Genomic DNA, 71,453 nt, shown 5'->3' with positions numbered 1-71,453 from the left:
TCCACGTATTGATATGTACAGAGCTGGTGAGAACTTTTTCCTTATCCCTTTAATTGGTCTTAAGCAACGCATATTGGTCTAGCTGAGGTGCTAGTGGTGGTCCTTGAAGACAACAGCCACAGATAGGTTTCCCTGGAACCCCCAACCCGCTGTTCCCTTGTGTGAGCCAGGTCAAGATGGGATGAAGAGCCAGTGTTCCACACTGTGACCTGGGATGGAGCCTCAAGATGTGGGGCTGACTTCCTGGGGCTTAAAAAATTACACATCAGAGCCAAAGCACTGACCCCAAAACATTAGATCATACCTCAGTTGTGTAACACGGATTGCTCTTTCCACATACCCTCTCTCTGCATGTTGAAGAGGTGAATGCAGGCCTCCTCCCTAGCCCTGTTTATGCACTCACGTACTTCCACTATTCTCACAATCACTTGTCCTCAAGCAACTCCTTTCTTCATGAATGAATAAAGCCCAGGTTTGGCCTTGGGTTAAAGCCTTTGTTCCAGATAGGCATGACTTAGGACCCCTTGGTTCCCTGTAACTACAAACATGCCTTAGTGTCTTTATTCTCGCCATGGGTTGCACTAGGTATGGTAGATTAGAATTAACTTCATGGGATTCCACTAATTTATACATGGGATTACAAATAGAAACTTCTCAGACCAAGACAAAGACCAGGAAGGGCTCTCTACATCTTTATTTTTATTTTTTTTATGATACAGGGTTTAGCTACATAGTTCAGACTCATAGTGATCCTCCTGTCTCAGCCCCCCCAGTGCTGGGATTATAGGTGTGCCCCACCAGGCCCAGTTCTGGCCCACCAGGCCAGCAAGGTGCACCCAGAAATGTGGGTGGCATGACGTGGTACCAGGGATTGAACTCAGGACCTTGCACTTGCCAGACAGGCACTTATGCTGCTGAACTATCTCCCCAGTCCAATGTGTCTTTTAATTAAACATTTTTTTTTGAGCCAGGGTCTCTCCATGTCATTCAAGCTGGCCTCAAACTCCTCCAGTAGCCCAGGCTGGTCTCCCAAATGCTGGGATTACAGGTGGGGCCAGCCACCATGCCTGGCTTAATTAAACATTTTGAGATAACTAAAAATTCCCATGCAGTGATGAGAAATAATAGAGATCCCATGCAGGCTTGTGCCCAATTTCTACTACTAACAAAATTGCACATAACTACATATAATGCAGTGTCATTACTGACATTGCTATAGCTTCAATGCAGAATACTGCAGCCCAGTTGTCCCCCTACTGCCTTTCTTTTTTTTTTTGGCCGAACCAGGGACTGAACTCAGACCCTTGCGCTTGCCAGGGAAGTGCTTATTCCACTGAGTCATCTCCCTGGCCCCAAAAGTGTCAGGCGCTCTACTGCCTTTCCATAGGAACTCCCATCCTCTTCCTCTCTGAAGCCACCTTTATGCCCCCCTCACTCCCCATAATGTTTCCATTTCCAGAAGGTAAGCAGAACCGCAGCTTGCTTTGATCCATCTGGAACCCCTCCTCACAGGTGCTCCAAGCTTGGCCCCAGCCTGGGGGAAAGGAGTTAGGTTCCAGGGGCACCCCTCAAGGGGGTACAGGACCCTGCCCCTTCCTTTCTTTGGTCCCCAGATGCCCTGCAGTGACTCCCTTCCTCTGCTACTGGCTTCTACCACGATTTTAGGGCTCATCCCAAGCCAAGAGCAATGGGGCCAAGCATGCGGCCTGGAACCCGCTGACCCTGGAGCCAAAACAACTCTTTCTACCCATAGGCTTGATGACCTCAGGCATTTTGAGCCAGCAGGAACATTTGGAAAGTGGCCTTTTGTACTTACTTAATTTCCTGGATATTCATCCAATAGATTTAGGGTTTTTTTTTTTTTTTTTTTTTAATTTTTGTTTTTAAGAAAAATAAAGTCAATTTATCCTTCTGATGATACCATCATAACTCTGTAGTCTTATTCAAGGAATAGCAGTACATTCTTCTGGGGGCTAGTAATCCTTTTTTTTTTTTTTTTTTGGTGGAACCGGGGATTGAACTCAGGTCCTTGCGCTTGCCAGGGAAGCGCTTATTCCACTGAGCCATCTCCCCGGCCCCAATCCTATATTAATCATACAGAACCTTAAGATTTTCAAATTGTTAAGATGAGACTCTGTGTGTGTGTGTGTGTGTGTGTGTGTGTGTGTTTCTAGAAACTGAACTCAATACCTTCACACTCAGCTACATCTGAAGCTGATTTCTTATTTTGGAGACCAAGTCTCACTAAATTAAACTTGCATTCCTCCTGCCTCAGCCTCTCAGACTGCTGAGATGACAGCGCTGTGCCTCGCCTGGCTGAAGCTGTCTCCCTTCCAAGAGCTGGTGAGCCAACCAGGAGAGTCAAGGGGTGGGTTAGCATTTTATATTCTACATCTACATTTTCACTCCAATAAAGCTGAATGCAAGGGCCCCAGCAAAGGAACAGTTCATCACTAGTTATATTTTAGCTTAATTCTTTTATCTTAAATGCAAAACTTTTAAGAAAAATAGTGGATATTTCCATGGGGGATATAAAAGAGCTATAGAGCCATGCTGGTGAGATAGCTCAGCAGACTAAGCACCTGCTTAGCAATGCAGGGACCCAGGTTCAATCTCCAGCACCACATGCAGCTCTGGCCCCACCCCTGGGTGCACTGAGCCGGCCACTAAGACTGGGAGTGGTGGCACATGCCTGTAATCCCAGTGCTGGGGAGGCTGAAAACAGGAGGATCACTATGAGTTTGAGCTACACAGTGAGACCCTGAACAAAATACATTAAGAAAAAAAAGAACTATGGACCCACAAACTTAGGAGTTTCTTGCTTTTGCTTTTTGTGGTGCTGCAGATCATACCCAGGGCTCTGTGAATCCAGGCAAGGGCTTCATCACACCACCTAACCCTGAGGTCCCTCCACTAATTTCTTTAAAAATATTTTCAGCTTGTTATTTTTTACATCGCATTGCTTTAATGAGCAGAATGGTTACAGGGTAACTTGATCAGTTCTTACGGTGACTGTGACAGGAAGTTATTCTCCCTCCTCTAGAGGTAAAATTTGGTGACATTAGTAACTTAGCCACATCACCTAGTGAAGCATGGGGAGAGGACTCGGGGGGCGGCCTGAGACTGTACAGTCCCTTGCATCTGTGGAAGCCCTGCACGCCACGCTAGGACAAAGGGACTGACTCCCCATTGGTTCTTCATATAATAAACTATCTTTATTACCCCAGGTGTACCAAACCATTGCAAAAGAACAGGTAAGACAAAAGAACAAATAAGTTCTGAAATTTTTACATACCAACTACCAGAGTGACAATTTTTAAAAGAACGCTTTGTTTTGTTTGAGACCAGGTCACTCTATGTAATTCAGGCTGGCCTTGAACTCACTATGTAGCCTGAGCTGGCCTCCAAGACATGATTCTCCTGCTTCAGCCTCCCAAGTGCTGGGATTACAGGTGTGCGTCACCACACCCCGCAGAAGAACATTTAAAGTCACCTGGTTTAAGAAAGTAAAACTCAACATACTCCTAGTTCACGCTGACAGCAAACATATCCACGACACGGAGTCAACAATGCCGTCCCCTAAATATTAGCTCATGATACCGTTACGAAGGCTTCGAAGGAAAATCCTCCCCCGATGAATTCTGAATTCCATACTTTTCAATCAGTTCTTTTGTTTTAGAAATATAGGCAATCATGGCATCTTCCTTGGACAACCCTAGAGAGACACAAGCAGATCATTTCAGAGTGGTGCAGTGAGAGATTCGGGTTTGTTCGATTCTGGTTTAAGAATTTAAAAACCTTTTTGGAGGTTCCATGCTTCCCACTTGGCCTTTCCTTTTAAATCTAGCATTGCAGGACACGCTGCCAAGAGAAAGAAGGAGAGATTTTCAAGTTCGCTTTTATTGGGCACTCTGTCAGTACTGTTCAAACCAAGTATATTATTGTCTTTTAAAATGCTGGTGTAGTTACCAATGTTGATGTCCCCTATGACAACCTGTTTGTAGAGCCCGTAGAGTTTTTTCAGTTCCTCATCCTCTGGTCTTGATTTCAGCTTCCTCACCTCTGCTGTGGCCTTATCGAAGTCAGCCTAATGCAGAAACAAAAACAAAACACGCAGCGTGTGTGTGGTAATGCTGCGCAGGCCTGGTACAGGTGTGGGTGCTTCAGGGAAGGGGAACCAGACAGAAATAAATAACTGTTGGGGCTGGGTTCAGCAGCTTAGGTGACGGCCTGGCAAGCTCAAGGTCCTGAGTCCAATCCCCAGTACCACCAAAAAAAGATAAATAAATAGATAACTGTTGGGCAAGGTGGTAAATGCCTGGAATCCTAGATCTCTGGGAGGCTGAGGCAGGAGGATCCTGAGTTCAGGGCCAGCCTGAGCTACTGTGTTGGTTGATACATTGTGCCAACTTGGCTGAATCAGCTCCGGCAGTTCTCAGTGTGGGGACCTAGTCCTGTGGGTGGGCAGGGCCCAGGAACTGAGAAAGGCTTCCTGCCACCCTGCCTGCTTTCCTGCGCCCTGCCCTGCTTCCATGGAGAAGTCCCAGTCTTCAGAAGAGGAGCTTGATCTTTGCATCAGCTTCACCAATCTTGGAAGTCAGCGTAGAAGGAAGAGAGAGGCTTGATGGAAGCCGCAGCTGCCGCTCCTCCTCTGCTCTTCATTGTTTTCTGATGCATGAACTGCTGTCATTTGCCTTGGAGCCAGCGGAATATGGACTGAACCCTCCAGTTACTGTGAGCTAAATAAACCTTCCCTTCCTTCATTTTGAGTGTCACGAGTAAAAAGTAACTAAGACAGGGCTGGTGAGATGGCTCAGTGGTCTAAAGCACCTACTTAGAACAAGCTTAGCAAAGCACAGGGACCACGGTTCAATCCCCCAGCACCACATGCCAGCCAGCCCCGCCCCCTGGTGGGCTGAGCTGGCCACACACACATAAATAAATAAATTAAATTAAAAAAAAAAGTAACTAAGACAGCTATATAGTAATTTAGTGAGGTACTGTTTCAAAATATAAATTTTTAAAAAGGGGCTGGGGAGTAGCTCCATGCAAAGGTCTTGAATTCTATCCCTAGTACTGAAAAAGAAAAAAGAAAAAGATAAAAGATGGGAAGGGAAGAGAAGGGCAGGGAAAGACAAGGAAATAAACCTCTGATACCCTGGATCCACCAGAATCACCCTGACTTACCTAAACTCGTGGATCTTCTTTCCTGACATTCACCTGACATATATGAAGAGCTATACTGAAAATGTTGAGTGGACCCATTCTTAAAGGGCACTGCCCTCAACGCAGTTGTGTGGCTCACCTGGCCGGCACAGCCCTCCTGGGCTTCGCTCCCTCTGCGCTGAAGGAGCGGACCACCCCTGGTCTCCCTCCCACGGCCCTCATCAGCAGGCACCTCTGCTCAATGCACTAGCTAGTTCTTGAAGGAAATTGACATTGTTGAGTTAGTTGAATTGCTGTATAGATTCATTTGAGCACCAACAACAAAAGTTACAACTGATTTTCAGAAAAGAGTTGTTTAGCTAGGTTAGAGTTGATGGGCCAAAACCAGAAGACAAAAATACTTGAGTAGGAAACAGCCCTATTTTGCGCTGACCCTGAATACCTGACCTCCCTGACCTGCAGCTTTGCATCACTGTAACAAATCCAAGAGGTAAATCAACTTAGAAAGCAGAAAGGTTCACAGTGTAGGTGGTTCCTGTCCTGGTGCACTGGCTGCAGCAGTGTGTGGGAAGCAAGAGATTGGAGGAAGCAGGGCAGGGGTCCCACAGTGACTCAAAGACCTTTCAGAGATCCTAGCTTCTAAGGTTGTCACCACTTCCAATGGCGGCGAATGGTACTCACCTCCAAAGTTTTAGCAGTGGACCCTGAGAACATCCCAGATCAGCCCTCAGCAGTCCCCAGCTTTCCCAACTCAGGATTCAGCTCAAGGCTGTTCCCTCAAGTGAGGTCTGCGCTGGGGACAGCGCTAGCTCTGCCTCTGCCACAGCCTGGGTGTGCTAGATCCCTCAGCCCTCTCCCTCGCCAACCTCTCAGCTGACACCATACAAAGGGCTTGGTGATTCTAAGACTTCCTTATTATGAACTGCATTTTACCTTGTGATGCTTGTTTTAAATTGGGTATAAGCAGGAATTATCAGTGGCCTGGGGATCATAAGGGAAGCTCACTGAGGCCTTCTGGACCCATCTGGACGCTGTATTTCTTTCTCTAGTGCAGGAGCTTTTCTTGAGCCAAAGGATCAGGAGAGACAGAAAAGAGCCACTCTGTGACCTCAGAAGTGATAGTCCCCACAGAGCTGCCCAGAGTTTCCAACTACACCAAAGATGAGAGAGTAGCACAGTGGGGTGACTGTTTTGTGACTGGAGGCAGTCATTAAGCTCGGCAGCCTTTAAAACAGCCTGCCTCCTAATGGGCTCCTAGAGAAGCCCAAGAATGTGTGCGTCGGGAGAAAGCACACTGCATCTCTGTGCTGCCGCACCGCCAAGGGTAGGACACCGGCTCTGTTTGATTCTCAGTTTCATCATTTAAGGTCACTCAGTGACCTTGAGCTCAACCCCTAACCTCTCTGTGTTTGTCTCTCCACCTAGATTATAAGACAACAACACTTACTCTCAAGGTTGCTAGATGGATTTAAACAAGTCTACAGATGGAAAGTACTTAAAATAGTGCTTGGCATATGGACAGCATTCAGTGAATGCTGGTGGCTCTTATTGTTCTGGTAAGGCTCCTGGGAAAGGAAACTAAGTCTAGAAAAAAACCTGAACATACCCTCAAGAAGCAGCGTACAGAAGCAGCAAAACAGTGTGTAGGTTAAGAAGGTTACACAGAAGACAGGCTAGAAATAGGTAAACAGTACTTGCCTCTGATTATTGGTAATTCTCTGGCTTTAAATACTTCTACGCCCTCTAGATTTTTCTAGAATGTGCATGTTCTGTTTCTAATAATGCTGCAAAGGCGGCAGAGCTGCCTCAGGTAAGGCAGTGTTATGGTTTGTGTCTAGTTGTCCCCCTACAGCCTCATGCAGTTATGGGGCGGACTTCTGGAGTTTGTGATTAACTCAGGATCCAGTGCTGGGATTATGGGTGTGAGTGCTGCTAGGATTATGGGTGTGAGTGCTACACCCAGCCTGGGGCAGAAAGCCTGAATGCAACATAAGGGAGACAGACTTGCTTTCTGCTGCCATTTTGTTGCTACTATTCCTCCCTTTTGCTCTTGCTGTTTTGCTATTTCCACCACCATGAACGGCTGCCCTCTGCCATGTGCCCGTCTGCCTTGGAGCCCCCTGAGTATGGGCTGAAACCTTCACAAACTGTGAGCTCAATCTTTCCTTCCTTAATTTTGGGTGTTGGGCATTTTGGCCCAAGAATGAGAGAAGAGTAACCAAGACAGGCGGGCTGGCGCCCTCCACCCATCTCTCAGCACTCCAGGGGGCCCTGTCTGCTGGAAAGGCTCCAGCTCTTCTCCAGTGACACCACTCAATGCCTTGGTCCAGCTGAAACCTGAGCATATTCTAAGGTTGCTGCAAAAACATGTGAGCTCCTGCTTTCCAGGAAAGAGTTCCTGAAACATCATTCTTCACATTTTGGGTGTGACAAGAGCCAAAATGAGCTCTGATGAAAGCCTTGGACTCTGTGCACAGAGGTGCTCAGCCCTGACACGGCGTCCCCACCAGGTGGGCAGCCCTGGCTCCTCCTCCCTACTCCATCGCCGGGCACGGATCATATTCCTCGGCAGTACCCAGCACCCTCTGTCCAGTTTCCTTCCCAAGCACCCTGACTTGACACACTCCTGCTTCAGGATGCTTTCCCGAGGTCCGCTTCAGCACGAGGTCTCTCCCTCCCCAACTACAGTGAGCTGTGGTAGAAAGAACACAGGCCTCTCATGGGAGCATATGGGTTAGAATTCCAGCTGTGAGGCATACACTGCTGTGGAACTCCAAGCTGGGAATCAAGCTCCTCTGAGATAATGTTTTCATGTGTTCGTGCTGATGGGACACCACATGTGGAAAAGCCCACACACCTGCTATCATGGGCACAAACACAGGTGTACTAAAGATGCTGATGCACAAAATCACCTGCAGGCTCTTTGCAAATGGTGTGCACATAGATATCATGTTTAGACATGGGTCCCATGCCTAGGATATTTATTATATATATGCAAATATCTATTCCCTATCCAAAAACATCCTAATCTGAAACACTGGTTCTATATATTTTAGACAAGGAACATTCAACCTGTATCTGTCTTCAACGGAAAAATGTTGGGAGTAGATACAATTAAGAATGTACTGGGGCTGGTGAGATGGCTCAGTGGTCTAAAGCACCTACTTAGAACAAGCTTAGCAAAGCACAGGGGCCGCAGTTCAATCCCCCAGCACCACATGCCAGCCAGCCCCGCCTCTGGTGGGCTGAGCTGGCCACACACATACACACATAAATAAATAAATAAATAAATAAATAAATAAAAATTAAAAAAAAAAAAACCTTAAAAAAAAAAAGAATGTACTTTAGGAGCCAGGGAGATGGCTCAGTAGAATAAGCGTTTTCGGGCTGGAGAGATGGCTCAGTGGTCTAAAGCACCTACTTGAAACAAGCTTGGCAAAGCACAAGGACCACGGTTCAATCCTCCAGCACCACATGCCAGCCAGCCCCGCACCCTGGTGGGCTGAGCTGGCCACACACATACACACATAAATAAATAAATAAATAAATAAATAAATAAATAAAAAAAAAAAAAAAAAAAAAACCTTAAAAAAAAAAAGAATGTACTTTAGGAGCCAGGGAGATGGCTCAGTAGAATAAGCGTTTTCGGGCTGGAGAGATGGCTCAGTGGTCTAAAGCACCTACTTGGAACAAGCTTGCCAAAGCACAGGGAACGCGGTTCGATCCCCCAGCACCACATGCCAGCCAGTCCCGCCCCCTGGTGGGCTGAGCTGGCCACACACACAATAAATAAATGTATAAATAAATAATTATAAAAAAAAAAAAAAAAAAAAAAAGAAAAAGCGTTTTCCTGGCAAGTGCAAGGGCCTGAGTTCCATCCCTGGTTCTGCAAGAAAAAAAAAAAAATTTGCACTTTAAAAAAAAAATTAGTTTAGTTTTCTTAGAGCTCAACATAGGTAACCCACCTACATACACAACACAAATCAATGATGGACAGGCCCGTGCTAGGCAGACAGGGACCCTCAGGGCAGTCGCTCCAGCTCCAGTCAGCAGGGATCTGTGAAACTTGGTGAAATTGGGAGCTGCCACTGTGAGAGAACAGAGGAGGGGGTGGGGCAGAAAGGAGCCTCTTTCCAAGCCAGAGAGGGTGCCTAGCTGGGCCTAGGGGGAGGACAAACAAATGCTGCTTCAGGCAGCCAGAATCACACTGCAGGGTTCCTAGGCTCCATGACAGGGCAGCCGTAAGTGTTCCCTGGCCAGCTCTGGCCAGCTCCACAGACTGCTGGTAGATGGTGTGAGCCACTGAGCCTGGTGGATACCTCTGCAGGGTGGATTAGTGAGTGGGTGGATATCAGAAGGATCAGAAAGTTAGCACTGGTGAGATGCAGCTTTCAATGTTCGGCTGCTTCCGATTAATAGAAGCATCTGGAGAAGAAAGGATGCCTGGGAAGCTTCCTGTGCTGCTGGGGAGCAGGACACACTGCTTTGGTGAGGAATTTCATTTCTGACCAGAAGATTCTCAGGGCTGAGTGCTCAGCATCAGACAAATGTCGGTGCACCTGGTCTCCCTCTCAGAGGCTGCAAAACAACCTGCCGTAAGTTGCAAGGGCCTCTCTCAGGGCCTTGGCTTGTGTGCTTTCTCCATGAGGTCCCTGGATCCATCCTCACCAGCAGTGACAGCCTCCCCAGGGAGTATCCTGCCTTCCCCATGCCTACCAGCACCCCTGGGGATGCCCTTCTCAGTTTCACTCCACCAGAGACAGCTCTAACATGACTCACACTCCATCCAGCTTTGCTTTCTGTAGCCAAAGGACATGCTTAGCCCCTGCACAACTTAGCAAAGTTGTTTTGAGCTGTTCTTTATCATTGAGGAACTGAATTAAGGTTAAAAAAAATGTTCACAGTTGAACTACTGCACAGATCTTAACTACTCAAGCATGTAGGGAAAGGGGGCGGGAGACTTATTTACTTGCCAGAAAACTAAAAATGCAAAACGTGCATTGCCTTAAAACTTTTCATTAGTATTATTTATTTATTTATTTTATTTAATTTATTTATTTATTTATTTTTTGCAGAACCGGGGATTGAACTCAGGCCCTTGTGCTTGCCAGGGAAGCGCTTATTCGATTGAGCCATCTCCCCGGCAATTAGTATTTTTTTTAAACTTTTATTTTGAAATGATGTTAGAGGGGCTGGGGAAAAGGCTCAGTAGGATAAGCGCTTGACTGGCAAACTCAAGGATCTGAGTTCAATCCCCGGTCCCCCCCCCCAAAAAAAAGAAACGATGTTAAGAGTCAGATAATAGTTACAAAACTAGCACATTTTAAGTCCCAGCATACTCTGTCATTTTTTAAAAAAGATCTTTTGCTCCAATACTCAGATGGATTGCTGGTAGGTAACATTAGGCTGAATGCTATTTTTAAAAACACTGTAAGCTTTCTACCCTCATGATTCCTGTTTTTCTTTAACTGCGTTTTTGAGGCTGTCATAACTACGGTACTTGATATTAATACCACTCAGCCTACTGCTCTCTTGTGATGTTCCTCAATCTTTAAATCCTTACTGAAAATATTTTTAAAGCAAAACCAAAACAAATTGAACAACTAGAGAAGGCAACAACAGTAACAACAGCAGCAAAACCAAAGAAATAAGCTGAACAGGAACCATTTAGATTTTTAGCTTTGAAGACAATCTTGATTATTTTAGGCAAAGTTTGATAAGAATTGTGTAAAAAACGAAAAAAAGGGGCCAGAGAGATGGCTCAGTAGAATAAGCGCTTGCCTGGCAAGCACAAGGGCCTGAGTTCAATCCCTGGTGAGAGAGAGAGAGAGAGAGAGAGAGAGAGAGAGAGAGAGAGGAAAAGAAAAAAGAAAAAACAAAAACCGAGAAAAAAGATATCTCAGTGGCTCAACAGCTTTAGCCTTGCTGGACCTGTGCCAGGCATTGCTTTGCACACTCCACCCGGGTAGGGTAACAGTGTTAGGTGAGAAGGCCAAAGTGAGGAGAGTTCAAATAACTGTCACAGGCAAGGGGACGGCAAGGCCTGGGTGAGGGTCCTCGACCCGAGTGAAATCACCTGCTCGCTAAATAAGTTACCCACACTCATTTCATAAAATGTAAAATTACATTTCAAGGCAATCCTTAATAAGAAGATGCTCCTAGGACGCTGTTAAGTACAGGAACAAAACTGCAAACTTGTAAGACGGCAGCTGTGTTACACGCATGCACACACACGTGCCCGGATCATCACACGCACAGGCACAAGGACGCAGAGGAAGCGCTCTGTTACTAGTGGTTACCGCCTGGGTGGAGGAACTCCTGATGTTTTTTATTTATATTTGTTCTCTTTCCCGAAGTTTTTTCACTTCGAAAATTTCGAAGGAACAGTGCTTTTGCCCCCTGAGTCTCAGGAATCGGCGACCGTTCAGGACGGCCTCAGACTGTGCGCCCGCGGGACTCCGCCAGCCGAGTAGCCCTCCTCGCAGAGGTGAGCCCGCCCCGGGCCTGAGGGCTCTGCGGGGGCCCGGCTCCTACCAGCGCGTAAACGGCGCCCCTCTGCAGCGCGTACCCGCCCCCGTTACCTGCAGCGACATGTCGACCGGACGACACCTGCGATCCCCTGCGCTCTGGCAGCCACCGCCCTTGGGGCCTCTCTTTAAAGGGCCGCGGTCCTCCGCCGGCCGCTCCCATTGGCTACGCTCCGGACCCGGCGGCTCTCATTGGCCGAGGGGGGGGCTTGGACGAAGGCGTGGAAACAAATGGGACAGTGAGCGCTGAGGTCCTGAGCTCAAGGTCCTCCTGCTCCCTGATAGCTCCACTCGCTGGTATTAATGTAACAGGAGCAGTGACACTCAGATGTCGGAACCTTAGCGGTAGATGCTGCGGCACCTTGTTCCAAAATCTTGTTTAAATACGGATAAATTGCAAGGATGCATATCTATGTAAAATTAGAAGAGCAAAAGGCTCATCTATGAACCTAACATATGAGCCAGTTTAGCAAAACTCTACCTTTAGGCTTTGAGACCCTTGTGTAGTTCTTTGGGTTTTTTGTTTTGTTTTCTGAGACAAAAAGAGACAGGCTAAAAAAAAAAAAAAAAAAAAAAAAAAAAAAAAAAAAAAAAAAAAAAAAAAAAAAGAGAGAGACAGGCTCTTGCTGCATAGTCCGCACTGGCCTCAAGCTGGAGACCCTCCTGCCTCAGCACCCAGAGTTCTGATGCACGCCTTCTCAGTCTCCTGATTCCCTTTCACCTTGTCTTGCACATTCATTCTTTCAAGTATTTGTTGAGAGCCTACTGTGAGCAAGCACTATTCACTGCATCAAGTGTAAGAAGAACACCTTAGGGAGGCTGGCCGGACAGCTCAGCGGACTAAAACGCTTGCTTAGGCAGGTACAGCGGCCAGGGTTCAACCCCTGGGGTGCCCTGCCGGCCTCGACCCCGGGGCTTGCTGAGATGACAACTGAGACTGGGGGTGGCGACGCGCCCCTATTACTTGGGAGGCTGAAAAACAGGAGGATCACTACAAGTCCCGTCTGTGTAGTGAGACCCTGTACACCCTGTACTAAAATACATTAAGAAAAAAAAAAGTGCAGCTTTACGACCTCCAGTTTTCTTCCTTCTCCTCATCTGGTCATCATCTTCTTCATTGTCTTCTTTTTTTTATCTTTGTTCCTCCCCTCCTCCTCCTTCTTGCACTGAGGATTGAACCCAGCAATCCATGAACTATATCCCCACCCTTTTTTATTTTTCTTTTGGTGACAAGGTCTCCCTAAGTTGTCCAGGCTGGCCTTGAACTTGTGGGCTTCCTGCCTTAGCCCTCTATCTGTTATGTGCGCTCCGTGGAATTTCCTTTGGACACACCTGTGAGCAACTGCCTGATAGGTAGAAGATCCTCAGTAAATAATGTTGCACTAACAAAGTCGAATGTTTTCACCTGACTTATACTTACACAGACATATGTACACATTTCTATCTTTAAAGACTTCTCAACTAATTCTGCTTATATTGCTTCCAAAGAGTTTGGTCCATTAAAAACAAAAAAACAAGGGGCCAGTGAGAGAGTTCAGGGGACTGATGTGCCTGCTTAGGCAAGCTTAGGCAAGTTTAGGGACTGAGGTTCAATCAGCCAGCCCCACCCCCAGGGCCGGCTGAGCCCACCAGAGTCCAGGCATGGTGGCCTATACTATAATCTCAGCACTGGGGAGGCTGAAAGCAGGAGGATCACCCACGAGTCCAAGCTGTGTGCTGAGACCCTGAAACAACCAAAAACGTTAATAATAATAATAATAATAATAATAATAATAATAACAATAAAAACAACTATGTGATGGCTCATCTCTATGGTCTCAGCTATATAGGACAGAAGCATTTCTGCAACCTAAAAGTTTGAGGCCAGTCTGTGCAACACAATAAATTTCATCCCAAATTATGTTTTCAAAATTTAGGGTCAGTTAAAGAGCTCAGTGGATTAAAGTGCCTACAAGCAGGCACAGGGGCCTGGGTTTTATTTTATTTTATTTTTTTTTTTTTGTTTTTTTTTGCAGAACAGGGGATTGAACTCAGGCTCTTGCACTTGCCAGGCAAGCACTTATTCTACTGAGCTATCTGCCCAGCCCCAAGGGAGCCTGGAGTTTGATCCCCCAGCCTGGGGGACGAGCTGAGATGGAGATTGAGACTGGGTGTGGTGGCGCACAACTGTAATCCCAGCTCTTGGGAGGCTGTAAACAGGTGAATCACTATGAATCCGATCTAGTAGTGAGACCCTGAACACCCTGTAGGCCCTTTCCTAAAATTAAAAAAAAAAAAAATTTAGGCCTCTTCCCTCCAAACACACACACACACAAAACAAAAACAAAAACCAAACAAAAAAACCTGTGGATCTAAAATTGCTTTTTAAAAAATTCTATTAGAATATTCCAGACTAATCTTATGATCATCTGTTTTGAAATAGTCTTTCAAATTTGTCTTTCAGCAAGGCCCAATTGGAGACTGACTTGAGTTTTGAATACTCTCCAGTACCCCCTGGGCCAAAGATTTTGTGGGCTCATAGAGTGTTTCTCACACGTAGCTGTAGTGTTGATCAAGACTAGGGGTTTCCACCTCCCAAGCCCTCCAGCTAGACATGCACAGCAGGCTGCTGTGTTAAGTCTGTACAACTGCATGTAGAAGTTCAGAGTTGGTTCTTCAGTACTGAGTGACTCCCCACTCACGACACCTATTACCTGACCTCTGGAATTAGGAATGTTGGCTCATGAGATTAAGGGTGTTGGGAGCTGACTGCACATTGGGTTTGGTTTTGCTTTGGTTTGGGTTGAATCCAGTTAGGTTCTTTCTCCTTATAGCCCTTCCCTAGGGAAGCACAGCATTGCCACTGTGCCACTGCCCAGGAGCTGCCTGACCAAAATGCCAACGGTTCCCATCATCTTTATGCACACAGATGTTCCCCGTGCTGTTCATATTCCCAATCAGCAGAGCTTCCAATAGCACAGACCTAAAGCCTATTTTCATTTTACCCCTCATCATTCAAGTCTATTCTTGGCAACTGGCTGAAAACAGTAATTGTTCACATGAAAATTGTCAGTATATATAACAGAGCACATGGAGGGAATGGAGAGAAGAAAAATCTGGTAGACAATTCTACATTCTCCAGACTTTCCTGCTGGAACGTTTATTTATTTTAATAAAGGATTGCATCTAATGACACAGTTTATCATCTGGAATCTTAAGCTGCTTTATATTGTGGCGCAACAGCAAGCAGAAACACTGAAACAACACCCAGGATTTAGAGACAGATTGATTTGTGTTGACTGGCACTTATTGGGACTGTTTCAAACAGTTGCCTGGCACTGATCAGGCCCCAAAGGTGCAGAGAGGGAAGTTTTTACGGGGTTTCAAGCAAGAAGCAGAGTACTTGGTTGTCTTTGACTGCTTTTTACAATATGCAGCATAATGACTGAGCTGAGCATTACAGCGACCAGTTATTTCTAGGAAACACTAGTAATAGGAACTAGTACCTGAGCAAGTAACAAACTGCCTAGGAGGCATTTCCTGCAACAATGGTAAGCATACAAATCTAGTAATCGTCCAACTATAGACTATAAAAAGAAAGCTTTTTATAAGATTTGTAAACTATTCAAAGTTCATACAAGTTAATTCAATGGCCTGATACTTTAAAGTATCTAATAGCTGTCATTTAAAAGTAAAACTGATCATTTGGAATAGAATGTTAAGGTGACCCCTGGAAGACGACGACAAACATGGAAAAATTATGTGGAATGAAACTCAGAACACAAAATTTTATGATTTTTAACTTACACACGTGTGAAACAAATTAGGAGAGAAATGAAACATGTTTAGATCATAAACATGTGACCAGATCATGAATAGTTTTTTCAAACTTTTTTGTTGTAATGTTTGTGTAACATGAATGGGATAGTAATTACCTTTGAAAAGCAGTTGTTCATTTTAGCACAATTTCTGTGGAAATTGTATTGTTAGTCTAAAAATACAAGCACTGAAATCACAGAGTCTATTTAAACTTTATTAGCTTGATTTAGCCAGGATTGTCACTGGACTCATTACAATTGACCAAGCATTTACTATGGTGCCAGACACTTGCTAAGCATCTTAAAGAGATCATCTTTTCTAATCCTCAAAATAGAATCTATTTTTATCCCTTCAGTGGGAAGCTAGGGTCCTAGCTGGCCCGTGATTCAGCTGGGATCTCAACCTGGGCGGCCTGGCTAAAGCCACCTACTATAAGGAATGACAATCTCTAGAGAAAAATGGAAGCTCACACGATGGACATTCTATAAATTTGGGGCTTTAGGGAGAAAACTTGCACAAGTTCCTTTCGCAGTACTCTAGTATTATAATTAGATCAACGCGTCTCTCTTTGTCTTTTGAATGGCATCTCCTTGAACTAATGATTCATTTTATAAAACAAATGCCTGTTGATAAACTGTGTTCTTTTTCGTGTGATAAAAATCACATTCTATTTCGCCCTGTGTAACCTGCAACAATCACTGACCTTAGGTACACGGTAGGTGATGAAAACTGAAAATACAGAAACTAAACGGCAGGGATTTAAGCTCAGTGGAGCAGCGTCTGCCTGGCAAGCATGAGGTCCTGAGTTAAGATCCCCGGCACCCCTCCCTCCAATAAAATTAAATACAGAAACTAGACTCCAAAATGGGAAAGAAAATGATTAGTGCAAAGATTGAAAAAAGGAGAGAACACGAAGTGGAAAAAAGAAGACGCCCAAATTGGATTGGGGAAGTGAAAGGAAGAGCAGGGCGGGGCGGGGCGGGAGAAGCAGCCTTCGGAGTTCAGGGAAGGGTATCAACAGATGAGATTCCTGGCTGTTCAAATGTTATTCGACTGTTTTGCCAATCGAAGACGCCTGCGCGAGGCTCCCGGAGCAGGACGCCGGCGGCAGGCTGACGGAGTACTCCAGCTGCGGTCGCTCTCTGGAAGCACCCCGATTCCCTCGTCTTTCCGAGGGCTCAGGATTCCTACATAATTCCGGAAGTACGTGCTCTACCCAACTTCCTAACTAATCCCTCTCATTTTATTTGATTTTTCACGATGCGCTTGGACTCCGCGTCTCTGGATCGAAACAAGGTTACAACGCTAAGACGCTGTGTAGCACAAACCTAGAAAGAGAAGACCCCGCAGGAGACGCGAGACCAAACCGCGAGAACTGCGAGACCGCAAGCTGTTCCCGTGGTAACCGTAGGTTCTCGCGAGACAGGTCTTGCGCCTGCGCATTAAAGCTTGAATGCTGCCCGAAACTTTGAGCTCCAGTCCTTCACCTAAGGTCCTTAAAGATGGGTCCTTGCCTGCTCGGTGCAACGCTGAGGGCCGACTGCCCCCTTAGGTAAAGACCTAAAGTAGAACAAGGAAACGCGAAGTAATCCGAGTGACTCCGCCCCGTTCAGCGCATTTGGAAGGCGGAGCCGCGAAGTGGAGGCTCTGCGCAAGCGCGGCACACTAGGCGCGGGTCCGGAAGCCGGCGGGGAGCAGGAAACGCTGTAGTGAGTTCAAGCAGCGCACCGGTCGGGCGTCGTGTGGGAGGCGGGGAGGAGACTCCTACGGGCGCGCTCGAGTGTCCGCGGTTCCCGGAATCCTCAAGCGTGGCCGTGGGCCGTAGGCAGTGGGTGGGACAGCCCTGAGTCGGGGCCTAGCCGGCCCTCCCAGGCGCCCCCGCCAGCGGGCCTCTCGGGCCCTCGCGCGGTCGATCGGCGCCTTTAGTACTTGCCGCCAGCCCCTCTTATGTGTTCGATCTTGCAGAGGACATTTTCTTTGCCCGGAATCTGCAAGATTTTCATCTAAATCTGCTTTACACTCTGGCCTCTCCTGTGCTTTAGTTCCCATCGTCTCCCCAGTCCTCTCCTAGCCACATTACACTTCATTTTCTGCAATGCTGTTTCCTGGGGAACCCTTTTTCGTTTCCTATTACCTTTGGTAAGAACTCTTCAAATGTAGGTTGTTAGTTTCCTAAGCATCCTGCAGTAGCTCAACTTTTAATTTGCACCGCATTGTTGTGGTCTTCTATGGACGAGGTCTTTTTGCGTTTTTAATATTTGTGGACAATGCATCTTGGATAATCCATTATTTGCAGAAGAGTTCATGAGGCTATGGGTGGGAAGGTTATTGAGGCAGAGAAGTGGGCCACACATACTTGCATGTGTATCAGGTATTTTAGGAAGGACATACAAGAAACTTAGGGCCAACTAGGGAGGGAAACTTCCAAAAGGAGAGTGAGTTAAGGCATTAATTTTAATCATGTGTAAGACTGGGCGTGGTGGTGCACGCCTGTAATCCCAGCTCTTGGGAGGCTGTAAACAGGCGGATCACTACGAGTCCGATCTAGTAGTGAGACCCTGAAATTTTAATCATGTATAGATTGCTATTTTATATTTGGTACCAGAATGGAATTCATGACCTTGAGCCTCTCAGGCAGGCATTATGCTGCTGGGGTACATACATATTCTCAGCCCGTTTTTATAATCACAGCTGTTAATTACTGTAGAGGTCTCTGGGGTCCTTAAAGTGCTCTCTGGGCCAGCGAGATCTCAGCGGACTAAACACCTGCTCTGGCAAGCGCAGGGACCAGGGTTCGATGCCACACCGGCCCCACCCCCAGGGTGCACTGAGCCAGCAAATGAGTTTTGGTGTGGTGGCGCACGACTGTAATCCCAGCACTGGGGAGGCTGAAAACGGGAGGGTCACCACCACTCTGAGGTGGGTAGTGAGACCCTATACCAAATATAAAAAATGAAAGAAAAATGCAATGTTATATCTAGCTACCCAGTCTTGCTCCCCACAAGCCCCAATAACCAGAATACCATCTGCTGCTAGAGGTGGTCAGAAAGTATTTGCTGAATGAATAATGGAAGCACAGCTAGAGAGCAATCTGTAACTAAAACAGAACTATTTTCCCTGCAGTGCTAGGGACCAAACGTAGGCTTGTATGCATGCCAGGTAAGCTCTCTGTTACCAAGTTACACCAACAGCCCTGAAGTGGAAATTAAGTAAATGAATAGGTAAATAGGATTTCGTTGAGATTGGTTGTAGTAATGTAAAATTTTCCATATTTCCCATATATGAAAAAATATAAATTACATAATTATTTCTTGTTTTCCTTTTTACAGTGCTGGATATATCGATCCCTGGGCTTTGCACTGCTATGTGAGCCCCAAATTACTTAATTTTACTTCTTTTTTAAATGCATTTGATACAGGGTTTCACTATACAGCTCAGACTTGTAATGATCCTCCTGTTTTCAGCCTCCCCAGCACTGGGATTACAGGCAGAGCACCACCAAACACAGACTCAGTGGCCAGGTCAGCCTGCCCGGGGGTGGGGCAGGCATGGCATGCCATGCTGAGGATCAAACCCCACGCCTTACACTTGCCTGCTTAGTCCGGTGAGCTATCTTGCTGGCCCAAATTACTTAATTTTAAAAGGTCAAACATTTGGTTACCTGACTGGGTCTCTATAATTAGGTTTATTATGACTTATAACAAATCTGAGAGACTGCATTTAATTTCTGGCTAACATAAATTTTCCACTGTCATTTTGATTCTCTGAAGGGTTTTCAAAATGGCTGCTGCCCCTCAAGCACCAGGAAGGGGTTCTGTTCGTAAGACCAGGCCTCTGACTGTGAAGACTTCACTGAACAACCCATTCGTCCTCTGCTGGAGCACCCTAGAGAGAGAGGACATGATGTTCATATTACAGACGCTTGAGGACAGGTTCAGATCTGTTGGACTTCAGAAAATAGAGGATAAAAAGAAAAGGAAAAAGCCACTTCTTATAAAAGAGCAAGGTAGAGAAAAATGTGGCCTAGACATTGGTTTGATTGAGGACCTGAAGGAGGAAAAGCCCGATGCTGACCAGCAGGCTTCAGGGTGGACATCTGTGCATGTCAGGAAGCAGCTCGCCCTTGGCGTTAATGAGGTCACCCGGGCCCTGGAGAGGAGTGAGCTGCTCTTGGTGCTCGTGTGCAAGTCAGTCAAGCCTGCCATCATCACCTCACACTTGATCCAGTTAAGTGTAAGCAGATCTGTTCCTGCCTGTCAAGTTCCCCGGCTCAGCGAGAGAATTGCCCCTGTCATTGGCTTAAAATGTGTGCTAGCCTTGGGGTTTAGAAAGGGCACCTCCGACTTTGCAGATGAAGTAAGAGCTATCATTCCCCGAGTGCCAAGCTTAAATGTACCATGGCTTCAAGACAGAATTGAAGATTCTGGCGAAAGCATAGAGATGGAGTTGTTGGAAGACCAAGACAAAGAGATTTTGGATACTTCATTTGAAGACCTCTCAAAGCATAAGAGAAAATTTGCTGAAGGGAAGCTGGGTTCTGCTATAGCATTACAACCACTTAAAATAAAGAAACTAATTCCCAACCCTAACAAGATAAGGAAACCACCTAAAAGTAAAAAAACTATTTTGAAGTAATCTTGGAGAAATCTGACATTTTTATAGAAGCCTTAAAACAAAGTAAGCTACATAAAATTTGCATGTATTGTTGGGACCTGGTATAGCCATGTCCCTTTAAGATGTGTAATACAAGTCTTCCCAACTGTGGCACAGATATGCTGAAGCTTAAATACACTTAAGTTCAGGAAAAAAAAAAAAATTAAAATGAGTATCAAAAGAAAAGTTTATTGAAACTAATATCCATGCTCTTGTAAATTTATTGTTTTAAAGGCTGGTACACTGCTTGTTAGCAAGAACATCTGTGTCCTACAATACTTAACAGTTTTCTGCCAAATTTGGAAAATGGGCCACGTGGTCCTAGAAGCTGGGTCAGTGAAACAACTGGAGCAGCAGTATCATTTTAAAGGAAAAATAAATGCAAGTAATACATTGTTCTCAGAAGCAGTATTTTTTTTCTTAAGTGTATTTTAGTACAGGGTCTCACTACACAGATCAGACTTGTAGTGATCCTCCTGTTTTCAGCCTCCCAAGCACTGAGATTACAGGTGTGGGCCACCACGCCCAATCTCAGTTGCTAGGAATTGAACCTCAGTCCCTGTATCTACCTAAGCAGGCACTTTAGTCTGCTGAGCTATCTGGCCAACCCAAAGCAGTAATTTTTTAACTTTATGTTAACTTCGCTTTCACTGTGGGTAGGTATAGTTGTGGGCTTGTGAGAAAGGTTTGATGGGGACAGAAAAAAGCTAGAAAAAATATTTTAATTTGAACTTGCTCTATACATATAGTTACTACTTGGAAATTTAATGTATAAAAAATACAATGGAGGCTGGGGGTGCAACTCAGTGGTACAGCACATGCTATCATGGACTTCTGAATTTGATTCCTTGCATCAAATAAACCATAGACAATATGATGGTAGATGAATTGTGGCAGATAGAATAAAACAACTGATCATGGATTTTTTTTGACATGGATTTAGGTGATGATAGGTCCTTAAAGTTAGGAACCAGCATAGCATATGTTCTGTGTGATGTGTACAATACTGTGTGTTTCCCAGAAAAGAGTCCCTTCTCTGATTTAGAGAGAAGGTAATCACCAAAATATTTAAAAAAAAAAAAAAAATGGTTGACTAAGATTATGCCACACTGTTCATCTGATTTTTACTTAGTACCATCTTGGCACAAATTTTACAAAAGGATACCTTACAGAATAGAAGACTTTGTCAAGTATGGCAGTGCATACTTGTCATCTTGGCACTCATTTGCTAGGCATTCAAGGCCAGCCTGAGCTACACAGCAAGACCCTGTCTCCAAAAAAATAGTGTTTTTGAGCCAGCAAGACAGCTCAGCAGTCTAAAGCACCTGCTTAGGCAAGCTTAGGTAACCACAGGGACCACTGTTTGATCCCAGGCACCACCTGCCCTGCCAGCCCTGCCCTCGGCAGGCTGAGCCAGCCACAAAAAAGAGGGGTTTTGTTAAGACAGAGTATAGAACAAGATAGTTTTTTTAAGCTGATACGTACTTTATTAATAGTTTTACTTTAAAAGGTTAATTGGTAATTGCATAAACTAGGAATAGGCCAATGTACTTACTAATTACAGAATTTTTAAATGATCCAGTTAGATAATGTGAATTCTGTAACAGAATATGTAAATGAGTCTTTAGAGGATCAGTGTATTTAATAGTTTTCTCATGAGGTAAGCTCCTGACAGTTTCTGACTGGCAGTTTTGTAATTACTTGAAAACCTGTATACAAGACTTTGTCCCATAATAAGTGTTACTGTAGGTCCTAACTAGAGTTGTGACTCAGGATTAAGTAAAAATCTTTTTTACTTAATGCTGGTGTCTCAGAGTAGTTTCGTTTTCTGATCCTTTTCCTGTTAGGAAAGAATGGCAGTGCACCCTGGCTTCATCTGAAAGTCTCGCACTGCTGTTGAGAACCCTGCTAGTCTTGACTGTGGGACCCAAGTATCCCCTCTAGTGGTAGTCCTGGGCACCACAGCTGTGGCTTTCAACTTAGCACAAACTTTTGTTTTGGAGACACAGGAAGGCTGGCATAGTATCAAGTCTGCCTTTGTAGGATGAAGCCATAGGTAGTACATATGCAAAGTGTGGCTGTGTTTCAGTAAAACTTACTCATGGATGCTGACATTTGAATTCTGCGTAATTTTCACATGTCTCAAAAAACTATCTCGTGATTTCTCCCACTCAAAAAAACCAAACACAAACACACACACACACACACACACACACACACAATTCTTAGCTTGTAGGGTGTATAAAGACAGGCAATGGGCCAGAATTAGCTTGTGGAAATACTTTGGTGGCTCCACCCTGATAGGACTGGTTTCAGTGGGCTACTTACCACACACGAAGGGAATGCCATCATGTTGTATAACAAGTAACTTGCTCTGAACTAAACAGGCACTGGTCAGTATCTATTTTGTGGTATTTAAGGCCAGTCTTACAGCCTTGTTTATATTATTTTTCTCTTGTGTTACTGGTAGTATCTATACATATATGTACATTGAGAAACTTTCAAATTGTAGGTAAAAACACCGTCAGTAATAAAATTGTGAACACTTATTTACAAATAAGACATTTTCATGATAAAAGCATAAAGGAATATGTGCAATTCTGCCTAAGTAATAAACATTCAAATTATCAAGGTGCTGAGAGCACCAATAAATTTCCTAGGCATTAGTTGAATCTTAGGTATTTTGCTTGCTTCTTGCCCTCTCCTGGTGTTGCTGACGAGACAAGGTGGTGCAGCAGAGGGAAAGTCTGGCTGGTCCTGGGCCTTAGGCCCTTTTGAGAGCACATATGCAAGTATTTGCCCAAAACTGCTTTTGAAATGATTCATGACTTGCTGAAGATCAAAGTACAAATCTGTATATTTATTGGTTTGGCAACTTTGCTTAGAAAGGAATAAATGCCCTGTCCACTTTTATACTGCTCCATCTTAGATATCCTCTGCTTGTCATTTCACACATGTCCCCTGTGACACCGCATATAGCGATGTATGTCAGAATTCTGCAGGTGGGTCCTTCGTTCTGTTACACAGACAAATATACCACCATTTAATAAATACAAATGCAGCAGTTTATCTTCACAAAGCAGCAAAGATTTTGTTACACAATGCTGTGACTTCTGTTTAGTCCAAAGAAAAACAGTCCCATTTCTAGAGAGGGGAAAAATACCCTTTCTTTGCCAAAAGAGCTGAAAGTTTGAAAACTAGAGGAATGTGCTCTTTGTACCCTTTCATTCTTCTGACTAGTGGGTAAATAGCAAAAACAGGTTAGATTTTAACATTCTAGCTAGAAATGTGTACTACTGGTCATATGGGTGTTTTTCATATTTTCTGATTGTTACCAACTACTTTGATTTCACTTGTGCTTTTTACTCTTCTTTGGAATGACAGTTCCGGGAGTTGTTAAATAAGAGTATTAACAAATGAGACTGTAGAGCTCTAGAAATCAACAGATCCATCTACTGGAGTACAAGTCCAACCTAAACAGGGGAAAAAAACAGAATGATAGCAAGACTTCAAGGCAAGGAAGATTAAACATAATGTAATTCAGCAGAGGAATGTTTCAAAAGCTCTTTATAAAGCCTTAAGGGAAGCAAGTACAAAACTTTCTGGGCAGATTGACTGTGTTTACAAAGGCTTTGTCAGCTCCACTCACCTTTTCAGAATCTGTTCCTGGACATCTCCAATTGTATAGGTAATACTGCAAATTGCCATCTCCTATACCAAACTTGAGTTTCTCCAAGAAGGTCTTATTTTCCATCAGATCTAGTGCATTGAATACATCAAATCCTTTCTGCCAGTGTAAAAGAGATGATTTAAAATTTAAAACATCAAAGACCAGTATATCTTTTGTAATACATTTTTTTTTGTAATATACATTCCAGTGTAATACTTAATACCTCTACCAACAGACTGAATGTGAACTTACACTGGAGCTTAATGTTTATTGTATATAGTAAAGGTTAGGAATTCAGTTCAAAATTGGTTTGTCATGCTACCAATGAATATGAGGAAGTCAGCAAGATATTTTAGAAATGCTGAATCAAAAAATGTAGTCTGATGGCTTGCATTTACATAAAAATAACCTACTGAAATTTCAGCAAATAGTTCCTACCTCAGAAGGCTGTCTAGATGGCTCCACTTCCAGGATCATTTAATTATTGGCCTAAGTTCCTGACTTAGCTAAAGCTACTTCTGAGAAACCAAAGTTTTAAGGACTTTAAATAGCATATTTTTCTGGGACTCATACTAAGGAATAAATTTGGTTTTAATGGTGAAATCTAAATTTCTTGGGCTTGCTGCATATATGTAATCCCAGCTACATGGCAGGTGGAGCAGGAGGATCACAAGTCTTGGGCCAGCCTGGGCAACTTAGCAAGACACTATCTCAAGGCTTCAGGATATAGCTCAGTGGTACAGTGCCCTGGACTCAATCCCTTGTCCTGCCAATAAGCCAATCATTAAATGTCAAAATGTTTGGTAACATTATTGTGTACCATGTGATAGAGATGACCCACATAAAATTTTATTTCTCAGAGTTTTTGGCGTAAATTACTTTCCATGTGGAAGAACTACTGTAGTTGAAAACAAGCAATCTGAGGATAATGTTGATTTGGTGATTCAAAAGTAATAGACTTGTAAAACAATGTTTTCAGTGATTAAATATGAAAAAAAGCAAGGAAGATATTTTTGATTTATTGTTTCTAATTTCTTATGAGCATTTTCCCACATTCATTGTTTATCAGCACAGTGTATATCATCATCTGATTCAGAGGTTTTTGTTTTTGAGATAGGACTCCCTTTGTAGTGTAGAGCTGGCCGTGAACTCACTGTGTGCCCCAAGTTGGCCTCAAGTTATGGCAATCCTGCCTCAGCCTCCTGAATGCTAGGATTACAAGTATTCACCACCATGCCTGGCTCAGATTTTTGTTTAAAGGAAAAATGTTTACTTGTGGCAAAAATTCAGTAATTACACTAACTTCTAGACTGAGGGAAGAGAAAAAGTAACAAGGTAGATTTTGAATTTAATTCTTTTAATTTTAAAAGAGACTAGCTGAATTAATGACTTTACTGCAGATTACTTACTCAATACAACTATTTACTCATGTGTTTCCCATCTACTATGCTAGGGTCTTTATCTATGTTCCTTGAGTTATCAGTTTTATGTAGTCCTATACAGTTATTTAAGTTTTTAATTTATAGCCTGGTATGGTGAGGAATATCTATAATCCGGCACTCCAAGGGGATGAGGCAGAAGAATCGCAAATTCAAGCCCAGCCTGGGAAATTCAGTGAGACCATGTCTTAAACAAAAAAAAATTGCTAGGGATATAGCTCAGGGTGAAGTCTCTGAGTTCAATCCCCAGTACTACTAAAGAAAATGTTTTAAATTTGTACACAATGTCTTTTTGCTAAGTTGCAATAAAATTAATGATAAAAACAGCCACTACAGTTTTAGAAGAAGCTCTTAGCAAAATTCTACAAATGACTTGCATGAATTACACCTGCACAGGATAAAATATTGTCTGAGGTCTCCTGTCTGTTACATTTGCTGGTGTACATGTGTGGCGAACCAGATAGCACACAGAGGAACAGGCCACCTACCAGCTTGGCTATGATGAGGGCGTCGTTCATGAGGTCTAGAAGTGGCGTCTCTGTGTGGATGTTGTAGAAGGAGTAGGCAGCTTTGAGGCTCTTATGGGCGGGATGATGCATGACCGTGGAGGGGAGCGTGTAGAAGCTCAGGAAGTCAGTCAGCTTCCCACTAGAGCTCTGGAAGACAAAGGTGGCACCAGTAAGTGTCTCCCTGGATACAATGCAAGCAGCTAACTGTGCTATCTTGCAGCATACCTTTTTATCATGTGAACAAGTGAGACCTCTAGTGTAAGCCCAGTCTATTAAGCTATGTAGAGGCCAGGAAGACAACAGAGTTGGAACTTTAGCCAAAGCGCTTGTTGCTAATTTGCATAAAGTTCCTAGAAAGCAGACTTTGCTGAAAGGGATGTTTCCAAGGCTGGGTAAGGAGTCAGTGCTCTGTGCTTATCAGCCAGTGATATGAGCAGATACCTGGGTTTGCAGCCATCAGTGCACTAAGGATTAGAAGGCTGCCTTCTCCCTTGAATGGTGCACATGTGGCAAGCTGGACAGCCACTAGTCCAGGGGAGGAGCACTCCCTCATGGAAGGCTGACAACCTTTGGAGTCCACATTCGCCATATTTTCTTGGAAATGAATGATATGAGCCTATTACTTTTGGGGAAAACTGGCAGGATTTGTTGCCATGGATAAAACACAAGCTTTCAGGGCCAAGGATACAGCTCTGCAGAGCAGCACCTGCCCGGCAAGCGTAAGGTCCTAAGTTTGATTCCTGGTACCAAAAAGGAGCTTTCAAGTACAAGCCAGTCTTAGAAAACCTGTATCCTTCACCTTGAGCTACATCATAGACTCATCTATGACAAAAGAGGTGATATCCATGCATGGGATATGATCTTTTGATACCATATGATGAAATGTCAGCATTTGAAAGACTTCTATAATTTAGTATTTTCCAGATGACCAATGCATGATGTTATAAACTCATACACAGGTAGGAGGACAAGACAGCTCAGTGGGTGAGCAGCCACTTACCAGGTATGAGGCCCTGGGCTCAATGCCCAGCACCATAAGGAAAAAAAGGGGAAAAAACCCCAAAACCCAAACCCCCCCAAAACAAGACAGACCAATGACCAGGTATGGTGACACATGTCTGTAATCCCAGCACTCTGGAGGCTAAGGCAGGAGGACTGTCATGAGTTTGAGGCCAGTCTGAATTACACAAAAAGATCCTGTCTCAAAAAAACCAAAACAAACAAAATGACCAATGGATTTTCATAGAGTATAAAAAAATTCACTGATACGATTTTGGATAAGATATATAATTATCTGAAAAGGTAATTAAAACTCATTTTTTTTCCAAATCTTCAATAGTTCATGCAAAATATTTTCTTTACGTATTTTAACCATTACAACAGAGTGAAAGTACAAAGAGATAATGAGGGGCCAGGGAGATGGCTCAGTGGAATAAGCGCTTCCCTGGCAAGTACAAGGGCCTGAGTTCAAACCCCAGTTCTGCAAAAAAAAAAAAAAAAAAAAAAAAACCAGATAATGAGTTTTCTGTTAATCCAAAAGACCTTAATGAGATTTGCAAAAAAAATGTAAGTTTGTGGTTTGGGAGATACCTACTTTTCATATGAAAATAAGTTCATATGAAATATGTACTTTAGGTAACATGATAGATTTACCATTGTATGATTATAACAACAAATACCAGAATTTAAAATTTTGAATATGGTAAATATTTATAGATATTTTGTCAGAAAGTATAAACCTATGATGAAAATGTTTGAGAAGTACTGCCTTAGAATACACAGATGCCTGCAGAGTGTACAAAGATGGCTACTCCTGCACTGTTAGAATCTTCTGATCCGTGGTCAGATGCGTTATCCATTGCGCCACTGGCCCGCGGTTGTTAGAAATAAAAATTTAGATTGCTTGGTGTTCTTCAGCCCTCTGAAGGGCTGGCAAGATAGCTCAGTGGACTAAGTGCTTTGGCAAGGGAAGGGACCATGGTTTGATTCCTAGTCCCGCATGCCAGCACTGGCCCCGCCCTCAGGCATGCTGAGCCTGCAACTGAGTCTAGGTGTTGTGCCACATGCCTGTAATCCCAGTACTGGGTGGCTGAAAACAGAAGGATCAGGAGTCCAAGCTGCATAGTGAGACCCTGTACCATTAAAAACCAAAACAAACAAAAAATGTCCTCTGAGTCATCCCACCTGGGTTCCCTCCATTATTACCCTACCTGAATGTGTGATCTTCTGTCCAAGTGCTGATAGACTCCTGAGTGGAATGACTGCCAACAGGCCCCTTGAGTCACTTCTAACTGTGGCCCTTTCCACTTTGCTCTTTAAAGTACTTACAAGATTAAGCCCCCAAATTCTCAATTCCCTCCTGGGCCTCCAAATGAGATATCATCTGAACAAATTCCAGATTTTGTTTATTTAAAAAAAAAAGTTTAAGCCAGCTGTGGTGGTGAACTCCAATAATCCCAACATTCTGGGAGGCTGAGTCAGGATTCTAAGTTCCAGCCCAGCTGGGTATTTTAGCAATTTAGGAAGATTCTGTCTCAAAATACAGAACAAAAAAGAGATATGGCTGTATGAAGGTCCTGGGCTCAATCCCCAGTGTTGAGAGAAAAACCCCATTCATGTATAGAAACGGGCCTGTAAGAATATGGGGCTTTTCTATATCATGGGGGAAGAGGAAAGACACAGGTATGTTATTACCTTCCTGGAAAACAATCTTGCCATAGTGTTTCTGTCTTTTTTGGTATTATTGCTTTATCTTTTTTTTTTTTTTCTTCAGAACTGGGGAATTGAACTCAGGCCCTTATGCTTGCCAGGGAAGCACTTATTCTACTGAGCCATCTCCCCGGCCCCCCTATTGCTTTATCTTTACCTCCACTACAAACGTGTCAATAATATGCTCCCGGGGAAGGAACCAGTGAGCCACTTCCTCTTCATCCATTACTGGAGCTAGATGGAACTGCTTCAAGTAACTGTTGATTAATTCTCGGACTGCTTTGATATCTTTTGGTTCCATTGGTCTCAAGCCTAAGGTCTTTGTAACCTTGTTAGAGGAAAAATAAAACAAACCAAGAAGTTTAAACATAAGAGGAATACTTTTTGCTCAAAGTGTATTCTGCAGAATCAACATTATACAGGTATTTGCATAACTGCAAAAATTTGATTCCTGCCCCAAAGTTCATGAATCAGAATCTGCAACCTACTAATCTTCCTTGGTAACCTGTATACCAATTAATGGGAGAAGCAATAGTTGAAAACATGCTAGAGAATGTGTCCTGTCTTCATGAACCAGGTCTTGCCCATGACCCAAACAAATCAAAGGGAGCACCACAAGTTAATTTATAAATCAATCCCAAGAATTTTGACATTGATGGATAAGGCACAAAAACTGTATACCTTCTGGGATATTTGCTTTAAACTGCCAAAGGTGACTTTTTTTTTTCTTTCCTTTGAGACAGGGTTTCATTATGCTGTTTAGGCTGGCCTTGAACTCACTTTGGAGCTAGGCTGATCTCAAACTCATGGCAATGCTCCTGTCTCAGTCTCCCAAGTACTGGGATTACAGGCATGCACCACCATATCCAGCAAAGGTGATACTTTGAAATCAGTTGAAAAACTTATTTTATTCATTCATGAAAAGGACATTGTGATTTTGTTCTGTTGAACAAAAATAACAGAATTAACCACACTGGTCAAGATGCAAAGGCAGACACTTAAAAGGGGCCTGGTTGACAAGTATTGAGGTTGGCTTTTGTGATTATCTTTTGATTAAAAGGTTATCAGGGTAGACATTTTAATTACCACCAAAGAGTTTTATAATTTTAGCAGTGCATCGCCTCAACCACTTGGCCACCTCACCCACAAGTTTTATAATTTTAAAACAAGGCCATAGGAATAAAGAGCCTGCAGATCAGGATAGGTCCCCATTTAAATTCATCCAACTGCTTATACTCAAAAAACCTCCTAACATCACTTTGGCTCTGCAGATCTGTCCAGCATGTAAGGAAGCTCAACAAACCAAAATTAAAAACATATAGTGTTTCTTCCCCAGTAAACCTGATATTTTCATCCTCTTGAAAAAATACTGAATATATTTTAGAAGATAAATAACTTACATACTGCTACTCTAGCTTTTCTGCCACGAATGACTTATAAATATTGAAAAACTATGTAGAATTAAATCATAATTCCTGCAGGTCCCTCTATAGAAGTCCATGAGGGGAAACAGACACTTAACTGGAGTGCCAGCTCTGATCAACGGTGGGTAGCTATGCTGAGGCTTCAAAGGTTTAGGAACTAACAGGGCTGAGTAACAGTGTGGGGCTGGGGGTGCATGCCTTATATTTACAGATCCAACACTGCCCAAGTGTGGATTTACTGGGGGCTTTTCAGTGATGACTATGTAATATATAAAAATACCACAGCATAGCTAATATGCCATTTAATCTAAATTAGAGGACTGAAGTCATTAATACTTGATAGGCAATTCATGAAGTACTTTTAGTCTTTTTGTGGCTCTCAAAACTGAGTCAGAAATACTTAGTTCCCAGTTGGAAATAAATACACTTTTTTTTTTTTTTTTTTTTTTTTTTTTTTTTTTTTTTTTTTTTTTTTTTTTTTTTGGTGCAGAACTGGGGATTGAACTCAGCCCCTTGTGCTTGCCAGGGAAGCGCTTATTCTACTGAGCCATCTCCCCAGCCCATACATTTTTAAATGCTAATAAAATGGCCCAAGTCACATAAAGTATCCATGTACAAGCACACTGTAGTCATTTATAATTTATCTTCTGTAACGAAGCAGATTCTTAGTGATTAAGTAACATTTTTTTCTTCTGTTATTGGTTCAGAAACACCAAGCGATTAGATTAATTAATAAAAACAGCAGGACATTTACTATTACTAGAGAATATTAAGAAATTAGAAAGTCTGCCAAATTCTTTCTAGAGCAACTATTTTTTGGAGCCCAACTCTCATTCACTAAATATTCATACTGTGAAATCACTAAAAACACCATTTGCCCAGCCCAGTGGACATCCTTTTTGTTTTTGAGACAGGGTCTTGCTATATCACTAAATTATCCAGAATAGGCTTGAAGCTGCAGTTTTCCTGCATTAGGTTCCTGGGATTATAAACTAAACCACCATACCCTGCTGTTTAGTGTACACCCTTAACCCAATAATTCTTCAACGTTTCAGTCTCCTAACCCCTTGGCAGTCTTAATAATTATTGAGTACTCTAAAGAGCTTTGCTTGTGTAGGGCTACTTGTCTATCCTTGTATTAGACATGAAAACTCATAAGATTCAAAAGCAAAATACAAGAAGTACACCTTCTCTACAGCCTCTGGAAGAATGTTTAGTACACTCCTAAAAAGATGAAAATGAAATATGCAAATTATATTTTAGTGTTCTTATGGAAATAGTGTTGATTCTACAGATTCAAAGATCTTAGGGACTTGCAAAGATACCTGGGCCACATTTTGAGAACTGATACTTCAGGTCTCAGAAGGGCAGAAAGATATGTAGCAGAATTTGGATGACAGCAACTCTGTGAAACGTGTTTGGGAAAGCAAGTAGAAAGTACTATTAACTTGGGAATTTACAAACATTTCAGATAAGTGTTCACAAGAGTACTAAACCAAAAGGGAACATCAGACTATATCAGGTATAAAAAACAAACAAATAAGTAAATAAATAAAGACCTACAATGTGGGAAAATATTTTTACTGACAAACAATGGCTAAAAAGAATTTATAGAAGAATGAAAGAAATGTTCAAATGTGACAAACACTATAGCTGTTGTCTTTAGGAAAAAAGTATGAAGACTTAAGCTTTGCTAAAAATAAAGGTTCTGTAAGAATTCAACGAAAAACAAAGAAACACTTCCTATAACTGAGAAAATTTCAAGTCATAAGCAAATTGTAGTATGAATCAGATATACTTCCCAGGACCTAACTCATATCCATTACTTGTTAGCCTCTGTAGATAATGAAAAACCCATTTAAATGTATAAAGAAATACAGCTCCAACGACTGAGTGAAACACAACTGTCAGACTTTGGTATGAGAGTCAAGATTCCAGAGCAGAGACGTAAGCACTGCTTATGGTTATTTACATGATAGAAAAAGGAACATCAATGTGACAAACACAAAAAATAGTCATCTAATGCTGCTGAACAGACTAACATGTCTTATGACCTGTCTGAATAGCTGATCCTTCTCATAGCATAAACCTAGGATCCTGGTAGACTAATCTGACACCTGCTTTTTATGTACTTCAATTTTCTTTACATTTAAGGTCACTGACACAAAATCTAACTTTGGAAATACTCAGCTCTAATAAAACAAAACAAAACAAAACAAAACAAAACAAAACTGAAACCCTGAAGGATGGGGACATGTAGGACAATATGTTTTGGGGAAGCCTACCAAGTTATAGACCAGTAGCTAATAGTGTAGGCAGTGCAAACTCTGATCTGACGTAGCAGAGAACCAACATGCCAACCCAGTTTCAATGTCTCTTCCATGTGGTGAGACTAATAATCTGCCCATTGCTGACTGTTACAGATAATAAATGAGACTAAGGCTATTAAATATGCAGTATGATTCAGGCCCCAATAAATGTTAACTTGTATATTCAGAAGTCCTTGAGGAAGACATAAAGCAAGCACTGTAAGTAGAAACAGTAATAATCAAAAAATGAAACAGGCATACAAAAGTCATTTCAACCAGACTGAATGGTATAAAACTCCTTCTAATGACTTGGTGGCTAACAGTGATTTCACTCCTCTAGGGTTGTGGGAGGGACAACAGGGTCTCACATTGCTGGACTGCCCAACTTTTAACTCAGCAGGCAGACCACCTGCACATGTGCTGTCAGTACCTTCCAAGCTTTTAATGTCTGCTCCTTCTCCTTTGCCTTCTTCCTTCCACTAACCACTCTTTGTATTTCTTTCCTATGTTTTCAAAGGTTAAAGGAGACTAGCACATACCAAAGAGAATTGTCTTGGCCTTCATAATTCTCCTTTTCTTTCCACAGCTACACTGGAATAACTACACTGTGGGCCATCTCGGGTTTGGGGTCATGAGAGGTGCCAACACAAGTGAAGGGGTGTGCCCAGGGACACTGAAGTCCAGTTTGCATCCTGGCAATAGTGGTGATACCCTTGCTTGGGTGTCAAACTTCACAAGCTTCAATTTTCTCACCTATATATGAGGAATAAAAAATGCTAACTCCAAAAGGTAGTTGTGAGAATAAAATGAACATGTATGGAAGAATATTATAAGCTTCAGTTTACTGGAGCGGGGGGAACAATCATTACAACAACATGGCTCCTACAAAAGGAACCCAGGAACTCAGCCTGATGGCAAGGAAGACACCAAAGGTGGGTCTCACAACTGAGGCCTGACCAGTAATTTATCACTAATTGATTAAAACTTATTATGCATGAGAAGATTGACACTCGTACAAAAATACAAAGGTTAAATCCGGTCAAAAAATACTTTCAGGGGAGCCAGGCCTTGATCTTGCCTCCTACATTTCATACCTTCTGCGATTTGCTCCTGTTGGGTGCAAGTGGAGCTGTAGTTTGCCTTTAACCAATAGAAATGGCAGCAATGATTTTTTTTTTCTTCTATTTGGGGAAGGGTCTACTGGGTGTTCAGGGTCTCACTACTAGATCGGACTCATAATGATCTGCCTGTTTACAGCCTCCCAAGAACTGGGATTACAGGTACGTACCGCCACGTCTCGTCTCAATTGCTGTCTCAGGCGCTTTAATCTGCTGAGCTATTTGTCTGGTCTGACAGCAGTGACTGAATGCCACTTTCATGAGTAGATCTATCTCTGCAGACTGTTTCCAATGGCTCTGGTGAACTAACTGCCATGCTGTGAGCTGCCCAATGGAGAAGTCATGTGGTAAAGAACTAAGGGTAGCTTCTAGCAGCCTGTGAGGAATGGAGGCATCCATCTACCATCCAGCAGAAAGTCATTCTTGCCAACACCTATGTATGCCTGGAAGCAGACCTTCCCCAAGCCCTGGAACACACCTTCACAATGGTTTCATAAGAGACACCACACCCAAAGAAAGGGACCCAGCTAGTGGTGTAGAACCTGGGCAAGAAGAATGTGCTGTTTTAAGCTGCTCAGCTTGTGATAAATAATATACCATTGAAGTCATAAAGTGAAGCCTGGAGAGCACATTTAAACTTTGCCCTCTCACAGCAGAGAACTTTTCCTGTTAGTAGTATGAGTGCTCTAAAAGATGGTGATTTAATGAGGCATTATTTCCTCTCCTCAGTCCTCTCTCTGAATCTCAATTCCTTACTGCTATAAGACATCAGGAATAGCCTGAACTTTTCTTCCCTTTTAATACACAATACTGAAAATTTTAGAAGTTACATTTCTTATTTTAATCCCATCCAGTTATAAACTGAAGTATTTAAAGAACCTTAAAAACAAAAGTATGGTGTGGTGGCACACACCTGTAATCCCAGCAACCTGGATGGCTGAGACAGAAAGACTGCTGTGTGCTTGATGTCAGCCTGAGCTACATAGTGAGTTTAAGGCCAGCCTGAACCACAGACCCTGTCTTAAAAAAGCAAAAATACAAAGCAAAGCAAAATGGTGCTTCTAAATGAACTCCCCTACTTTTCTACTTGAGTTCTATGCAGTCTTCTAGCTACATATTCCCTTCCTTAGATCCATAAGTCTGTTTTTAGACTGCTGTAAAAAATTCTTTGCTGCATTGAAAGATATGGTCATTACTGCTGTAACTGCAGATCTTTTTTACTTACATCCGGCAGTCTGTAAAGCTTCATTGTTCTCTGTAATGTCATATTTCTACTCAAGTGAGAAAACTTCACTTCTACCAATTTTCTGGGGTTTAGGGATCGATGCCAGTATCTGGAATACAATAAAGGTTTTAAAATCTAATTGATTTCTTCCTGTACATGTCTTCATTCTGTCTCATCTTGGCTGTTCAGAAGCATTTATTCAGTACTTATGCTGCACCCGGCATAGTGGTGGGCGCTGACCCTTGTCCTATCAAGTAATTTTATCAGTCAATTTTTCTTCTCTCAAATGACTTATATTCTTATTTGTGTGCTGTTACACCTTGCGACCTTTGATCTCTGTAACTAAAGAGGAATCATAAAATTTCAAGAGAAATATTTCAAGGTAGGCAAATATTTAATGACATTTGTGATTTTCTTTCTTTCTTTCTTTTTTTTTTTTTTTTTTGCGGAACTGGGGATTGAACTCAGACCCTTGCTCTTGCTAGGGAAGCGCTTATTCCACTGAGCCATCTCCCCGGCCCCCGACATTTGTGATTTTCTAAGAGCAAACAAAAAAATATATATGTATGAAAATAGTTCCCCTAGTAAGTAGTTTTTAGTATAGTAGGGCACACACTAAGAAAAACAACTTTTGGAGAAACTGGTCTGAATTTCTTAAGTGATTCCAATTTGGGCAGTGGGATAAGTGATTTATTATAACACATCTGTGATGTATTTTTTCTTATTTATTTATGAATATCATGATTTAACAGACTGTAGTAATTTTATAATTTTACCTTTTATACTATGTTTATTTGAAGTTTCATCCTTTTGAGGCAATGAAAATAGTAGAGGGAGATAACTTTCTGTTGTTTTAGAACAGCTTGGTCCAATTATAGTCTGATTACTCTCCTAGTAGAATAACCTTCAAAAACCTAATAGAGTCAAGGAGAACAGAACTTAAGCCTGCTCTGAGCAAACAGGCATATTGGAGGCTTTTCAACTGATGTGCATCACATTTTTGGAAAAGTTCAATAGTGCTGCAAAGCACAGTAGAAAACTGAATTTACAGATGGAAAGGAAAAGTGCAACACCGAACATTTCAAGATCACAATGCTGCCCATTTCTCTACGTGTACACGTCTTTCAAACAAAATAAAAACAGAAACATACATCAAGTGCCATTAGCAGAAAAATGTTAATTTATGTTTAGTCACCAAGTGGCTGCATAATGTACTGGGGCCCACTCTGGACTCTGTGGTTCTAGGTCTTGGTCTCCATCTCTTCTCCCAACAAAGTAAATAATTGTCAGTCAACCGGAATCCATCCTGCTATATACCCAAGAAGAGTAAGATTCCTAACAGGAGGGTAGCAAATTGACATGTTTGGCAACGGGTACACTCAGAATAGGGATGTGGTAACCATTACCTGCATGTGGCCACAGGTTTAGGAAGGACCACTCCAGCAGTGTACACGGCCTGGAAGATTCCTTCCAGGTTCACTCTTCTGGTTATTTCTCTAATTAAAACTGGGGCTACCCGTTTGGATCTCAATTTCTTATGAACACAAAGAAAGTTGATTTCAACCATCTTCTTCACACTAAGAAACAAAGATGTTGAAAATTAGGGCCAATACAAGATGAAAACATTAAAAAAAAGATTATCCATAAAATGTCAAAGAATAAGAATGGTGAAGACATCCTTTAACCATATTTAAGAAAAACACTTCACAAAATCAGACTGCAACATGATTTGCCATTACTTTCCTGCACAAAGAATGTAACTCCAAGTCTAGGGTTAAATCTCTTTGTTCTAAATAAATTTTAAGACTTTGATCTTTTTATAAGGTTACATTTTAGAAATTGGGAGAAGCCAGAGGATGAGCCTGGTGTGGACTCCGGCATGAGTTCACGAGTTGCAGCGGCTCCGGAGGAAGAGAATGAAAAAGGAAAGCTGATCCTTTCTGCAGCTGAAGGTATAACTGCCTTTTGATGCTAATGTTTCTGGAAGAACCTTGAATGCCCAGGGACTTTCCAACCCTGCTGCTCATAATCTTTAGTCCTCTTCTGATCACTTTAGAACTAGGATTGCCAGGTAGAAGTTACTTTACTGATAAGAAGATGTGACTGTAATCTGCTTACCTCAGTGACCTGGATGCACTGGAGCATGTGTACCCAGGAGTAGTGTATCCACCTGATACCACTCCTGAGTCGGGCTCCATTCTGGTGTCAAATGTTGACAACGTGAGGACTGACTTTCTAATTAAAACCACTGCTAACCAGGGCAAGGTATGGGATTTTAAACTTCTATTGAAATAGCATATTTTAAAATGTCTCTTGGAAACACGAAGTACCTACATTGATTTTGAGATAGTTTCTGTTGCCATTGAGAATAAATGAAAATATGTTGAAAGTAAAAAAAAAGAAAAGGAATTAGATCAAATGTGCCTCAAAGTGTAGCTTTTCCCTGTAGCAGGTATAACTGTGGTGATAACTGGTGTAGAATATAACAAAATGTTGCTTTGAAGCAAGACATCCTTCTCTAGGACCCATGAGAGGGGTTGTGACTAGAACAGAGGTGGTGCCTCACAGAGCCACAATAAATCTTCCGAGAGTTTCAAAGCCGTGTCCAGTTCTGTCTCCATGTGTGCAGGCCTTTTGTTTAATACACTGCATTCCCTAATATCACATGTGTTTATCAGAAAATAAGCTATCCCAAGATATGGAATGGTATACATATGTATTACACATTAGAGCATTGATCTTCATAACTAGATCTTAGATTTTCTGAGCTGGAAATCCAGAGCAAAAATGCAATACACTTATTCTATGAGGATGAACTCTTTGTTCCTCCTAAACTTCTAAGTAAATTTTTCCCCAGAAATGCCAGATTATAGCTATCCTGATACACACGTACTATATAGACATGTGTGTATAAGTAAGTACATAATACAAGCCTGTGTTCATGTGTGAGACTGACAGCCATAAACTGAAATCCAGAAAGACAGAGAAGGACAAAGAGAAAGGGATGGTGGAAAGGATACATGGAGATGGAGAAATGGACAGAGGTAGTAGTCTTTTTTTAAAAAAAAACTATGTAAATTTAATTTTTAGGTTTAGTGCAAAATTGAACTGAGTCCCAAAATAGCCTTTGCCAACAAACTGAAAGCTGGCACTGAGTACTTTTTAAAGCCTACTCTAATGCAATTTTTTGAAAAGAAATACATAGAAGTGACATGGAAAAGCCTTAACTCACACCTGTCATAAATCCGTATGTTGGCAGGGATGGCACTTATGAATCCTACTAGTTTTTTATTTGAAGACACTCTGACCCCACAATGCCACTGCAGGAGCCAGCCTGGGGGACGCAGAGCCCTAAAGTCAGGGAAGACAAGAACACAAGAACTAGTTAGTATCTAAAAGACACAAGAGGGGCTAAGGATATACCTCAGCAGTACAGCACCTGCCTGGCAAGTGCAAGGTCCTGAGTTCAATTCCCAGACCCACCCCCCAAATGAATGAATGAATGAATGAATGAATGAATGAATAAATGACACAAGAAAAGACCTGATATCTCTCAGCCCAATGACCCTCTCAATAGCCTACATGATTAGCAAGGCATACCACAATAGGAACTCTGGTGAATAGTCGAAGCGGAACATATTGTCATCATCTTCTACATAATTCTCATTTAACAACATGTATAACTCCTTGAGCTACAAGATAAAACAAGCATCCTGTTGATAGTTCTCAGGACCAAGTCAAAAGTGATTTTTGTAAATACAGGTGTTGAATCAAAGAGTTTTACTCACCACCTCTGCATTACTCAAGTCTAAAGTGTCCCACATAAAACCCTGTGGCAAAGAATATGGTTCTTGACGTACATTGTCTTTGTCTGGCTCAATTGCACCATGAGAAGTTATGACTTCATCTGCAGAGAGAGACAGAAAAAAAAAAAGGAGAGGATATTCAATTACAGAGCATTCTGACAATCCCAAAAGATCAGTGACACAGACACAATCAGATGTAGGGCACTTGGGTTTCATGTAATCTTTTACAATGTGCTATTATTCCAGCTTCCTCTGAGCTGAAATAGAAAAGGTAGACAATGGTGTGGAATGACTATTTCACCAGTTAAATCAAAGGGGAACTCCTCTGTCACCCAGTGACAAAGATGATGTTGTGAAATTATAGGGATTTCTCAGCCTTAACCCCAGGCTAGTTTGGTACATGCAAGTCTGGTACATCAGCCTCAGAGATGGTCACCTTTGGGCTGAGGATGAATCTTGGTGGTACAGCAGTTGACTGGTTAAGGCTGAGGTGCTGGGCTCAACCTTTAGCATCAAAGAAAAAATTAACATTGTATTTTCACAAATCAGGGACAGGAACCTCCAACTCCTCCCAGCAGCAAACCCTAAAATTAATTTCAAGGCTGGCTACTTCTCTCCATCTGTACTGCTAGAAATGTAGCTGAATCCAAGTGTGTTCCAAGTCTCTAGTGATTTCCTTTGCAGAACTTTTCATGAAGCTGAAAAAAACCCTGATTCTTCCTGCAGCTGCCACCTGCCTCACTGTTCTTGTACTCTCCATGCCCCTAGCCTCCCATGCTCTGACCATGCTGAACTTGCTCAGGCGTTCCCCAGCTCAGGGCCTTACTATGCTTCCCATTGCTGAAGCCCTGTTCCTGGTCATCACATGGCCATCCATGTTCTTACTTTCTCGCAGCAGCTTTCCCTGACTAAAGCTTTTTCCGACCTAAAGTATGTCCCCTCCAGTCCTGGGCTGGCCACCACTTTTCCTAATGCCACCACTGTTTCCAGGGTACTTAGTAAGTCTCAGCAAATACCCACTGAGTGAAGGATCTCAGTGCCCAATTCTTTACATCACAGAAGCTTTCTGCAAATAGATGTCACAGGGTTTCTATCAGCTTCAACACTTCTAATTTAATCCCTACCTTAATTAACTCATGTGTTATGGTATGAATCCAAACTCTCCCCTAAAAGCTCATGTGTTTAGAGAAGGAGATTTGGGAAGGTCACTAGATCACAGACCCTGACTTCATCAGTGGGTTAACCCATTGATGAGTTCATAGCTGAATGTGCTATTAGAAGGTGGGTCCTACCTGGAGGAGGAAGGTCACTGGGGAAGTGCCTTCGAAGGGTATACCTATTTCTCTAGCCCTCCCTTCCTCTCTGTGTGCTGGCTGCCATGAGTGACCATGAGCAGCTCTATTTCCCCACCATGCCCTTCTGTCAAGATGTTTCTGCTTTGAAGCCTACACCATGGACTGATCTTCTGAAACCATGAGCCAAAGTAAACTTTTCCTCCTGTCTTAGTTACTTTTTTTTTAAATTTTATTTGTGTGTGTGTGTGTGTGTGTGTGTGTGGCCAGCTCAGCCCACCAGGGGGTGGGGCTGGCTGGCATGTGGTGCTGGGGGATTGAACCGTGGTCCCTGTGCTTTGCTTTGCTAAGCTTGTTCTAAGTAGGTGCTTTAGACCACTGAGCCATCTCACCAGCCCCTTAGTTACTTTTCTTATTGCTGAGACAAAATACCTAAACTCAAAGTTAAGGAGGAAAAGTTTAATTTAGGTCATAGTTTGTAGAGGTTTCAGTCCAGGGCTCCAAAGGCAGGGTGGCACGTGGAAGAGGGACAACAGTTCATGGCAGCAGAAGACTGCAAAAGCAATGAGTGGAGGAGGGAGAAAGACTCTGTGCCTTATATTGTATGCAAGCTACCCACCCTAGGGTAGATATAGCGCTCACACCCATAATCCTAGCATAAGACCATAAATCAATCACAAATTCTACATTCAGCTGCCTTCCAAAAGCCACTTTCCCATGACATGACACTTTAGGGGGACACCTAGGCAGGCACTGTGCCACTGAGCTATATCCCCAACTAGAGGGATATCCAGACACAGACCATAACCCCTCCTATAGGTTGTTTATATCAAATATGCATTTTGGTCACTATGATGAAAAATTGACCTACTTCATCTTCACTGACTTCAAGTCAGCCCAAATGGCCAAATTCCCAGTCCTTACCATACAGAATCCCTTGTAACCAATGCGTAATGCTTGGCTCTCAACTAATATCCCTGGGAAAGTCCCATTCTGGTAGCTCTGAAGAGCTAGGTGTATGTGGACTGAACTGGGGCACCTTCTCGTACACAGAGGGGGGCAAAGCCTCTTTGATTTCCAAGTCTTGCCCCCAACCTCAGGCTTACTCTTTCGCCATCAACCTGGCTTCCCTCCTCTATTAGGGCCTCTGACTGAACAGTGTACACGAAGAATTCTAAGAACTGAAAAATCAAGGATTTGAGAGGAGCAAAGTAAGATGAACTACTTCCTGAAGAGGCACCCTACAGTTTAGTGCTGGCTGAAAGTGGTATATTCATGAGATAGGCCAGCAGCTTGGTTATAACATTCAGCCAAACTCAATACATTTAGATCAATAAAGCTAGATTCCTTTAGCTAATGGTCATTTGATTCAGACTACTCAGAATCCTGTAACTTCATGCTAAAGAATCTTCATTTATTATTAAATATATTTCTACAACCTGAAAGGAAAGACAAGACAGTTTTTTTCTTTCTTTCTTTGCCCTTCTGGGAACGGAACCTAGGGCTTCGCCCATGCTAGGGAAGTGCCCTATTGCAGAGCTATACCCAGTCCCTCTTTCTTCTTTCAACCCCAGTCAGAAGTTTGTTTCTTTTAAAAGACTGGGGTGGCCAGGCATGGTGGTGCACACCTATAATTCCAGGATTTGAGACACTGAAGTAGGAGGATTAAGGCTAGCCTGGGCTATAAAGTGAGTTCAATACTACCCTGAATTGCATAGTAAGACCCTATCTCAAAAAAGACAGACAAGCAAACAAAAATAACAACTAGAGGCTGACCAACGAGATAGCTCAGTGGACTAAATGCCTGCTTAGGCAAGTACAGGGAATGGATTTAATCCTTGGTACTACATGCCATGCTGGCCCCACATCTGGGTGCGCTGAGCCACCACTGAGACCAGGCGTGGTGATGCATGCTTGTAATCCCATAGCTGGGGAGGCTGAAAACAGGAGGATTACTATGAGTCTGAGCTGTGTATTGAGACCCTGTACCAAATACATAAAAAAAAGTAAAAAACAAAACAAAACAAAACAAAAAAACAACCCACAACTAGAGTAGGTATAGGTAGGAAAGGAGTTATGGTTTTAAATAGTTCAAGAAATACTATTTGAAGGCATAAATGTTCCTCGACTTATATTTGACAAATAGCTATGATTATTTGTACATAGCTGGGCTACTTGGAGTTTTGGGCAGCAAATAACCTTTCATATAATATTAATCTAAAACCCCAAATAATCGGGCTGGTGAGATGGTTCAGTGGTCTAAAGCACCTACTTAGAACAAGCTTAGCAAAGCACAGGGACCGCGGTTCAATCCCCCAGCACCACATGCCAGCCAGCCCCACCCCCTGGTGGGCTGAGCTGGCCACACACACACACACACACAAATAAAAAAACCAAAATAAATAAATAAATAAATAAATAAAATCCAACTAATCAAGAAATAAAAAGCAGAAATAGTTGTATAGCATCTTCACACATACACAAGACAAAGCAGGAGACTTCTATTGTAATGCATATTAAACATTTTTATGATGTTATGTCATTATTTGTTCTTATGTAAATTAGGTTACTGGAAACTAATCTGGTGAGAGTCTAAGTGAGTGTATTAGAGTGGCCCAGTACCAAGGAATGAGTACCCTGTGATGGACCAATGTCACATGCAGCCTTTGAATCCTGTTTTTATGACATTAAACAGTACTGAAATGATGCTATCAACATAATGGTGAGTGTTCAGAACCCTTTTGTTACGTGGTGTGGAGCTGTTTTAGCTAAACAGTTCCACACCACTTAACAAAAATCCAGTCCCTGTATTTGCCTTCAGTATTAGCAAGCATATTTTCTTAATCTTTTGGAATAACCAAGGAGTGAAAATGATAAAAGATCACATTTAAGAAGAACTCTGTTATGGCTTATATCTAGATGTCATCCCAAAGTCTCATCCCTCATAGGTAGGACTTTTGGGAGGCAGCTGGGTCTAAGATGTGTAATACTGGGATTAAGGGTATGTGATAACTTAATTGGTTTAGCATAGTCCTGGGTGTGAATAATGGAAGGTCCATCCTGGGTGAGGTGGCACCAACCAATAGGCACATAGCCTGTATGGGATAAAAGGGATAGGGAGGCTGCTGCTGGCTGCCTTCTGCCTGACCTGCATGAACTGTTTCTCCACTGCTATCACACTTTGCCTTGGATCCAACCACTGTGGACTGAAACGTTTGTGAAATAAAACAAGTCTTTCCTCCTATAAACTGTGAGGTAAAACAAATCTTTCCTCCTTTAACTTGTGGGATATTAGGTACTTTTCCCTAGCAATAAGAAAGTAACTAGATAAACATCACAAAGCTCAAAGGCAAAGAGGATGGGTGAGAGAACTGTAGGTATGTATATAGCTTTATATATGATATGTAATTTAGTATCATAATTCAAATGTAGGGAAATTGGATTTTGTAATAGGAATAGCAATTAGATTAAAATCATTGTTAGTGCAATCCAATGTCAGTACCTAATATTTATTTTAAGAAGACAAATATGAGCTTTATGAGCATTTTATATCTATAATACAGCACAAATAATATAAGTAAAGTAAAGTCTCCTTAGGCTTTTTTGTTATTATTATTGTCAATCTATCTTGTTTTAAAAACAAACAAAAACAGAAGCACTTACTTAGTTTGGGTACCGGCTGTGTATCCCAGAACTGGTATCTGCGTTTGGCTGCCTCATCAATGTTCCTGGCCGGGCCCTGGCACGCTGATAGCAGCTCCACTGCTCTCTGGATATCCTGCAGCTTCTGCATGGGGATGGTGGCATTCTGTAAGAGTAAAGACACAGACACATAGGACATGAGGGAGTGGCTGCTGTTCTCGAAACCAAGGCAGACTTGAGCCTACAATGCCTAAACACTGCCCAACCTCCTCAAGGCTTGCTCAAGGCTATAGCTCCAGGATGGTAATGTATGAGGAGAAAAGCAGACATATTATTACAGATAACAGTTACATATCTGAACAGGCTCTGGTGATTTGGGAAATCTACAGTAAATTGAAGCATACTCTGCTGCAGGTCTCACCCATCTACAAAGGCTCTACCAGTGCTGCTCTGTGAGGAGAAGCCAACAGAAGAGACATACAGGATGTGCATTTCTGTCACCCAGAAGCTGTAAGCCTCTAGCCTCAGGTGCACCATTAGGGTGCATGCCCTGTGGTAGCGATGGGGGACAAACGAGGCAGACAGGAAAATTTTAGTTCATTAAAAAAAAAAGAAAGAAAAAGAAATTTGAACTTAGTGCTGGCTGGGAGGGACTCATCAGGTCCCTTACTTCCTCACAGACCACAGCCAGCCCTCCCCTCCCCTCCTCTCCTGGGGACAGAGTCTCCAAAAGAAGATGGCAAGCAGCTCTTCTGTCAGTCCTGATCCTTGCCACCCAGGTAAAATGTAAAATAGAAACAAAGCAGACAGGGAAGTTTTAGTTTCAGTTTATAAAATAGAAAATAGCTTCACACTCTAAAGTTTTTTTGTCAGAGCCAATATTCTTATCACCTCTTAAAGATTTCCCCAGCTGTTTTCTTAAATTTCTCAAATAATGTAAGATAAAAGCATACAGGTCTAAATATACAAATCAGTGACTTTTCTCAATATGCAAAATATGAAGTTTTGGAGTTGCCCCCACCCCCACCCCAAGTAATAGGGATTGAACTCAGGGCCTTTATTACTGAGCAACATCCCTAGTCCCCACCCTCTTTGTATTTTGACAGGGTTTTTCTAGGTTGCTTAGGTTTGACTTGAACTTGCAACCCTCCTGCCTCAGTTTCCCAGAGTACTGAAATGACAGGTGTGCACCAACACATATAACTAAAGTTTTTGAATTTCTGATGCCATTCAAAGAATATTCTTCACCTCATTTTTTTTTTTCCTTTTTTGGCAGAACCGGGGATTGAACTCAGGCCCTTGCGCTTGCCAGGAAAGCGTTTATTCCACTGAGCCATCTCCCTAGCCCCCTTCACTTCAATTTGAAAGTTATTAGAAAAAAATTTCAGAGCCCTTTGTTTCTGCTGTAAGTCAACACACCATAGACATGAAGGAAAGGTACAACTGTCATTCAGTAGCTGCTAATTAGTGACTCTAGAATTGTGCTTGACTTTGAATCTGAAATCTGTGGCCTGGAGCAAATCATTTTAGCTAGGAAGCTTAACCATTTGATGTAACACAAAACAGGGTTTATTGAACACAGATTGTCCAGTGGTTGCTTTATTCCCTGGTTTTTGTTAGGGCTCTTGACAAAGTGACTCAGAAAACAAACTGCTAATGTCTGACGAGGGGCAAATTAAAAGCTTCATGCCTCTACTGAGAAGTCTGACAGTAGGACTGTGATTGCCAGTTTTGTGAGCTGTTTACCTTACATACTGATTAAGATCAGTATCAGAAGGGTGACATCTTAATGATGTATACAAATTCAACAAAATACCCTTCCTGTTCTAATGTATTGTAACTTTGGATTATTTCTTTTGCTCCAGTCTCTTTTGAGCCTCCAACATTGCAAGTGACTGATTTCTAGGAAAATAAAATTTTCGTATCCATTTGGTCTCTCAATAACATGAACTATTAATAGATCTATAAATTCAATAGGAACTGAGATCACAGCATAGTTCAATTAATAATATTTGAAGCCAGGCATGGTAGCACATGCTTGTAATCCCAGAACTCAGAAGGCTGATACAGAATTGCTGCAAACTCAAGCCCATCCTGGGCTACAAAGTGAGTTCAAGGCCAGCTTAAACTGCAGAGTGAGACCTTGTCTGTCTGTCTGTCATTCATATATATATATATATATATATATATATATATATATGCTTAAAAAGGCAAAGGAAAGGCCAGACTCATAAAAATATGTCTACAAGGCATACAGTTAATTTGTCATGGTAACTTCTCTTTTCTGAGGGTTGATTTAATTTTCTAACTTCTGTTTTGCAGGAAACCTGAATCAGTGTCTTAGTTCCGAAGAAGTCAATAATATTCCAATTCCATGAGGCAGCTCCCATACGGGTTTATAACCTACCTACTTCCCATCGTTAGGGTGACCAGCACTTTCTATATGAAATGACTATTGATAAAACATTCATATCCTAATGCTCATTGCTTAACTACTTTCTGCAAGTAGGTTCAACTAAGCATAATTTTTTAACTCATAGTGACAAAGGATTAAGGAAAACTCAGCTGTAATAAATTCTTTTTAACATCCCACCCTTTTATGGTGCTAGGAACTGAACCCAGAACCTCCTCCATGCTAGGCAAGTACTCTAAAACCAAGTTACACCCCCAGCCCTGTGAGATCTTAAGCCTATCCATTTACCTTCCACAGTAGCTCCAGTGGGGGAGAAAGGTCAGCTGTTTATCAGTTAACTGCCTACTCTTCTATTACTGAATAAGAGGAGGCACTGTTCCTCTTTTCTTCTTTTGTTTGCTCCTTATTGAATACTAAATATCGAATACACTCTTTACCCATTGTGTATGTGTGTGGGTAAAATAGGGTCTTGCTAAACAGTTTAGGCTAGCCTTGAACTTGTGGTGATCATCCTGCCTCAGCCTCCCAAGTACTGGGATTACAAGCCATGCATCACCATGTTGGCACTTCACCCATTATTCTCCAAACTTAATGCCTTGGAAAAAATGCCCAAGTCCTCTACCACTAAAAAGTCTATAAGAAGGAGTTAGGGGTGCTCCATGGTAGAGTACCTGTCTAGCATGGCTGAGGCCTGGGTGCGATCCCCAGGGCCAATAAAAAGAAAAGTGCACAAATTCAGACAGCTGGGTGTGGCAATGCATACCTATAATTCCAGCTAATGAACAGGATGAGGTAGAAGGCCCACAAGTTCAAGGCCAGCCTGGGCAACTCAGCAAGACCTTGCCTAAAATAAATAATGCTGGAGATACTGCTCAGTGTTCCCCGGGTTTAAGCCCTAGTACCAGCGAAAAAAAGAATGACCAGGATATTCTCTAAATATGGTCCACTGTAAATAATGAAGTTATGTAGGGCTAGTGGGCCTATATTTAAGGGGAAAGGCCCAATTTTCAGAAAATGCAATGGAGAAAAGTCCACATTAAAAGTCTGTTGACTTGTTCCCAGTTTAAAAAACAAAAGACCCCTCTCTACCATACAAGTCTAGCAGCGCATCTGCCATGGGTGGCTCTGATTCCTCATCAGTGACTGGCCATGAAGGCAGGGCCATACATCTAGGCATGGAGCATGGGAAGGAGCTGATGGCAGTGGTAGAAGCAGAAAGGAGAAAAATGCCCACCACTGCAGATGTGTGATGCCATGGCGATTTTGACAGCAACACTGAGAAATGGAAGAGTCCTTTGCAGGCCCATAGGGGTCTCCTCCTTTGGGTCCTCAGAGATTATGTTTAATGGGCAGAGCATGGGTTACCTGAGAACCACAATGAGAAGCTAGGAATGAAAATTCTACTTTCTCTCCTGCAAATTCAGGCAGGGCAATATTGGAGCAAGTAATGTTTCTTTTCAGGGAAGCCCAGTCCTTTCAATTAACAAGAAACTGCAAAAACAAACCACCCTTAAGTCTTATTCCAGGTGATCTAATGTAAGCTTATATAAGAAAAAAAAAATTAAGCCCACAAAACTTGCATAATGATAATGCATACCATATAGACAGTGGCTTTATAATACAAAACTCTTTAATATGGCCTCTCTTTAACTTCATGATGGCCCATGAGTTGGGGAGAAGCAGGCTTTACAAATGGGTTAAGGAGCCACCTCAGGCAAAGGCAAACAGTAATAGAACCAGGGCCAACCTTAATGTCTCAGACATTTCTGTAACATAGACATGATGTAGCAAAACTAATTTGTATCTACAATCACCTATCATGTGCAAGGCCCTAGGTTCCATCTCAAGTACTGCAAAAAAATAAATTAAAAAAAAAAAATCATCCTTAAGGCTGGCCAAATAGCTCAGCAGATTAAAGTGCCTGCTTAGGCAGATGCAAGGGCCAGGAGTTCCACCCCCAGGCCTGCCAAGCCAACCCTGCCCCTGGGTCTTGCTGAGCAAGCGATTTGAGACTGGGCATGGTGGCGTGCCTGTAATTCTAGTACTTGGGAGGCTGTAAACAGGAGGATGACTATGAGTCAAATCTACACAGTGAGACCCTGTACCCCTTGTATACCCTATCCTAAATACAAAACAAACAAACAAACAAACAAACAAATCATCTTTAGTCCATTGTCCTTACAATTTTGCCTTTTTTTTTTTTTGGTTCTAGGTTGTGCTTCCCAGGAGCCAGAACACAATGACAGTGTCCTTAGCCTACGTGACAGGGATCAATTGGCCCCACAGATAGGGGTGGTTGCCATCAGCACTGCCAGACAGTTATGTGCTGCAACCAGCCCACATTCGGCTCAGCTAGACAGTTTGGTTTAGTCTAAGACAGGCATTTCTTCAGGGAGAGCGTGAGATGTCCCCTCCCTTGGTGACAGAATGAGGAATGGTCACTGAAGACTGCTCTGATTCACAATGCAGTCTTACCTGCAGCTGCTCCTGCTGAAATCTGCTGCCAGATGGTATTGTGCTATGCAGGTAATTAGACAGACACCCCGAAAAATTAAAATGTGTAAATATCTTCTGAATTACATACAAGTCATCAAATATTAAGTGTAACTTAAAAACAAAAAAACCTAGCAAGCTCACAAGAGGACTTTCTTTCAAAACTATAATCTAAATACTAAAGCTCCCAGCCAAGGGAAACACAGGCAGGGTCCACACACACACAAAGGCCAGTGTGTACCTGAGTCACGTGGCTAAGTCAGGTTTGTCATTAGAGCCACACCACACAGTCACAACAAAACGCTAACTGCACATCTGGTAACTCAAATCCACTCTCATCTTTCAAGAGGAACCACAAACATGATAATAAAACACCTCTCTTACCTTTGAAGGCTGATGAATTTTAATCTCCTGGGAATCAGATGCAGAGTCAGACTTTGTACCTCCAGAATTTGGCTTCTCCTTTTTTCTCTTCTGTTTCTTCTTTTTCTTTTTGGCTCCCAAATCCCCTCCAGGACTTCTGTAAGAAATGCAAGGAGGGTAAAAAAAAAAAAAAAAAAAAATCGCAGAGCAAAGTCATTATGTGAAATCCAGTTGCAGAAAATTAATAATGCTATACACATGCTATCCACAGTATAAAATGACTATTCAGATATAAGTAGGGAATTAATAGTAGATTACAGAGTCAAGGCAGGAAAATATGGTTGATACTCAGTCACAATGCAGACGTTAGCAGCCATGGACTTAGGACAACTGTAACTATAAATGACATTTTCTAACTGAAATCAAAGAGCTTTCATAGATTATTACTTTACAGTTTACTTTTTATTCAGTCTTTTAAGGGAGATACTTGGGGACAACAAATCACTAATTATTTTTTAAGTGCTGGTCAGAAAATTCAAGGTTCACACAGGCCAGGCAAGAGTACTGTCTCTAAACTAACTTGTAATCCCAAATCAGTAATCTTAAAGCAACAGAAACCAAAGAAACTGCTTTTTTTGCAGATAAGGAAATTTCTCCTGATAAAGGCTTTTACTAGGAAGACAAACAATAAAAAACCTTAAGTAACAAAAACATTAACTGGTAAAATGTTCAGTTTGGAACCCTTGTCCTTCCATGGCTATTGTTTTCTGAAAGGAAAAAAGGAAAAAGACAAGAAGATTTAAAATTTTCATTTATTGGGTTTCACTCCACCACAGAATTTCCAGAAGGTATATTAAAAGCTAGTATCAGAAATTATTTTTTTGGTACCAGGACCCTGAGCTTGCCAGGCACGCACTTGTGCCACTGAGCTATATCTGGCCCCAAGTGTCAGAAATTATTATATTATGGCTCATGTAAAGAAGTTAAGGGAACAACTGGTTATGATCTATTATAATAAATCATTCAGATGTATCTATACCTACTCATTTTCTTGATTTTTACCTAATTATTATATATACATGCATCACACAAGACTTGAATATCATTAATATATATTACCAACCTTATATTGTCCCACAAAGACAATCAATAGTTTTTCTGGTTATATGATTCCAAAATTGTCTTTTTTCTTTAAGAATATTCTCATTTTCATCAGGAATTCTTTTCTCGTGATCTTTATTTGTTTTAATGGTGCTAGTGGTTGAACATGCTCAACAAGCACTCTATACTAGCTTTTCTAAACAAAAACTAAACATTACTTTTGGTACCGGGAATCGGACTCACGTTTGCCAGACAGGCACTGTGCCACTGATCTGTATCCCTGTGACATTTTCAAATATGCATTTTTCCTTCCATTCACATATCATGGGATTCTTACCACATTAAGATATATTAAGTTGCCTCATTTCTCTTCACCTATTGTGTAGCATTCAAGATATACCACATTTTATTGACCCTTTCCTATGTTAACAGAGCTGCTGAAAATACTTTAGACACTGACATTCTTCTGCATTCAAGCTGGTAAGTCCAAAGATAGAAATGCTAGGTCAAAGGGCATGCACATCTTTAGTCATATTAACGAAGGCTCTTTCCTCAATAGTGTACAAACATCTGAACTAACTGTAAGAACCCTGATCATCAGAGTCCTTCACCCTTGTGTAATTCTGCTATTTCTGTTTTCAGGGCACTTCTCATCTTTACTTCCTGGCTAACTGCGAGTCATTCAAAGTCCAGGCCAAGCATCACCTCCTTGGAGAAACCCTGCTGTTCTTCTCTGCTTCCTACTAGGGGCCCCTAACGCAGTACTCTTGCTGCCTTCTAAGCACCCTTCCCTCCAGCGCGCAATACTTGGAGCTCTCTGATTCCCCCTGGAACAGACATCCAGTGCTCACTGGTTTCCCCAGCCTCCTCGGGCAGTATGGAGGGTACCATGTAGGACACTTGGCCAGCCAAGCCTGGGGAGGTGAGCTGCTTTTGCCAGCAGGATATGATGGGTTCCTCCGAGATGATGCCAGTTAGGATCTGGTCCATGTTCTTTCAGGGCTCATGAGAATACCCTCCACTCATTAATGCCATTCAGCATTCACCATAAAATGCTAATTACACATCTGGTGTCCAGACCCACTCTCATCTTTGTGAGGAATCACAGAGGTGACAATAAAACAGGCCTCTTACCTTTGAAGGCTGGTGAACTTTCATCCCTGTGTTAAAGTAAAAAATTAGAGCCAGGTGTGGTGATGCACACCTGTAAGCACAGTACTTTGTGTGGACAGGCAGTCAGACTGCAAACTCAAGTTTAGCCTAGGCAACTAACAACTTAGTAAGATTATTTGAAAAAAAATAAAAAATAAAAGAGGGTTGGAGATGTAAGTCAGTGTGAAGACCCTGGATCCAATCCCCAATACCAAAAAAAGAAAAAAAAAAAAAAAAGTATATAAACTTCTAATTTAAAATGTGTAATCTATTCCTCTGTAAAGTTCAAATATGAAATGTACATTCAACAGTAAGAGAAACTGCTGGAGAAATGAGCATTTTTGATTCATATTTTACTGTTCCTAATCCTAAAATAGAAAGCAGAGCTCCTTTTTAGAGATACATTAAAACCTGTCAAGTGCCACCCTAGTGATCTAAAAATATTAATGTAAACCCACCCCAAAATAAGCAGTAGAATCAAGTGTTACTGTCACGATGATTATATTTTAGAATCTCCTGGTGACTAAAGAAGCCCATAAATATATAACAATCAGGCATAAACAAACACATCTCAGCCAAGTAACAGAGGTAGAAATATGCTGTGGATGTGTATGGTTTTGTGTATTCCGTGATCTGGGAACAAAAATGTTTTCAGGCTTTTCTGCCACAATGTTCCCAAGGCTGGCACCTTAAAAGATAATTTTGCTGTATTTTTTTTCCTGTAATTTTATTGAGAAACAAATAGTAATGAGACAGTTTCAAACCAAATTGGTAGGACAGTTTCAATAATTAACACATTGCATACTGTCTTCCTAGTGGTTATTTGTTGTACAAGATGTGGACATGATATCCTATTTACAAACACTATTAGAACAAATCCCTCTATTCATTAATTAAGAGAATGTAGCAATATATCTATCCTAACCAATTGGAATACACAGATACAAAATGGTCATTTATCTATATCCCCTTTTTCTGTTTACTTCTGTCATTTAAATATTATATGTGTGTAAACTCAGCAAAATATTCCAAAATAGTCCAGTAGTCCATAATAGTATTGGGTCTTCTGCTTGATTGGCAATGTCAGAAGTTGTTGACCTGAGTCCCCTACAGCTCAACATAACAACATGGCTTTACTTCTTATACTTAATTTTTATACTTTTCTGCTGGATGATTTTGCTGTATTTTTATTTCATGATTTAGGCATGCATTTATAGGTGAACATTACAGGAAAAAATCTATCCACACTTGGACCATTGCAGTCTCTAGTGCCTCGCACTAGTAGATATTAATGCCGCCTGATTGTTGAATGAATGCACGGATGATTCTGGCTCTGGAGGTGGCTCTAATCATAGGTTGTCAGGCAATAAGACAGCTCTGAGAGCTACGATTTCCCCACCTTGATGGGAAACCCTATGGCAGTGCTTCATCAAGTGCTTACTGCCCATCTCTGCACACTCAGCACCATGTAAGCTGCTCAGGAAGGCTATGTCATAGAGGATACCCCATAGCTCCACAGTCCAGCGAGCTCTCTCTCTCTTGCCTGCCTTACTTCACTGTTGCTGGTTAAGTCTTTTCTAGAAACTGCTAGAGCCAACAGCCTCACAGCTTCTACGTATATTACCCAGTTTTAAACATCCCCAATTCCCAAGTTTTCTCAGAGGGCTACAGAATGGAAGGTGTGGCTGGCGTGGGAACTGAAGACACAGACAGGCCAGGCCAAGCAGAACTTTCTCCTCCCTCAGGAGGCAATGTGGAAATGCTGTCCAGTGTGGGTTCACTTTCTCTAAAGCACAGAAATAGACCATGGAAGTAGGAGTAGATATAAATGTGCTAAAAAATAAAAACACTGGACCTTAATTCCCTAAATAAGTTCATAAGATCTAGTATATTATTTCTATGCCACTTGTGCAATGAAGTTTGTCATTATTACATTTTGGGGGTTCATACTATTCACCAAAACTCTTTCTTCCACAACTTAACTGCAAAAATTATACTTTATTATTTTGATATAATAGAAAATCTATACTCATTTTTGTTAACTCTTGTTCTAGTTTCTCAACACTTTCTCATCTGAGCATTAAGAGTAAACTGAGTTTGTACTAATAATGTTTGAACAATTAAATGCCTATATCTTGGACCCTGAGTAACTAATTTAAAGATAACAATACACAATGTATTAACTATGATCTTGCTTTGAAATTTTTTTCTCTTTAAAATAAAAACATTAAAAATTAAAAAAAAATTGTCAGGGAGCTTCAAAACTCAGCACTAAATGAGATACCCTTTCTCATACTTTTCCATTTCTTAGGAGCCTTAACCTAGTTAACCAGCTCCTTAAGGAACTGGGAGCAAGCTTGGGAAAGCATCCCATTTCACATTGCTAGGCTAACTACAATCAGGAAGATAATAAAAAGTGCTGGAGAGGCTAAAGAGAAATGAGAACCTTCACATACTACTAGTAGGAATTAAAAAAATGGTGGAGTCATTTCAGAAAACAATTCTGGCCATGCCATGCCTCAGAACATGAGACATAAATTCCCTAAATGGTATAATTCCTAGGTAGATAACTAAAGAGAAATATAAACATCTACTTAGAAAGTTACATAACACCATTCACAGTGGCCTTATTTCTAATAGCTGCCAAGTGAGAACAATCCCAATGTTTGTCAACTGATGAATGGATAAAGAAAATGTATATCTGTGCCGTAGAATATTATTCTGCACTAAAAATATTTATGTATACAATAAGGATGAATTTGAATATATACTACGCAATAGAGGTCAGGTAAAGGACCACATATTATATACAATAAATAAACAGGCTCAATCAGAGAATCAGAAAGGAGGCTGAGCAGCTGAAAAATCTGGAAGGGGAATGATAGCTTGCATTCAAGTTTCCTTTTGGAATAATGAAAATGTTCTAAAACTGATTACAGCAACAATTGCACAACTCTGAATGGCGAAAAGCCAATGAATGTACATTTTCAATGGGTGAACTGCTTGGCATGTGAATTGTATTTTGAGAAAACTGTTAAAAAATTTATAAGTGAAATTCCTGACCCTGTAAGTTCTGAGCAGATCCAGAGCTGGCCATTCTAGCTGGCTGGGATCTGTTCCCCTCAGGAATCCAAGGAGTCAGGGAGTCATGTGTCACACATAGGTGTCACAGCACCAGGGCCAGAGTGATAGCGAGCAGGATTCAGGAAAAATAAAGAAAAATTCTCAGGACATGATTCCTCTTGAGAATCCAGTGAAGTATGTCTAATTCAGACTCTCGGTACTCAAGAATGATAACTGAGTAACAGACAGTTGGTTATGGAAACCATACTGCCATTTCATAAAACTCCCTCCAACTTAATGCTTTACTTTTGTAATCTCTAAGACAAAACACCCAACATCCAAAGTTAAAGAGGAAACTTTTACTTGCTTCACAGTTTGTAGAGGTTTCAGTTCATAGTCAATTGGCTCTGAAAGAGTGTGGTTTGGCAGAGGGCATCACAGAGGAGAACTAGTCCAGGACAAGCAGGCAGAGGAGAGCACAGCAGTAGCCCTCTTTCTGTCCCTTATATTGCATGCAGGCTCCTATCTGAAGAGGGTGTGTGGCACTCACAGCCTTAATCCAAGACAGAACTATGCTAATCTAATCAGTAGGATGATTTACTAACCACATGCCCTTGACCCCAGCAACACACACTCTAGATCTAGGAACCTCTGAAACCCCCTTCCCCTTATGACTGCATGAGGTTTTGAGGAGACATCTTGACACAAGCTATAACATTTAAGAAAAAAGTTCCACTTCCCTCTCCCTCAAGATTTCACAGAAAAGATTTATAAAGAAAAGACTCCTTAACACTAGGGGTGGAGGTACACACCTGTAGTCCCTGCATTTGGGAGGCTGAGGCAGGAAGATCTTTGTGAGTTTGAGACCAACCTGTGCTACAATGTGAGCTCAAGGACAACCTGAGCTGCATAGTAAGACCCTGTCTCAAAAAGACCAAAACAAAACAACAACAAACAAAACAAAACAAAAACCAAAAAGACTCCATTTTGCAATCTCAGAAAGTAGCAAATCTTCAGTCTGGAAGACTCTTTGGGTATACTCAAGTCTCACATGGAAACCAGTACCCTCCTTCTCTGCTATGGAAATGTCAAAAACTTAATTTGACACACCAGAAAATTCTAAAGAAATACTCATGAAATCTAGACCATACTTAGTATAAGGGCAATGTAATAAAGTCACAGAAGCATCTTACAGCTGGTCCTGGAGAACATCCTCAAGAATCCATTCTCCTCCTCTCTGGGCTCACAGTTCCTAGCTCAGTTCCTAGCTGCCTGGAGTTCAAGCCCCTGGAACTGAGCAGAAGTGATACCTACCACTTTCTGTTGGCCCTGAGGTCCACCACCCAGTCTTCTTCCCCCATGCTGACTGGGTGTGGACAAAGGGTGCGATGCTGAGGAATGGCAACATCACACTCTGGGGAATGTCTAGACCCCAAATCGCAGAGGAACAAGATCTCCTCTACTACCTATCTTGCTCAGGTCTGTTTGGATAGAAAGAAAATGCCCATTAGGTTTAGTAGTCACCTGTTAGGGTCTGTTACACCAGCTCAAAAGGCAATATATCCACTCAGTTCCTCCCTACCATGAAACAGAAGAAATATCAGCAGTTGTTTTCATGTATTTTCTCAATTGTCTGTAACAATCACAGTACTTCTGCAACCAAGCATCATTAATACACAGCAGAGCTCAAGAACAGAGAAACAAACAAGCCAGTAACAACTTATGAGACAGAAACATGATACATAACAAAAGGTCAACAGTATAAAAATGAGCCTCTAATGAATAGCATCAAATAGACTTTTTCTAAGGAGAAAAAGTGAAAATTAATTTGTTACTTCCCACAATATACAAAATCAAACTCCAAAGGAATCAAAGACCCAAACTTGAAAAACAAAACCTTGAAGATGCAAGAAGTAATTTTTGTCCATTTATTTTACATATATCCAATGCCTAGATCAGTGTCTGGCATGTAATAGATACTCAAGTAAGTTATCTCTAGGATGAATAACTGCAAGAATAAGACAGTAGCTTTATAATGTCAGAAAAGAATTAAGGATCCAAAACTATAAATTAAGAGTGGTGACAACTTCTACTACATCAAAGTCAAACATTTCATGGAAAATGATTATAAAAATTTTTAAACTTAAATTTAAATTTAAGGTCTTCATGACACACAACAAACTATTAGTTGCCAAAATATATAAGCTATTTCCCCCCTTCACATTTTATCTCCAGTTTAGTAGAAAATGGCAAAATAATATTTAAAATAGAACTACAGGTACTAGGAGTTTGAATCCTGACTTCTTGATTTCCCAGCTATGTTACTTCAAGTGTATTACTTAACCTTTCTGTATCTTAGTTTCTATAGTTATAAAAGGATGATGTTTTCAAAATGTTATATTAGAAAAATTGTGACGATAAAATGTTAGGACATGTAAGAATTTAGTACAGTGGCTGCATACTAAAACAGTATGTATGTTAGCTATTAACATAACTGTCTTGCTTTCTCTTCATACAACATATTGCTGCTAAAACTGTATTTTTCCTCTTTACCTAGAATATAAGATTCATATAAACAGGGTTTCCCACTGTATTCCTAGTTTCTGAAACAATATCTGACATATAAAAGGTCCTCAAATATTTGTTGGATGAATGAGAAATCAATATAACAAAATCAATACAAAAAAGACAAAAGACTGATAGAAGAATGGACTAAGGATATATTCAAGCACTTCACAAAAGAGGAAGCTGTGGCAGCCAACAGACTTACAGAAATATGCTCCATTTTACCCACTGATTTGGCAAGCATTTTATAGTCTAATAATAACAAAAGAATGCAAGGAAAAGAACACTTACACCCCTCTGATACATGCAAACTGAAACCATCACTGCAAAGAACAATCTGGCACTGCCACTTGTTCAGCACCACCATCATTACCACCACCACAACCACCATGACATCATTAGTACTAATGTAATCATCACCATCGCTATCAACACCATGATTACCACAGCACCATCACCACCACCAATTATGGCAGCTACCATTTTAAAGCACTCACTACTGCATGTGACACACATCTGAGGCACTGACCTTGTAAACTGTCATAATTTTGTGGTAAATCCTATTATTATTCCCATTTTATAGGAAAGGAAATTGAAATATAGAGAGGTTAAGAACCTGGATAGACAGCACTTAGGAGGCTGAGGCAGGAGGATCACTGAGTTTGAGGCCCGTCTGGGCTACAAAGTGAGTTCAAGGTCAGCCTGAACTGTATAATGAAACCCTATCTCAAAAAAAAAAAAAAAGACAATAAAGAAGGAGAGGGAAAAGGAGAAAGAAGAAGAGGAAGAATAGGAGAACCTGGCTCTAGAAGTCATATAGCTAGTAATCCAGGCAGTATGGCCCTAGAATCCATATGTATTGCCTCTTATGCATTTTCACTGGTTGGTTATTTTGGATATTTACAGATCTTCTTTTGTATAATTGTTAGATATTCTTTTGTGAAAAATGCTTATTCATGATTTTTAACACCTTTTTATTAGCCTATGTGTTTTTGGCAAATTATGTAAGTCTTTTACTGCATGTGTGTGTGTGTACACCCTGGTGTTCTGGTTAAGAAACTAAATCACTTCATTAGAAAGAAAGGCACTAGTGGGAAGAAAAATACAGAGGTTTGGTTGGGTTTATGAAACACGGCAAAGGGAGCTCAAAGGTGCATCACTACCTTGCTGATGAAGAGCTCAAACATACAGGTGGAAAAGTTGGCTGAGGCTGAGTCAAATAATCAGCAGAACTTGCCACAAGCCTGTCCTCAGCCTGCATCAGGAGCACCCAATTCAATATGGATCTCACCTACAGTTTAGGTTCTTGAAGAAGTCATGTTAATTGGTTTTTTGTCAATGCCTCACCTATGCAACTCCCACATTTATGTCTTGCCCTTTTTCTCTAAGCGTAACCCACAAATTCAAATCAAAAAATCAACTCTTCTACTGTCATCTTTGCCTGTGATGAACTAACATAAGCATAAGAACTTTATCTTCTACTCACTGTGCTTTCTCCACCTCTTGGAAGGACATACAAACAGGGTCAAAGCCATGCCATCTGTAGTCAAAGCCCTAGCTATGTACAAACCCAAGGAAGGTTCAGAGATCACAGCTGCCCCAGGTTTGGCCAGGGGAGGACTGAGATGCTTCAAAAGGCCAGCCAAATAGGCAAATATGTGCAGCCACTGAGGCTACAGCTTTGGTTCCAATGTAAATATTTACATGGGAATTAGGAACAGACGGTAGCTAGTTCTTGGCAAAAGCTAAATAATGAGCCCTAGACTCAAACTGTCCTGGCCGGAGTTAGCTTCTAGTCTATAGTTTCACATTGGGTTGCTTCTAACTACTAGCTCTTCAGAACCCTTACCATATTCCAAACGTGCAAAAGTATGTCCTTTCTCATTAGAACTTCTCCTTCTGCAATTATTTCATCATTATCAATTATTTTTGGTGCCTACTTCACATACTCACTCTAGATAAAAGAAAATATTAAACTATAATAAAAGCTTTAACATTCACTGGTCAAAAGCTAGTCTAGTGGATGGAATTCAGTTTTTGCAGATAGTCCAAGACCAGAACAGAAGAGTGAGTATTTAAAGTGGTTAAAATGTTATGTATCTTTAAGATCGCTACATATAATTATTGAAAGAATAAATAAATGATAAAGTAATTCAACAAATACATGTTTTAGACTTACTTTCTGTACACCAAATAGAAAAATCAAATTTTCAAAAATGCTTGAGGGAACTGAACATGAACACCCTTCCTGATAGTCCATTTCTAAATGCTCTTGCATATCAAATTTTCATTTTTACATCTCCTTCTATATATATTTCATGTTAATCACAAAGCTGGTTAGTTCCTTCATTAAAGAAATGTCCACACTTGGATGACACCTTTGGGTCTACATGGGATAGTAAAACACTTTCTTTTCCCTGAAAAATCTTGTGAAGTAGGTATAAGATCTGTTTGGTATAGAAGAAAGACTGCTATATTATGTAGTTAAGTCTATGAGGGAAAGAAATGAGACTGCAGTAGCAAGAAGATTCAGCAATTATGAAATAGGGACAGATCCTTGGTTACAAGAGTAAAAGAAAATATAAGGAACTGGAGATTCAGAAGAAACAGTACAGTTGTAGATGTTTTTGGAAAGGAAAACAAGTGAGAAAAAAGATTTGGATCCAAGCAGAAAAACTAATGGACCTGTAAGAGGTTCAAATGCAAAGGCTAGGGAAGGGAACAATTTCTATGCACAAAGCCAAATGCCCTGACCAAGCCAGTGAGGTTGCACAAATGGCACTTTCCACCAAAATCACACAAGCAAGCTTGCAATCCTTAAACACAAAAGACATAAGTGTTTCCCAACTCAGGAGAGAACCTGGACAAGATACTGAACCTGTGATCATTACTGTAACAAGTCAACAAGAAAAAAAATGTAAGTAGAAACCACATACCATGAGTTCAAAAATTTAACTATAATCCTTAATTAACTTGGGGGAAATAGTAAACCTCAAAATTAATTTGTGATATTAAAAATCACTAGAATCTATTGAAGAAGTCTTTATGGGTAGAAAATATGTATAATGTGCTAGCATTGTAAGAATCTGAAACAGAAAGTGCTATCTCATACTTATAATCTTCCTGTAAATAGATACACATTCATGCTTTACAGCTATGTTCACAAGTGCATCTAAGTCAGCATGCTAAGATCAAAGGTGGAGTAGCTTCAACTACAGATACTTGTTTCTTACAGTTTCAGAGGCATGAAGTGTAAGAGCAGGGTGCCAGCATAATGGGGTTCTGGTGAGGATTCTGTCTCTTTATCATGAACCACCAGAAAGGCTACACCCTTACCAGCCATTACCATCCAGGAGTCCCACCTCCTAATACCACCACTTTGGAAATTTAGGCTTCACCATGTGAGTTTAGAGAAACATAATTCAGCCTACAGCCAGGTGTCAGCCTGTTCTCTAGCTCCTCTGGAAACTACCTTAACCTCTGGGTTCACCAACTTTCTGTTACTATGACAAAACACCAGACATAACAAGCTTAGAAAGAGAAAAGGCTTATTCCAGCTCATGATTTTTGGAGGTTCCAGCCCACACTCAATGGGCCTACTTCTTCTGGACTTGTGTTGAGGCAGCACAGGATGACAGGAGTGTAAAGCTGAGTAAAACTGCTTATGCCACAAGTCAAGGAGCAAAAGGGAACAAAGCTCTTAAAAATGAAATAAAAGAAAGGTAACAGTTCCAACTCCAGAGTCAAACACTGAAGGAGAAGAAAAGCTTAAGGATCTAATTTGTTAGGAACCCAGTGATGAGAAAATTGGTTAAGGCCTAGACATATTTAAGGAATGTAAAACTTTAGGTATTCAAGGAAAAACTTCATAAATATGTATTTGCTTGAATCATTTTGAGATAGGGTGTGGCAAAAATAGCTGGTGAAATCCTCAAGAAATAAGTGCAGAGCAGTTCTCAAAGCCCGGCATTTGCACATCTGAGAATTCCAGCAGGTTTTCAATAGGATAGCCTAGACCTGACATAAACCTGAGGAGTGAGATCCCAGCATGCCTCTCAGGGCACGTAAGCACAAGTTCTTGAAGGTTTTCTCTGGATGTACACAGCAAAAAAGGACACAAATTCCAAGAAGAGCTCATCATGGTGGCTTTCCTCACAATAGCCTGCCCTATATTCCTCCAGGGTGTACTTTTATCTTTATTTTTTTCTCTTTTACTTGGCCCAAGCTCCTTCTGCAGAACCAGTTCCTTCCTCAGTCTTCACTTCTACATTTTCAAAAAACTTGGTCACTGTCATTGCTTGTTTTGTCCAATTCTTTTTCCAGATGAGAAGCTGGAATCCAACCCCAGAAACAACTGTGAGCTCCAGAAAAAAGAGTTTATTTAGTGAGCCACTTTTAGATGGAGCTACCCAATAACAATTTTGTTTAGATATTAAAGAAAAGGTGATCCTAGAAGCAAAAATCATGAAAGCTTTTTGTTTATACAACAGGAATAAAGTCATAAAAGCGTCTCGGCTAAAAAAGAAAAAAAAGTTACCTATAAAAGCAAAAGAGATGGGGAGATAGCTCAGCAGTCTAAGTGTCTGCCTGGCAAGTGCAAGGACCTGGGTTCAATCCCTGGTACCACATGCCATGCCAGCCCGAGCCAAGCTGGCCACCAAGACCAGGAGTGATAGCACATGCCTGTAATCCTGGCACTGGGGGCGCTGAGACAGGAGAACCACTATGAGTCTGAGCTGTATAGCAAGACCCTGTACCAAATAAATAAATAAAGTTTTTAAAATTTAAAAAAGAAAAAGAAGGCAGATTAGCAGGGAAAACATCTGTGCCACTGAATAAAGTAAGATAATAAAAAAGACTGTGGAGTTTAAAGAAAACTAACTGCTACAGAATTAGATGCATTAATGTTTATGTGTTCGACCAAAGAATCTGCAGATATGCAAGAACTTAGACAATATATCATCTGTTACCATGTTCTGGGGTGCTGCAGTCCCCACTTAAGAGATGATTTCTATGTCCTTTCTGTTCCAAACAAAAAATTGAACAAAACAAAAATGGTATCTAAGTTTTACATTTACTAGAGGTAGGAAAAAAAATTTTTAAAGGGTAAGGGAAAAACAGTCTCTGTGGAGTAAGTTTGGGTCAAGCAAAGAGGGAGGAAAAAGAAAAATAAAGTTAAAAGTACATTCTAGGGTTTAGAGTATGGGGCAGGCTATCTTGAAGAGGCCCAATAGTGATAGTGAGCTCTTAATGGTATCTGTCTCTTTTTCTTTTTTCCCACACTAGCCCTGCACACAAGTCATCCTATCAAAAACCTGATGGAGACTACACTTGATCTTGGCCAAAAGGCCGAGAAGCGATCCTGCTGGAGACTAGACGTGGTGGTACACACTCATAATCTCAGCATTTGGGAGGCTAAGGCAGGAGAATTGCTGTAAATTTGAAGTCAGCCTGGACTACATAGCCTAGAGTTCAAGACCAGCCTAAACTACACAATGAGATCCTGTCTCAAATACAACACAAAACCCTGGTCAAGTTCTGTAAAGAAATCCACAGGCCGGGCTCTGAGCGTTGTACTGCATGTATGGCTTTGGAACAGGTAATGCTTTTCCTCCCACCTGCTCACTTTAAGTCATCCATTAGCTTCATTTCTCACACATACTTTAAACAAAAAACGTACATGAGGAAGTACTTAAGCAAAGGACAGGATGTGGCTTATTAAAAAAAGGGGGTAAGTCATAAAAACAGTGAAGCTGTCAGGAAAGCCTGAAAATTTAGGTAACATGGATGTGAAATATAACATAATACTTAAGAAAAATGTTTTTAAGGTCTCAAGGGAAAAAAATTAAAGAAAACATGCAAAACTAAAATTCTAAGTTATCAACAAAAGCCAATAAATGAAAGCAAAGACATGTCAAAGCCTATATATTTTTGTTTTGTGAAAGAGTAGAATATTTTAGGTAATGGTTAATTTTTAACATTGACAGAGAAATATGGATTAAAAACATACTATTGTTTAAAATTTAAAGATAAGCCCCTGAAGAAACAAAAAGAATGAAAATCTGACAGATTCTGTGCAACAGAGAAATATTTTGTGGTTTAAAATTTTTTTTCCAGTAAGATTTTATTGGTACATTTTAAATAGGTAATGATCACATTCATCAGACAGCTTGTACCTGTACACAACTTGTTTTTTTTCTCATTCCCCTACCCTCTTTTAAACACTTCCTCCCTCTGTATTTACAAAATCTTTGTTTCCACTTTGTCTTTTCTCAATTTTTTTCCCCTCTTCTTTCTTTCTCTGTTGTTCCCCTCTACATTTGAATATTTTTTCTTATTTCACAATAGGTATTTTACATTTTGGTCCTTATTTACACTTAGTTTCTCAAACCAGAGAAACCATGCAGGATTTACATGTGTGTCCAATTTGTTTCACTTCAGAGTATGGTGTCAAGGTGCATCCATTTACCTAGGCATGTCTTGAAGTAACCTTCTTTATGGCAGAGTAGTACTCCATTGTGTTTTTAAAAGCCCCACATCTTCTTTTTTTAAAAAAATTTTATTTATGTGTGTGTGTGTGTGGCCAGCTCAGCCCACCAGGGGGCGGGGCTGGCTGGCATGTGGTGCTGGGGGATTGAACCGCGGTCCCTGTGCTTTGCTAAGCTTGTTCTAAGTAGGTGCTTTAGACCACTGAGCCATCTCACCAGCCCCACCACATCTTCTTTATCCATCCACCAGTTGATGGGCATTTGGGCTGTTTCCAAGATATAGCTATTATAAACTGTGCCACTATAAACAATATTTTGAGTACTATACAAATTTATAAAATTGCCAGGGATATAGCTCAGTGGCACAAGTGCCTGAAGGGCAAGTGCAAGATCCTACACAAAAAAAAAAAAAGAAAGAAATTATAAAATTCAAAGGCAAGATGTGCTATGAGCTGTCTAATGCTATAGCCACCAGCCACAAAAGGCTACCTACATTTAATTAAAATAAAATACAGCATTCAAAGCTAGTCATCAGAGCACATGCTCGTACTACCAAAATTTGGGAAGCTGATGTGGGATTTTGGGTTCAAGGCCAACATTAAACTATAGTAGGAACACCCTGCCTAAAAAATAATAATAAAAAGAGCTGGAGATATAGCTCAGTGGCATAAATACCTGTCTGGCAAGTGCAAGGTCCTGAGTTCAATTCTTGGTACATAATAAAAATTAATAATAATAATAAATTTAGCTCCTTGGTCCTGTCAGCTCCATCTTAAATGTTTAATAATGCCCATATGACTAATGACAACCAAAGCAGACATTTCTATTATACCAGAAAATTCTTCCAAACAACACATGCACTCTCCCCGAAAAAACAAATGAACCTATATAAATTATTGCATCTTATTTATGTGAATAAGACATAAAACTGTTAAGTGTGACTTTAATTACTAATTTAACTGCCATTTCTAGGAAATGGGATAACAGGGTTTCCCTCTTTTATTATGTGAATTTCTAATAAGCATATTTTACTTAGTAAAGGTGATTTACTGTATTTTAAAATAGACTGAGTGCTATACTGGCCCTGCCACCAGGGTGCGCTGAGATGGTGAGTGAGACTGGGTGTGGTAACCTGTAATCCCAGTGCTTGGGGGGCTAAAAATAGGAAGATCACGAGTCAGATGTGTGTAGTGAAACCCTGTAGACCCTGTACTAAATACATAAAATAGGCTAGCAAGTCAATCTTTCTTGAACTTGGAACAGAACTGTTAAAAGTGATTTAACACTTTATATAGAATTATAGTATACAGTGGCACTAATTAACAGAGATGGCTGAGCACATATTCTATACTTTGAAATTTTATGTATTTTAGTCAACCTCTGGAAAAAGTGTTCTGAGTCAGAGGGTGACATCATTTTCTCAGATGCAAGTTACAACTGATACTTAATCATTTAAAACTGTATTTCATGAACTGAGGAAGTCCCTTGGGCAAGGGCAATTAATATATATTTCCATTCAGATTCATGCAGCTGATAATAGATCAAATTTCAGAAGAGGTAACTGAATTATCTCTTAAATTTTTTCTCATGAGAAACATCTACTGAGAGTTATAATGAGTTTTTGTATTTTCCCACTGATTCTGATATAGGGCAAATAAATTTAATGCTCAACTTGTAGATGTTAGATATATCAAGTTTATGTTTTAAAATAAAAAAAAAATTTCAAGGAACAATGGAGGTTAAGGGTAGGAAATATTTAGAGAAAGAGTTCTTGAGTGACAGAAAGGGACCTGAAAAATGGGTTGTCGCAGACTCCATTTTGCACAATAAGTTGTTGGGGTTTTTTTTGGTACTGTGGATCAAACTTAGGAACCTGTGTTTACCAGGCAGGCGCTTATGCTGCAGAACTATCTCCCCAGCCAGAATAAGTTTTATAAAAGCAAAATTACAAGGTGGGAACAAAATGACAAGTGGGGCACAAAATCATGAGGTGGGCACAATGTGGGACAAAACTAGCATCAAGCAATAGGATTTTAAGTTTAGCCATTCAGGTAGTATTTATCTAATGGAGAAGCAGGTCACATAGCAAGTATACATGGAAAGAACAAGGACCTTTTTAGGAAGAGAGGAACCAGGGAGGTCTGGCCACCCAGGGGGGTGACTGATGTTAATGTTAATTTATTGTTTATCTCTCTGGGAGACAGTAGGCCTGGTCATTCTGTCTTTACCTTGAGACCTGGACTCCAACAGATGTAAACCCAGCCACAGCTGTCAGTATGTTTTCATCTTTTGCACTGACTCCCTTGAGGGCCCAGCCCTGCCTGACTGCATATAATATTTTTACTTAACTTAGCAGTCTATAATAATTCCATACAGCTAAAGAGACATTCTTATAGTTAATCTCAACAACAAAGTTAAATGCACTAACATACACTGTACAGAAAGTAACTTCAATTATTCTCAAGTTGGTTATATTCTGTGTTAAAAGAATTCCAAAGAGATATTATATTCTCTGTTAAAAGAATTTCAAGCTATTCAACTTAGCAGAATCCAGGTCTTTGATACTTTTTTCTTTAATCAGATTTTATTGGTATATTTTAGATATACATAACAATCATATTCATTATAGAGAATTTGGACCTGTACATGATACAATTTTTTCCCCATTTCTCTACTTTCCTCATGCCCGGGAGATGGCTCAGTGTAATAAGCGCTTCCCTGGGAAGCACAAGGGCCTGAGTTCAATCTCCAGTTCCGCCAAAAAAAAATAAATAAATAAATAAAAGAATATCATCTTTACTTTTCTCTTAACCCCTCCTCCCCTCGTCATTTACAAAAGCTTTGTTTCCATTTTTTCCTTCTTACCTTTTTTTTTTTTTTTAAAACTTTTCCTTCCATTCTCTTCAGTATTTCTAAGAAAAAAAAATTAAAATGCCTTAACCTAGGACTGGGGAGATAGCTCAGTAGAATAAGCGCTTGCCTGGCAAGTGAAAGGCTCTGAGTTTGATCCCCAGTACGGGGGTGGGGGGTGGGGGGGGGAGTAGTAAATCCTCAAGTAGTAAAAACTGTATCATATCAACCCTGGGGAATTAAATTAGTCACTTATCTGCCAACAAAGATATCTTCATATAGAGTTATAAGTATTTTTATGAACTCATTCACTATGATGAACTCTGAGGGAAAAGTTCTCTGAGTGGAGAGGGAGTAAAAAACATCAACTTGTATAGGATATATGCATTCTGAAAGTCAGTATTGGCAAGCCAAAGACATAAAAGGTTTTGTTAGCAACTTAAAAACTTATTTTACTTAAATCAACTGTGTGATTGTTTCCAAAACTGGATGATAGACTTAATGTGGGTTGGAGATAATGACTCCTACCAGATGCAGGGCACAAATGGAAAAGATACATATCTACAGGGCAAGAAGATCATGGATTTGAGGCAATTCTTCAACAATCTGCCCTGTCCTCAACAATTTCCCAAATCCCTTCAGAAGAAGCAGTAACTTCAGGAGAAAGTAACAGATGTCATTAACAACTAAAAAAGTCAGAGGGATGTTGTTATGGTTTGGCCCTCGCTGTACCCTCAAAGCCTCATGCAGTCACTGGGTTGGGTTTCCAGAGTTTGTGATTAATTCATGGTCCAATGTTAGGATTATGGGTGTGAGTGCTACACCCATAAGCTAATATAAAGAAGGGAGAAAAGCTTGTTCTCTGCCTCTGCTCTTCCCTTTCTGCTCTTGCTGTTTTCCACCCCCATGAACTGCTGCCCTCTTCCATGTGCCACTGTGCCTTGGAGCCAGCCCAGTATGGACTGAAACCTCCACAAACTGTGAGCTAAATACATCTTCCCTTCCCTAATTCTGGGTGTCAGGTATTTTGTCCCAGCAACGAGAGAAAAGTAACCGAAACAAGTATTAAATACTAAAGATTTTTGCGTACTGTGCTATCTAAGCACAAACCCAATTGTGAAAGTTCCCTAAACTCCTCCTCCATGTAACCACTGCTACCCACAGCAGAACAGAAACCTTCAGTCATCTGGACTCTTTAATAGTTTCCATGGGAAGTTGTACTAAGGTTAGTTTTTATCTTTGTAAAAAGTTTCTATATCAAAAGAAAACTATAAGCAAGATTACCTTAGAACTTTTGATTTGTTTGAAAGTTTTCAGATTCTCTCAAGCTCTTTATCAAGATCTACTTACTTTACCCTAATTGTAAATTATGGGTTAAAGCAAGTTATCAAAAAGATCTAAACAGGGGTAGGGGAGATAGCTCAGAAGAATAAGCACTTGCTTGACAAGTGTAAGGGCCTGAGTTCAATCCCTGGTTCCGCAAGAAAAAAAAAGAAAAATCTAAACCTCTCTTAGCCTAGTTCTAATCTGTTATACAGTATTTTAAAAAATAATAAAGCTACAATTTATAGTCTTGCTAGCCTAAAGCTGATCATTTCTGCCCTTCTCCATTTTGGGGGGAATTCATGACATTTTTACAGTGGTATAGCACTGCTGTACTTGGGTAGACCAAAGAGTTAAAGGTCACATGATCCATGAAAGTAAGATATGAAGATAATAAAATTCAAGTATTTTATGATACTTACACTACCGCTTTGTCTTAAACACCAAACACCTCACATATATTTCATTCATGGACTTTCAGCATTATCCATAAAATGAAATACCTTTTGTAGTCCATAAAGAAAATTCTACAATAAAGAACATATACAGTAATATTTACATTTTGATGTAGAATAAAAACCTTAAAATAATCAAGTATAACAATCTCATTAGTTTCTTTTATTTGAGGCAATATAGTTCTATACCATATATTAAAACAACCAGTAAATACATTACACTGAATGGTAGGAGTAAATTAATTCTTTTAGGCCACAAGGGTACTACTGACTCTCACTGTGCTGCTCTGTGCAGTGACCAATGTCTAATAGCCTCAAAGTGACTGCCCGTTGGAAGGGAAGCATTTACCACCTACTTGTTCCTGAAGGCTCATAATTTGTTACTTATTTAAAGTAGTAGAAAATGAAGAGGCCAAGTACACAAAACAGGAATCTTCCAAATTTTAACACTCACAAACATGAACTACTTAAGAAAACCTGGGCTCAGGAGATAGCTCAGTACAATAAGGACTCGCCAGGCAAGTGCAGGGTTCTGAGTTCAATCTTTGGTACCACAAAAAAGGAGAAAAGAAAACCTGGGTTTCTATTGGACAGAAGAATCAATACACAAGCTAAATCAAACACAATCACTCCCCCAAATCTGGCATTGTTTAAATTCAAATCCAAAAAAGCAGCCCAACAGGAGCAGCAACTTGGTGTCTTTCTAATCTCCTTACGTTTTAACAGACTACAATAAAACCATTATATTAATCTTTTCCCAGTAGAAACTGTTATCATGATACCTGCTTTTGGTTAAAATACTTCAGTCCACTGGGCATCTCTAAGTTTTGATTAACTATGCTAAAACATAATTAATGTGATGTACAAAACTGGAAACCTCTGAAGAGTGCTCTGAGATGCCTCTGGAAGCTATTCTGGGAACTTCACACAGCCTATAGCAAGGTGTCAGGGGAGGATCTCAATCAAATCGATGGGCATACAGATGAGCAGTTCTTTGTACCATACGCAGTCTTTACTCTGTAAGCAAAGAAGCTCTAATCAAACCCCCAACCTAGGATATCAAACAAAGAATAAGCAGAAATTGCAAGGGGGAAGAGACAAGTCTAGGGTTTCCTCAAAAAATAACAGACAGATGCTGAATTTATTTCAGAAATCCATCCGCTTGCATCTACTGTAGGACCAAAACTGTTTTGTTTTAAAAAAACATATTTATATTTAGCTACCACAGGCAAGTTTCTATCACTGCATAAAGAGAACTCAGGCATGGATTTCTGTACAATTTCCCTTCCTCTTAAAAAAATCTAGACTTGAATGATAACATTCAGTACTTGCAGCTGCCACTGAAATGTTCACTGCAAATCTTTTTTTTTTAGCAACTTTTCAATGGGAGCTTCTCTTTTACTTAATCTGTCATTCGCTATTTTATAGTGCAATAAAGGTCAGTAAAGATTTCTTTCTTGAAATGACCTAAAATAGAATGCCATCACTTTACATTCTCAATCAGCGATCATTGGAAGAATCTCCCCATGAACTGAATAAATGAGCCATCTGTGACTCAGGCCTCATCTCCTGTTTTTAGGCTGACCCACTTCTACACAGTCACCAGGGTTCGCAAAATCGCACTTCTAAGGGGGCAGCAATAACTGCTCTCTGCCAGCACGTAGTTTGAATCCAACAGGGCAAAAGGGCGATGCGAAGTAGCACCTCTGCAAGGACCCCAGTCGTTATTTTAAATGACCCCCGCCCTGCCTCTCAAAAGAGAACTTCATGAGCCCCCTTAACTAGAAGCAAGCTTTTCTCAAACAGAAAGGCAAAGGAAGTCTTCAGGGACAGAAAGGCGGGCAAGCGCCAAGGACCAAGAACTATGACGAGCATTAGAGCACCTGGCGGCGGCCAGGGCGGCGGGCGCGGCCCCAGGGCGCTCCGAGGTCGCCCTCAGGTGGCAGAGTCGGGTCCTGGGCGGCGGGCCGCGCGGGCGGCGGGGAGACCTGAGAAACGGGCCGAGGAGAGCGACCTGCACCCACGGAGAGCAGTCCCCGAGCACACGCGGCGAGGGCCCGCGCCCCACGGAAGGCCGCGGCGGGATGCGCGAGCTGGCGGCGGGGACCCGCGGCAGGTGACAGCGCCTCGAGGAGCCAGGCCGCCCCGCCCACCTGGCCTCTCGCCCCTAGGGCCAGGGTCCCGCGCCGCACAGCGAGGACAGCGTGAAAGGAGCGGGCCCGAACGGCTGAGGGCCCGGCACAGCGGAGCCCGAGGCGCGCGCCATGCCCGGCCTGTTAGCCGCAGCCGCCCGCGCTGCCTCTTACCCCTTGGCGTGTTCCGTCTCCTCCTCATTGTCCCCGTCTATCCCGCACGTGTCCTGGTCGTCCAGCTCCAGGCTCTGCTGGCTGGCCGCAGACTCGCTGTCCTCCGCCATCGCGGCGGCGCGGCTAGGAGGCGGCGCTCCGAGCCGAGGGCGCGCGGGCCGGGCGCGGAGCAGCTCCCTCTAGTGCCGCCCGCCGTCCTGCTGCCGGGCCTCGCCTCAAACCGCGCTCGCCCCGCCCACCAGACACGCCCCCGCCCGGCCTCGCCCCGCCCAACGCGGCTGAGCCCCGCCCCCTCCTGCGTTCCCACCCACCTCGGCCTGAGCCACCCGCGGCACTCGCCCCGCCCACCACCGGGGCCCACCCCTCCCCGCCCACCCTTCCTCTTACTTGCAGAGCTTTTGGGAAGCCGCGCTGGTACTCCCGCTGGGTGTCCACACTTAACTGTGGTGGTGCCGGCGTCTTGGGAACGTGGGTCGCTCGGTGTTACAGCCCGCGGGACCGCTTGAGCGCCACAATTTCCGGAGCTCGCGCGCCCCTTGCCCACGTGCTCTCGTAACCCAGCCTGCAGTGTCTGTCCGACGCCGCGCAGTCCCCTCGCGACGCCCTCGCAGAGGCTTTGGAGCCGTCTCAAGCGGTCTGACCGCAGCAGGCACTTGGACGGGGGCGTTGTCCATGCTGGCCGCCTTTCCTTCCCCAGATGAGGGTCCGGCCAGACTGCAGTGGCCTGGGCTGGGCTGAGCCCTCCTGTCTTTGCACCCAGGGGAGTGGGCTCAGTCCTTTGCTTTCCCCATGCGTTTGGGTTCACAGGTCCGGCTAAACTGTCGGGAGTCTTTGTAATGGTTTTACCAGTAGTAAGACACTAGAAACTGTTACAGGGAGGAAAACTAGATGTTCTGGGTTTTATTTTGCAAAAAAAAGTCTTACTATGTAGCCCAAACTGGCCTTGTAGAATAAACGCTTGCCAGGCAAGCACAAGGGCCTGAGTTCAATCCCTGGTTCTGCCCCCCCCCCAAAAAAAAAGGCTTTCAAATTCGTGATCTTCCTATCTCGGCCTCCCAGGGCGCTGAGATTATAGGATGCAACACCGTGCCTGGGAAAAGGAGACTAAAGAAGCCACTGAAGTTTTTGGTGTACTTTATTTACAAATGGTATTGGAAGCATTTTATGGCTTCTGTTTCCCCAAGAGGCTCTCTCCATTAGATGCATCAGGATAGAAGTATCTAAAGTCAAAATCCACAGAGTGATCTCCAAGTCTAGTTGTTTGGTGTTGATCCGTATACAGTTCTGTAAAAAGTGCAACCAGGACCAAAACACAGGAAAGCACAGTGTTACCTCTGAACAATTGCAACTGTTTCTGAGACAGTCACGTGTGGCCTCCGACTGCAGACCTCAGGATAAAGGCAAATGCGGAAGCAGCTTGTCTCTGGGAACAGGAAGAGCTGCAGAACTGTAACCTGCTTGGGTAACCAGCAGGGTCCTCGGTGAGGCGTTTACCAAATTAGCCATTTGCAGCCTGGAGAAAAAGTCTCTCAAAGATTAAACAAACAAACAAACAAACCAAAGAAAACTCAGTAGACAGATATTTATTTGAATT

The 71,453-nt window shown here is 41.6% G+C and overlaps 3 protein-coding genes across 5 annotated transcripts; 1 reads left to right on the top strand and 2 right to left on the bottom strand.

The window, feature by feature from the left end:
* Positions 1-3,431: 3,431 nt before the first annotated feature.
* Positions 3,432-11,785, bottom strand: Acbd7 (acyl-CoA binding domain containing 7). Its single transcript, XM_004641774.2, has 4 exons — positions 11,748-11,785; positions 3,970-4,087; positions 3,799-3,861; positions 3,432-3,715 (listed from the first exon to the last, which is right to left on the bottom strand). Exons 1-4 carry the CDS (start codon positions 11,757-11,759, stop codon positions 3,603-3,605), a joined length of 306 nt encoding a protein of 101 aa, XP_004641831.1. The 5' UTR covers positions 11,760-11,785; the 3' UTR covers positions 3,432-3,602.
* Positions 11,786-16,538: 4,753 nt separating this feature from the next.
* On the top strand, positions 16,539-20,569 carry Rpp38 (ribonuclease P/MRP subunit p38). 2 transcript variants are annotated; one of them, XM_023701839.1, is made up of 2 exons: positions 16,539-17,043; positions 19,262-20,569. In XM_023701839.1, the coding sequence occupies exons 1-2, from the start codon at positions 16,994-16,996 to the stop codon at positions 20,124-20,126; spliced, it is 915 nt and encodes a 304-aa protein (XP_023557607.1). In that variant the 5' UTR covers positions 16,539-16,993; the 3' UTR covers positions 20,127-20,569. The 2 variants fall into 2 exon arrangements, with proteins under 2 accessions (XP_023557607.1, XP_004641830.1); XM_004641773.2 differs by having other exon boundaries at positions 16,950-17,200.
* Positions 20,570-22,341: 1,772 nt separating this feature from the next.
* On the bottom strand, positions 22,342-70,072 carry Nmt2 (N-myristoyltransferase 2). 2 transcript variants are annotated; one of them, XM_004641739.3, is made up of 12 exons: positions 69,860-70,071; positions 48,578-48,713; positions 43,309-43,453; positions 38,336-38,454; positions 38,148-38,239; positions 37,782-37,898; positions 35,954-36,124; positions 34,548-34,656; positions 28,629-28,799; positions 25,742-25,909; positions 23,794-23,931; positions 22,342-23,617 (listed from the first exon to the last, which is right to left on the bottom strand). In XM_004641739.3, the coding sequence occupies exons 1-12, from the start codon at positions 69,967-69,969 to the stop codon at positions 23,597-23,599; spliced, it is 1,497 nt and encodes a 498-aa protein (XP_004641796.1). In that variant the 5' UTR covers positions 69,970-70,071; the 3' UTR covers positions 22,342-23,596. The 2 variants fall into 2 exon arrangements, with proteins under 2 accessions (XP_004641796.1, XP_023557613.1); XM_023701845.1 differs by lacking the exon at positions 37,782-37,898 and having other exon boundaries at positions 69,860-70,072.
* Positions 70,073-71,453: the final 1,381 nt, after the last annotated feature.

Source organism: Octodon degus, unplaced genomic scaffold (genome assembly GCF_000260255.1).
Source record: "Octodon degus isolate 3935 unplaced genomic scaffold, OctDeg1.0 scaffold00141, whole genome shotgun sequence".
NCBI classification, from domain to species: Eukaryota; Metazoa; Chordata; class Mammalia; order Rodentia; family Octodontidae; genus Octodon; species Octodon degus.
The sequence above is the reverse complement of the archived record's forward strand: the minus strand, read 5'-3'. Positions and strand labels throughout refer to the sequence as shown.

What these genes read in the sequence shown, in the direction of transcription:
- Acbd7 (XM_004641774.2), bottom strand. An exon ending in CATAGGGGACATCAACATTG is followed by an intron (nt 3,862 to 3,969) that starts GTAACTACACCA and finishes TTCTCTTGGCAG; the next exon opens with CGTGTCCTGCAATGCTAGAT. An exon ending in AGCATGGAACCTCCAAAAAG is followed by an intron (nt 3,716 to 3,798) that starts GTTTTTAAATTC and finishes GTGTCTCTCTAG; the next exon opens with GGTTGTCCAAGGAAGATGCC.
- Nmt2 (XM_004641739.3), bottom strand. Translation starts at nt 69,969, where the DNA reads ATGGCGGAGGACAGCGAGTCTGCGGCCAGCCAGCAGAGCCTGGAGCTG. An exon ending in AACATACGGATTTATGACAG is followed by an intron (nt 36,125 to 37,781) that starts GTGTGAGTTAAG and finishes TTTGTTTCTTAG; the next exon opens with TGTGAAGAAGATGGTTGAAA. An exon ending in AGCTTTACAGACTGCCGGAT is followed by an intron (nt 28,800 to 34,547) that starts GTAAGTAAAAAA and finishes TCCTCTAACAAG; the next exon opens with GTTACAAAGACCTTAGGCTT.
- Rpp38 (XM_023701839.1), top strand. Translation starts at nt 16,994, where the DNA reads ATGGGTCCTTGCCTGCTCGGTGCAACGCTGAGGGCCGACTGCCCCCTT. An exon ending in AGGGCCGACTGCCCCCTTAG is followed by an intron (nt 17,044 to 19,261) that starts GTAAAGACCTAA and finishes GATTCTCTGAAG; the next exon opens with GGTTTTCAAAATGGCTGCTG.